This window comes from Petaurus breviceps, unplaced genomic scaffold (genome assembly GCF_028583685.1).
Source record: "Petaurus breviceps papuanus isolate PSGF00001 unplaced genomic scaffold, PetGlider_PUasm1.0 38, whole genome shotgun sequence".
NCBI lineage: Eukaryota > Metazoa > Chordata > Mammalia > Diprotodontia > Petauridae > Petaurus > Petaurus breviceps.
Window position 1 is genome coordinate 98318750 of NW_027186304.1, and position 72089 is coordinate 98390838.

Sequence of the window (72089 nt, forward strand, 5' to 3'; positions counted from 1 at the left end):
TCCAACCATGATAGCACTTTTCATTATCTCCTCCTTTAGCTTTCTCATAAAATCTCTATGTGAGTACTAGGGTCTGTCTCCACCAGGCCACATAGAGTCAGTAGGATATTGCTTTTTGCATCCATTTGCAGCTAAAGCTAACAGATTAGTTCTGCTGAGGCCTCCTCACATATGGTGATCCCTAAAAGCTTGGTGTACAAAAGGATTCTGACTGACACTTATGAATATTAAGCAATCCACACTGTCCAGTGTTATTACTCCGGTGCCTTCATCAGTGATTCTTACTATCCAAGACACTAAAAAATCTCCTATTCTTTGAATGAATCAACTCAATATATCAGTAATCTCCCGTGGAGTGAAATCCTTAATTTTCTCCCTGGAGTCTGTTTGGCCCTGGCAGTTCTCCTGTCTTCTTTGTATGGGGAGAACTTCTGAATTAGAAGACTCGTCATATAACATTGTTCCATTCTCCTCACACACATTCTCCTGGCAGCTGTGAGGGCAGATCTGCCCAGTCTGTGCAAAAGCTGCATGAACATTTCTTCTGCTACTTTTTTACTTCCTTTTAGCTACATGAACAGTACCTTGCTCCTTGACCACCTGAGTCCCTCCAGTTTGTTCTTCTGAATGCTGTGGCACAGAAGAATCCTCAAGCAAACCAGTAGACTCCCTAGTCGTTAGAGCTTTTTCCTCCAGCAGCTTATCTCTTCTATGACACATAAGGAAATAAACTTGTTAGCAGGACCTAGGCTCTCCTGAACATTCCTGCAAGATCTTTGCCTGGTTCTCTGGGTATCCCTTGCAAACATCTTTCCAAATCTCTAGGTTCTCCCTCTTTTAGCTTTGCTTCCCAGTTTTCACAGGGCTCTATGCTTTTGGCCCATTCTCTGGGTAGATATGAATAAGGCAAATCCTCCCATTCTTGGATAGCCATTTCTCCCTCTAAATCCCCCTGCTTCCAAATAGAGGCCTGACATTTGGTGATTGTACCCTTGTCACCGAATATATTAACAATTCAATATTCACAATGCCTATGGTAACAATAAATATGCTGACATGGTTATTAGTAACAGAATATACCAGGCTCTATACATGAGGAATAAAGCTAGAATATTTTTTAAAATACCAGAAAACTGAGTCCTCAAATCAGAAAGTGAAAGCCATCACAGTAGTTATGAAGTTGGCACACATAGTTAATGTAGTAAGCACCCACATTCTCAAGCCTTCAAAACAGAACAGGCTACCTAAGGCAAAGGTCCTTCTCTCCCCAATCATGGCAATTGCTCAGCATCCACATGCTCCCAGCAGCTCTGGTGCCCTGTAGTTCCAGTCCCTGGCAGCCCTCAGCAGGAGTCCTTAGCAGAAATTCTAGGTAGCTGTATCAGCAATGCCATATTCACAATGCCTATAGAGATTACAAATATGCTGATATAATTATCCATCACAAAATACGTCAGGTTTGCCATTTGGGGAAATAAACTAGAAAATTTATCAAGATACCAAAAGACTGAGTCCCAAAACCAGAAAGTGAAAGCCATCAGAGTAGTTATGACATTGGCACAGGTAGATAAAGTAGAAAGCACCCACATTTTCAAGCCTTTAAAACAGAACAGGCTACCTCAGGCAAAGGTCCTCCTCTCCCCACTCACAGCAACCACCCAGCGTCCTGGAAGCACGCTCCCAGCAGCTCCGGCCCCTGGCAGTCCTCAGCAGGAGTCCTTAGCAGAAAGTCCTGCTCCCAGCAGCTCCGGCCCCTGGCAGTGCTCAGCAGGGGTCCTAACTCAAAAAAAAAAAAAAAGGCAACCGCCACCAACTGCCAACCGCAGGACCGTTAGCTCGGCTTTTCACTTTCTCTTGCTCTGCTATGTCAGCACGTCCATGGGGCATGGGAGATCTTTAAATCCTATAACCCTTACAGTAGCTCAAAAACAGGAGTTTGCATCTCTGCCACTGCCTCTGCCACCGCTGTCGCTGCTGCCACTGCCACTGCCACTGCCGCTGCTGCCAGGCTTCCAGGCACCACATGCTTTCTAGCTTGGTTTCTGCTTCCAAGAAAAGGGAGAAGAAAAGAGGGAGTCAAAGAAGAAAGATATTGGATAAATTCACCATTAGTAGTGTAATGGTGATAAAGATCCAGCAATGGAGGTTCAAAAGGAGCATAAAGTAGGAAGAGAACTAGGATAGAGTAATGTCAGAAAAAGACAGAGAGAGTATCAAGGTGAAGGTGATTAACTGTCAAAGACTGAAGCAAGGTTACAAAAAGGATAAGGCTTGTGAAAAGGCCATTAGCTATGGCAATTAACAGATCATTGGTAACTTTTGAGAGCGCAGTATTGTTTGAATGATGACATCAAAGGATTATAGAAAATTAAGAAAAACAAGAGGGGAAAGGAAATAGAGGTACTGATTTTAGATGTTTTCCTCTCTTAGTTTAGACACAAAAAGAAAGAAAAATAAGCTATAACACCAGGAATAGATTGATCAGGTGAGGATATTTTTTTGGTTCAGGGTATTTTTTTGAGGATGTAGGAAACACTAGGCATGTTTGGGAAGTAGGGAAGCAGCCAAGACAGGGGAAAAAATAAAGACAACTAAAAGAATATAAGATTCTTCTCTATGTTCTCACATAAGTTTATCATGGAGAGTCTATCCAATATTATATACAACTACCTAGTTTTCCTCTGACCTTGTGAAGGTATTAGACAAGATTTCCCTTTTCTACTTGTCATCCTTCACACTTGTCATATAACCAGCCCATCTACCATGCTATCATGCATTTCCTATTTATTACTGTTTTAACCCCCTGGTTGTATGTTACAGTCTGCCCAAATATGCTATGCACTCTCCTTTGTCAATTTCTTTGTTAAATTCTATCAAAGAAAAATAGATCTGAATTCTATTTGAAAGAGGCATCCCTATCTGAGAAGACACACTAGACACAGAAAGATTACACTTGGCTTTTCCCCTTGTGTATATACTTCCAAACCAGAATAAGATGTACCAATATGGAAGGTACTACTCTCTAGCTACAGCTGTGTTTGCTCTATACATAATTAGTTTTCCATCTGGCATTTGGGGAAAGTGTTACATTTGCTTTAGGGGGAAAACAGAATAAACTGACCAAAATTGTACAACCACACAAATAATTTCAGCGTAGCAGTGAAATATTGGACTAACTACATAGCATTCTGCATTAAAAAGACAGATAGGCACACTAGCTCAGATTATATGCGCGTAAATGTGGGTAGGAAATTTTACTAAATAACTACTACTGTAGTCAGCAGACTAGTTCGGTGTGCATTAACTTAATATGCTTATCAAGGGGGTGATTCCTGAAGTCAATCTCAAAAACTGAGCTTAGTGTACATAAATTTATAATGAATGTGTGAAAGGAGATGAGATTGCTAACCTATTTAGGTGGCAGAAAGGCCTTGGGGAAATGAGAAGTAAAAATTCTAATCATATCTATAAAATATAGAAAGGTGGGTCTGACATGGAAACTCATTAAGGCGCACATATATAATTACACCAACAAAATATCTACAGCATGATTGGGATGCTCATGTCCCTCTTGTTAAAAAATAAAGTTGTTAATAATTATTTATGAAAAATGCATCTAAGGGAGAATAGTAATAATGTTATCAAAGATATTGAGAAACCCTTCTGTGAGAATAAGGCATTGATAACAAAGACTGTCAGGGTTGGCAGACAGAACTTCATTATATGCAGCAATAAGTTTATTTTGCCTGTTTCATCATGTGGCATTTCAATAACTCACTAGCAGGAGGAAACATTGCTATGCATCTCTTCAGTCAGACATGTTCCTTTATTTTTACCCAGTGCAGTAAGTATGCAGCCTAGTGAATCGAGCCTTTTCCAGCTGATATTTCCAAACAAGGGTTATTAGTCATCCCTAGATGGGGGAAAACAACAAAAGCCAATATTTCCATACCCATCTTTTCTGCTCACCTGATTATGGCACATTTTAGAGCTGTTAGGTAGGAATAAAAAGAAACGTACTTTCAACCTGAGAGCTTTGCTTTGAGGTTACTCAGTTAACAGGATTCAGTTCCCAATAGCACAGCCAAAAAGACTTCATGGCTTTTAATGCAAATACCAAAGAGTAGAATCAAAGAAGAGGAAATAATACTGGAAAGTGAGTTTAAAATTCCAGAATGAACTCTATGAATTTAGCCATCCCTCATTATAATGGTGAATTAACAATTCTATTAATTTTAACTTGAAATAAATTTGAAGTACTTAGTGTGAATGTTTTCATGTATATATATATATTTTTGCTTTTTTTTTAAGCAATCAGGGTTAAGTAACTTGCTCGAGGTTACAAGGCCAGTTATTTCTGGGTGTGGTGCTGAGTGTCTGAGCCCGGGATTCGATCTCCAGGTCGTCCCAACACTAGAGCCGGTGCTCTTTACTCGCTGAGCCACCTGGCCGCCCCTAAAGCAATTGGGGTTAAGTAACTTGCTCAAGGTTACACGGCCAGGTGTTTCTGGGTGGGTGCTAAGTGTCTGAGCCCGGGATTCGATCTCCAGGTCTTCTCAACACTGGAGCCGGTGCTCTTACTTGCTGTGCTACCTGGCCGCCCCTGTATATTCTTTTCTAAATATCAGTTTCAATTGTCACCCAGCAGCCAATGCAAATGATTCTTAAAATGTGTGAAAATTTCACCAAGAGGTTGTAGCAAAAATGTAACAGGCTTACAATATTGGCAGGATTTCTTTCGCTTTTCTTTTATAATAGATAAATTGTCAACATTTTAATATACAATTCTAGACCCCAAATTTCAATGATTTTAAAGAATATTAAGCAAAAAATATGAATAATATAGTAAATACATTTGGGCTTTCACTATAAGAAGAGCAAAATAACCTGTAGAATGAGTTTTTAATTTTATTTTACATGGCTTTTGTTTTCATTTATTCATCTTCTTTTTTCACATTTGAGATTTTCCATCAAATAATTCAAATTTCATTGTTTGTGTTAGTTTTCTATTATTTATCCCTTTTTCTCATGATTAGTGAGGTTTTACATGTACAGAAAGGATCATATGTCCAAGTATTGTTTCCAATGCTGTCAATTATTGCAGTAAGTGTATGTTTTTATAAGACTATGTGAAAGTGACAAATGATACTGATTTAATAGGTGCTGTAAGAACAAGAATAGTAACAATAGTATCTAGTATTTATATGGCACTTCAAGGTTTCCAAAGCACTTTAATACCATCTCATTTTACCCTTATAACAACTTCAGGAGGTGGACAGTATTAATACCCTGATCTTACAGATGAGAAGACTGATGAAATGATACTCATTGACTTGCCCAGGGTTATTCTGCTAGTCAGTATCTGAATCCACACTTGAACTCCCAACCTCTCACTCCAGGTCTAGGATTATATGCTACCTTTAATAACTATGGCCTATTGCATATCTGTAATTTGTATACTTGATTTTTGTTTTATTGGCAAGGTACTAATTGCTTGCAAGCTTCTCTCACTCTGTTATTGTATATGAAATTCCCTGACTAATGTTTACTTTGGGGCAGCTAGTTGGCACAGTAGAAAAAATGCTGGGACTAGAATCAGGAAGACCCGAGTTTAAATGTGGCCTCAGTTATTAACCAGCTGTTTGACCCATGGCAATAGATTAGGTTTCTTCTAAACATACTTGATATTTGCTCCCAAAAAACGTTTTATTGCTAATCCTGCTGCTGCTACTATTCTCCTCCTCCTCCAATTGCTCCTCCTCCTCCTCCTCCTCCTCCTCCTCCTCCTCCTCCTTCTTCTTCTTCTTCTTCTTCTTCTTCTTCTTCTTCTTCTTCTTCTTCTTCTTCTTCTTCTTCTTCTTCTTCTTCTTCTTCTTCTTCTTCTTCTTCTTTCTTCTTCTTCCTAGTAGCTTTATCATCCCAAGACAGGGATCTAAAAATGCTAAAAAGGAAGTAACATCAGGAAATTAATTTTGATTCACAAAATTTCAGAAATGAAAGGGCCCTGAGAGGCCATTGAGTCCAAATTATATGTGAACAAGGATCCATTCTGCAATTTTTCCAATTTTTATTTGAATATTTCCAATGAGGAATATTCCCCAAAAATATTCAACTCTTATCTTAAATTGGAAGGTTTTTAAAAATTCCCATTCCTTTACATCAATTTAAAACATCTTTCCATGTGATTTCTACCCATTGCTTCTCATTTCTCCTTCTGATCTAAAGCAGAAACAAATCCAAATCTCCCTTCTATATGAGAACCCTTCAAAGACTAGAAATCAGATAATATTTTCCTCCCAAATTTTCTCATCCCTAAAATAAGTATTTCAAATTATTTAAACATGATCTTTAAGACTTTCACAAACTCCTTAAAATGGCTAACTATAGTAGGTATCTCAACTTTCCTCCCACTACTTTTATTCCCTTAGAATCTGGATTCCAATATGATCATTCCACCAGATCTGCTCCTCACCAATGATCTCTTCTCAACTACACTGGTCTTAACTCTAGTTCTCCTTCGTCTTTCTACAGATTTTAACATTGTTAATCACACTCTTCTCCTTAATACTCTCGTCTCTAGGTTTTTGGGACACTACTCTTATCCTGTTTTCTTATACTACTTATCTGGCTGCTTCTCCCAAAACTTCTTTTCTGGATCCTAATTCAGATTATGACTTGTAACCTTAAGCATCCCACAGTCTTCAACCCAGAGCCCTCTTCTCTTCTCTCTCTAGACTAGTCACTTGGTGATACCATCAGCTCCTAAAGATTTATTTACCATCTCCATGCTAATGATTCTCAAATCTACCTTCTGGATCTCATATTGTTTGCTTACCTGAAATATCACATCTCCAAACTGCCATTTCAGATAGGTGTTATAATTATCTCCATTTTACAGGTGAGGTAAATAAGGTTGAGAGAGATTAAATAATCTCTCTAGACTCACACAGCTAACAAAAGTCTGAGGAAGATTTTGAACTCAGATCTTTCTGACTCCAAGTCTATTACTCTGCCAACAATATAATGCAGTTGCTTCTCAATGTTCTCAAATTCTGTTTTAGAAAATCTCCAACTGCCCTTCAGACAACTTCTATTACATGTACAATAGAAATCTTGAACTCAATTTACACAAAATTGAACTCATTTTCTTTCCCCTAACACCCCAACCTTTCTTTCATATAATTGTAGAGAGTAAAACTAACCTCCCAGTTCAACAGGCTTACACTTATTAGTTATCCAAGACTCCTTACTATTTTCGCCCCTCACCAATATCCAATCTATTGCCAAGACCTGTTGATTTCACCTTTGCAACATTTCTCAAATATGGCCCCTTCTCTCTTTTGACACTGCTACCACTCCCATATATGCTCTCATCATTCCATACCTAGATGGCTATTAAAAGCATGCTGGTGGTTTGTCGGTTTCAATCTTCAATTGTCTCCCCTCTCTAAGACATCCTTCATTCATCCACTAAAGAGATTTTTCTGAAAGCATAGTTTTGATGAACTCCTCTTTCCCTTGCCCCCAACATGCACACACACGGAACAAATTTCATTTTGCTCCTTATTGCTTCTAGAATCAAAGAAAAAAAATATTGTTTTGCCTTCAAAGACCTTCATAATCTAGTCCCTTCCTTTATTTCCAAACTTTTTACACCTTCTTTCCCACCTTGGATTATTTAATCCAGCAAAACTAACATCCTGGGTGTCCTACGAACATGAGTCTCTATCTCTTAGTTCTGAGCATTTTCATAAGGGGTGGTAAGAAATGTGGCAACAAGGAGTATGTTGCTTACTGGAGTTGAAAGCAAGTAGAGATGCAATTGGAAAGTCCAAGTTTTGCCCTCAATAAAAGAAAGTTTGGGAAGGAGTTTATTATTCCCCCTAAAACCCTCTATTCAGAGCTCAGATGGGGAAAAGAGGCTGAAGAAGGTGGTATCCAAGGTTTGAGTGAGCATTGTGGTGATGAGATTAGAAGTGATCAGTTTATCCTGTGATGGACATCCATTATGTAGAGTAGTAGAAACTAGGCAGAGTGCTAAAAGAAAATGTGTGTGTGTGTGAGTGTGTGAGTGTGTGTGTGTGTGTAAAAATATAGATCTTCATATCTACCTTTAAGAAGCGAGTCAAGATAGGGCAGCCAGGTAGCACAGCGAGTAAGAGCACTGGTCCCAGTGTCAGTACGACCTGGAGATCAAATCCCAGGCTCAGATACTTAGCATCCACCCAGAAATAACTGGCTGTGTAACCTTGAGCAAGTTACTTAACCCCGATTGCTGTATAAAAAAAAAAAAGAAGGGAGTCAAGAGAAGCTTCTAAACTCATAGACTGGCCCACAATAGGTCAAAAGCCAAAGCTCCACTTAATAGGTGTATTTTGGGCCCTCCTGTCTTGAGTGAATGTCTATGGTAAGGGGTTCTTTTTGGAACAACAACCCTGAGAGTCTTCTCCTCCTAGTTTTATTTTTTTTCATTTGTCTAATTAAAGGTAACACCCCTTGACTCACTTCTTACAGAGGCCTATTCACTTAATGGGCATTACCTAACTTTAACTGAATAAGTGAAAAGGCATTAATCTAAAGACCAGGGTTTCCCACTGAATCCTGGGTTATCTCCAGTCATCCTGATGAATATCTGGTTAGTGGACCCAGATGGCTCTGGAGGAGAAAGTGAAGCTGGTGACTTTGCACAGCCCTTCCTCACTCAAATCCAAGTCAACTGCAAGTCATATCATCATTTCCCTGATGCCATGGTGTAATGGGAATGTAAATTTGTAAGATCTTCCCTGCCCCTAGACTAAAGAGCACCTGGAGCCTGGGGTGGGAGACTTGTTTTTCAGTAGATACTTCTTGATTGGTCAGTGAGTCGATAAGGTTGTTACATTCTCTGAGCCAGGAGAAGGCTATATAAGCCCTGATATGGAGCTTTGTTTTGGGGGCTCACTTTGAGAAGTGTTCTGTGATTCGATCTGGATTCTGGGAAGCCGTTGTCCAGAGGGCACCCCCCCCGGCTTTGAAAAACCCAGATGTTGCAACCCAGATGTTGACTGGGTATGGATGTAATGGTTGGACAGTTTGGAAATCTGTCTACTTGATCTGTTTCTGTCTTGATAATTCTGCCTGTATACTTTGAAGTTCGGGGTGCTGACCTTTTTCCCCTGAACAAGGTAAATGATATATGTCTGACTGATTAAAGTAAGCTTGTTAACCCATTTTGAGTTGCTTTCCTTTAACAAAGCAGATCCAAGAACCTGTGCTGGCAGCAAACCCTGAGGATGCTTGGGGTGCTTGCCGCTTCCCTTCCTCACTCAAATCCAAGTCAACTGCAAGTCATATCATCATTTCCCTGATGCCATGTTCCTCTTTGAAAAAGAAGGACAAACACAACAAAAAACCATCCTAACTATTATCATTCCAGGTAGGTGTTAGGATTATCTCCATTTTATGGGTAAAGAAACTAACGCTGAGAGAAATTAAATAATCTCCCTATAGGCACACAGCAAATGTCTGAGGCAGATTTTTGAACTCAGGTCTCTGCCCACTGTGTGATGTATCTGCTTCACAATATTTTCAAATGCTCTTCTATCCCAGATTATCAATGGCCTTCAATCAGTTTACATTTAGACTGTTATCAGGAAGATATTTCCATTTATTCCTACAATGTTAAAACAGAATTACCATAATTCTAGTCACCCTGGTTTGCAACTTTAGTGTCATACTTAACTCTCCATTTTCACTCACTTTCCATAATGTAATTAGTTCACAAATCTTGTTGTCTTTTCCTGTCCACATTCATATCCTAGTTCATTCCCTCAATTCCTAGACTTCTTATCTAATCTACTCCAGTGGCTTCCTAGTTGGGCTCCTTAATTCATGTCTTTCTACACTCTAATCCATCCTTGACATATTTGCCAGAAAGACTTTTCTTAATATGTAAGTTTGACTGTGTCACAACACATACATACATGGGCACACACACACTCAATTCTAGTGACTCTCTTTATAACTGTTATCAAATATAAAATCGGTTGATCATGTAAGCTCATCGCATCCTACTTTTTACACATTACTTCTCTTTTTCTACTTTATGGTTCAGCCAACCTCAGCACATTGCTGTTCCTTATATGTAACACTTGTGTCACATCTCTTTTCATTTGCACTGTCTGACTTCCATTCTGATAATGTTCATTCCTCTTCATATACTTTTAAAATTCTTTCTTTCTTTCAGAATTCAGTTGAAATGTTACCTTTTGCATGCAGTCTTTGATGATCCTTCCAGTCTCTCATGTCTTCCCATGATCCTCCCAAGATTTTCTGTTTTGTTTTGTTTTTAAGTATATATGTATGTGAATGATATTTCTTCCCCCCATGCTTAGAGTAAAAGTTCCCTGAAAGGAGGGGCTGTTTTGATTTTCTTTCTCTCTCACAAATAGATGCTGACATGCTCATTTTAAAGTATGATGGGAAGTGGATATTTCAGCATTATCAATTTCATCATATTTTCTTTACATAAAATAGTAATAAATTCCAAAATATTCAATATGTTCATAAATAGATTAACTTTTCTTTATAAACTGAAAGCATTTAAAAGTATGATTTATGTTATCTCAGAATAACCAATTTATATCTTTGGGATGTTGCTAGACAGTTCAGGCATTACTTTTGGCACATTCTCCCACATAGTGATAACTCTCGGAGAGTTGAGATAAAAATGTTTGCTTAGGTCTTATCTGTAATCAAAGTTGCATATATTATTAATAAGACATTTGTATAGCACTTTAAATTTTGCATAGTACTTTCCTTAATGTTTTACTGGGAGAAGAATGATATAAAATTAAGTGATTTGGACAAATTCCCACTAATTGGAGAATAGAAGAAATATAGTTAGGAATAGGGGCTAGATGAATGATTTAATTCATATAGTTTACTCTTGTGGGAGGAAACATTCTCTACCAAAGCAAGTCAGCACTTTTTTGCAACTTATAATATTAGAGAGCTTCTTGGATCACTGAGAGAATTACTTAGGCAGATTCATAAAGGTAGTTTATGCCAGAGGCAATATAGGCACCCTAATCTTCCTGAATTCAGGAATGACTCTCTCTTTCTTATTCTACAAGACACCATATTTTGTGAAGCTGAGACATGTATAAGCATTGAATGATTTATTAACTTACATCTTGTATCCATTACATATAAAAGCACTTGATGTAGAGATAGACTCTTCTTAGTGATGGAAAGAGTCAAAACTATCACAAAAATTATGTTCTTTCTTAGCAGTGGTGTTCTGCAGCATCTGTGTTTCAATGGAACGAGTATTTCCCAGAGAAATTGTTTATACAGAGTACATGTATTGATAATTTTGTTAGCATTATACCCCTTTTGATAGCAGGCCTAAATTTCTCTCTCTCTAATTTTATCATCATGCTTAGTTATTCCTAGAATTGCCCCCCCCCTTTTAAGAATTGTCCCACTTCAAAAGTGTCATCTGGAAACCTACAGGTAATCAAAATCAAGACAAGTTCAAGGAATCTTTTAGTTGTAAGATGTAGTGGCAAGATGACTGAATTGAAGGATTGATACCTAAAAGTGGTGTAAAACCAAGCACAAGCAGTTTTCCAGAGGACTGCTGCTGGGAATAGTTTTTAAGGTTCTGATTACAGAGTATATTGAACTCTCTATTTATTCGGTAACAAATTAAGGCAAAACATTTGCAGAAATAGAAGTACAGCATTCACAATGTTATAACAATTACTAAAGTGGCCACATAGTTTTCAACAAAGTGGTCACATAGTTTTAAGCAAAGATAACATTATTTAGTAACACAATCACTTAGTAAGGCGTTAATTCAGTCATGCTTAAGGAAGCAAGCCTCCTTAATTGACACAAAGTATAAAGGTCAACATCCTCCATGTAGGTCACATTGTCTTAATCTCTTCAATCAAAAAGTCCTCTTTCTTCTTATTTGAAGAAGTCCTTAACTCAATCATCTAAATATAAAGGTTAGAGTTCTCCACCCCTAGCCTACAGGAAATCATGGTTTTCTCACTTGGCATTAAATATCCAAGAAAATTGAGTATATACCAAGAGATAAGATCCTTTTTTATCTTGACTCAAGGAAGGCTCTCAGCTTCCATGTTTCCTCTTCCATGGTCCCAACTCCTGCCCAAATATATCCAACTGACACCTGGGTCCAAAGGCAGGCAGCTCTCAGTTCTTTGTCTAGCTCCTTGTACAGTTACTGTTCCATATTGAAGTTCACAGTGTCTGGTCCATCTCAAGTCCTTCATAGTTTCTGTTTCTGGGAAGACAAAGCTTAACAAAGACAAAATAGCATTCATTCACATTGCTGGAATCCTCATTAATCCACTTTCTGCCTGATAAATAAACATAGACCCAACAACAATGTCTGAGGAATCAACACAAATCATCAGTATAGTCCCCTGGCCTCTGAAAACATCAGCAAGGCCCTCCTTCAGGATTTCTGTAAACATACAACAAGAAAATCCTCTTTTAGGGTGCGAAAGTAGTGGAAAGGAGTTTGACCCTTCTAATTGAGCATATGAAAAGTAAAGGGTGGGAAATTAACCCTGGAAAGGTTCAAGGACCAGCTCAAAATGTGAAATTTTTGGGTATACAATGGAACAAGGGGCTAAGGGAGATTCTTCCTCAAGCCCGACAAAAGATTCAGGATTTTCCTACCCCTACCAATAAGAAGGAGGCCCAAAAGTTCATAGGATTGTTTGGATACTGGAGGCACCACATTCCACATTTGGGACAGATTTTAAAACCTTTATATAGAGTCACACGGAAGAAATATGAATTAGATTGGGGCCTTGAGCAGAGTAAAGCTTTTGAAGAAGCCAAGGCTGCCATATAATTGGCCCTAGATTTGTGGCCCATGTAAAATGGTCCAGTGGAATTGCAAGTGACTGTACAAGATGATTATGCAAACTGGAGCTTATGGCAAAAACAACAAAGCCGAAATGTACCTTTAGGATTTTGGTGTAGGAAACTCCCTTCATCTGGAGTCCAATATACACCTTTTGAAAAGCAGTTGTTAGCTGCATATTGGGCTTTGGTGGAGACTGAACAACTGACTGTGGGCCATGAAGTGATATTAAGACCTGGAATCCCAATTATGACCTGGGTAATGAGTACCCCAGCTTCTCACAGAATTGGACATTCCCAAGAGGCTAGTATAATCAAATGGAAGTGGTATATCCAAATATAGAGCGAAAACAGGCAAAAGCAGAGTCTCTGCTCTATATGAATCTATAGCAAACATAGAAATTGAGAGGAATGACACACCCCCTGAGCCAAAGCAACAGTTGGTACAGTCCACTGTAAAATGGAATGAGGGATATGATGTATTAACTGAGGAACAAAAGAGACATGCATGGTTTACTGATGGGACAGCAAAATATTTGGGGCAAAAAAGACATTGGAAAGCAGTGGCCTATAACCCATGCACTAGAAGGACTTTGGAAAGTACTGGGATAGGTGCAAGTAGCCAATATGCTGAACTTATGGCAGTATATCAAGCCATCAAAATAGAACAAGGAGGACAGTGTCATATATTCACTGATTCATGGGCGGTAGCTAATGGGTTAGCTACATGGATGCCCATGTGGAAAAATGAAAATTGGGAAATTCATGGTAAACAAGTCTGGGGCAAAGTATTATGGGAAGATATCTGGAACATGTCTTTGGTCACTGACTTGTCAGTTTTTCATGTAGATGCTCACGTGTCCCCCACCACACCAGAACGTGAGTACAATGCTCATGCTGATCGACTGGCAAAGATTGCTCCTGAACATATTGTCCCTACTTTGACAACAACTGATGATCCAGTATTAGCAAAATGGGTCCACCACACAGCAGGCCATTTGGGGGTCCAGGCTACACACCAGTGGGCACAAGATCGAGGTATTAGTATCTCTCATTCACTGTTAAAACAGATAGCAGAAGAATGTCATATATGTCAATTGGAAAAGAAGCGAACTGCTCCTCGGGTAGTAACTGGAGAGATAGCAAGAGGAAAAGTCCCAGCCCAAATCTGGCAAATAGATTATACTGGTCCACTACCACTGCATAAAGGATGCAGATTTATATGTACTTGTGTTACACCTATTCAGGTGTACTAGTAGCTTGTCCTTATAAGAATGCAACCCAGAAAAACACTTGTAAAACTCTAGATCTCATAAGTCTATATTATGGAACCCCAATGCAGATTCAAAGTGACAATGGGTCACATTTCAAAGGCAATGAAATGAAGAAGTATTGTATACTAAACAATATAGAATGGATATATCATATTCCATATTATCCAGAAGCATCTGGGTTAATTGAAAGAATGAATGGATTACTGAAAGAACAGTTGAGGAAGTTAAGTTCCAATAATTCATATCAACATGGGAAGGATAATTTGTTCATGGCTTTGCGTAATTTGAATAATAGACCATTGGGAGAAAGTACACCTCTAGCCAGAATGATGATCCCCAATCTGCAAATTAGAAAACAACAAACACACAAGATCCCAAATATTGAGTATTGGACCTTGAGGCCAGATGTCCCAGCACCGTACCCAGGACCACCTGGTTCGGTGGGGTATGATTTACATTGTTTAGAGGACTTTTGGTTGGACAGAAAAGAAATAAGAAAAGTCTCCACTGGGATATGCATAAGAATCCCTAAAAATCACTTTGGACAGATTTTACCCAAATCAGGATTAGCAGCTCAAGGAATACATGTATTGGCTGGAGTAATAGATTCTAATTATCAAGGAGTAATTGTTGTAACATTCCAGAATTTAGGTGAAGGGCCCATACAGATTCACAAAAATGATAGGATAGTTCAAGTGATTATCATTCCTTGTAAAACAACACCACTTGTAAAAACTGACCCTCCTTCCAAAATAACTGTCACAGGAACTGAAGGATTTGGTTCTACTGATAGAATAAAATCAGGAGCTAAAGTATGGGTAAAACGGAAGCCAGATGATGTTCCAAAGGCTGAAGAGATTATAGCACATGGGAGGGATAACACTGTAACTATTGTTTATTCTGGAGAAGATGATTACAAAATTGTACCCTTAAGTCATTTATTCTACCGTGAGTGAGGCTACAATAGTCTGGTTATTGTCTCTTTGCTTCTTCTTGATTTTTTGTTTGTTGACCTTGTTTGCTAGATTTGTTTCCACAGGCTTGGTACCCTCCATCTGTAGATGCCTGATAGCTTAAGCTGGATGTCACCCCCTGTCTGCAACTGTGATGTGTCACCCTTGGACCTTCCATCAAGCATATTAAGAACTGACCTCTCAAATGGGACCCCTTAGGACAGGGACAGCTCTACATCCGATTTCAGCAGCAAGTAGCCATAGAAGAAGAGATCTTCACCCCTTACCACAAGATTTTGGGGCCCCATTTGTTCGGGGTGGGGGGAATGATGGGGAGCTTGTGCTCAAGCCCCACCCTAAAATATGGTTTTCTGTGTTTATTGTGTGCTATTCTTGTTATATTGTTGTAAAATTTTGTTGACACCAGTTATTCCTACTGTATTTTTGCCAAGTAATGGACATGAAAGATCTTGGGGCCGAATGTAAGGGTTATGGGATTTAAAGATCTTCCATGCCCCATTGGACTTGCTGATGTAGCAGGAAGGGGCAGAGCAAGAGGAAGCGGAAGCCAACCTAGAGTTCCTGTGGTGGCTGGCAGTGGTGGCGACAGCGGCAGCAGCAGCAGAGGCAGCAGCAGCGCAAAGCCCTTTTTGAGTTAGCCAGAATTTCTGCTAAGGACTCCTGCTGAGGACTGCCAGGGGCCGGAGCTGCTGGGAGCGCGCTTCCCAGACGCTGGGTGGTTGCTGTGAGTGGGGAGAGGAGGACCTTTGCCTGAGGTAGCCTGTTCTGTTTTAAAGGCTTGAAAATGTGGGTGCTTTCTACTTTATCTACCTGTGCCAATGTCATAACTACTCTGATGGCTTTCACTTTCTGGTTTTGGGACTCAGTCTTTTGGTATCTTAATAAATTTTCTAGTTTATTCCCCCATATGGCAAGCATGACATATTTTGTGATGGATAATTATATCAGCATATCTGTAATCTCCATAGGCATTGTGAATATGGCATTGCTGATACAACATACAACAAGAAAATCCTCTTTTAGGGTTTCTGAACCAGCAGCAAGATCCCAGGGCTTTTGTAACAATAGCAGAGGAATCTGGAAAAGCAACATAAGTACAGACAGACAAAGTACTGACACCATTGACATGCCTCCTCCCAGTTCTCCTCTCTTCTCATTTCTCAGTTCTTCTCAAGTCTCTGTTCAGTCCTCTTTTCTCATTTCTCTTCTCTTATAATTATTGTTAGATATATTAAAAAAAATCAAGTGTCATGACTAGATGACTGCAATGGCTAGTGCTGAATTTGTAAATTCATCAACAAAGGAAACAAAATTAATTTCCAGGAGGCTGCATCAGTTAACTTGAAATAAAAGAATCAGAAAATTAAATGTTTTAATCAATGCTTTATTTCAACAATTTTAAAACTTGCAGGACTCTTCCTTTTCATTCTGAAGGATAATAATTATTTAAATAGTTAAATCAATTATATATATTTAAACCCCTTTCTCAGTAGGAAATGTTTGGACTGATTCTGAACAATTATTTTGTTTATGACTTCATTTTTTTCCTAGGTTTTTTTTGTTGTTGTTGAATTGCTTATGTCATTATCCATGATGTCTGCTAATTTGTGGTTAAGTTAGGAGCTTATGCTAATTTTTATCACAATTATTCTTGACTTAGTCCATTGACTTTTCTTCTAATTTCTATTGTTTATTTTGAACTTTTTGGACCAAAAATGAGAAACTGGAATATAGGCAATCTTTTAGCAGCATTATTCCTGTATCTTGGAGAGGCGTGAGGGTTCAATGATAGCCATATAAATATTAAAACATTGGCAAACCTTAAAGCACTGTACACATATAAGTTATCATTACTGCTACATCTGTGAGCAAAATGGCAACTGCCATTATTGGATGTCAGTGAGGGCTAGCCCTGAATTTGCAGCAGCAGCTCCATGGCAAACTAAAGTGTGATAATGACAGACATGAAAGGGAAAAAGAACTTGAAGGTCACATTAAGCCATATTTCAATAAAACATTGCATACCTAAAGCCTGCTTGGAAATTATAAGAGAAAGTAGATGAAGCTGTCACAAAGCTATAATAAATTGGGAGGAGAGGGGAGGTGCAAACTTTTTTTGTCAAATGAGAAGAAAAATCTGAGAAGAAAAATCACTAGAAACAAGATCTATAATAAAAAACTGTACATACATATTGCAGTTTTTCAAGATGAATTATGTGGGTGAGACAACTGGTTACAAACTTGCATGTTCATGGATTAGCACTGGTGTACAAGAAATTCTCAGTAAGGAAACTAATTGAGATCCGCAACCTCTCTGCAACTTACAGTCTTAGAGAGTTGCCTGCATCACTATAAGGTTGTGAGTTGAAGAGTCACAAAACCATCACACAGCAGAAGCAATCATTGAAACTAGGTCTTCCTGATTGCAGATTTGGCTCCCTCTATTCACTATGCCACACTGGCTTTCTTATTTTCTTATCAGTGGTATAAATATATTTTATGAATATGTATGCAATATACATATATATACATACACATATATATATATGTATGCATATGCATATATATGTGTAACTCTCTATATATTTTATGAATTTTATCTTTTTGTAAAAATTAAAAGTATGTACATTTATACATACATATTTCAAAATTCCATTGAAGTTAAATATGTTGGATTTGGGGATATTCCTTTTGTTTATAGGGTTGACTAAATGGCTTACAAGGTCCCTCTAATTCCCAAAATCTGTTATCATGTTTTATTGCTTCTCCAATTCTTTTTTCTGCATGCATATCTTTATAAGATTTGCTAAAATAAAATTGTTTCCTAGAAGTTTCTAATCCTGTCACGTTGTTTTCAACCGTGTCCTTAAATCATTTATTTTATAGCATCTGATTAAGACTATCATTTCTTCCTTTACATAAATCATTTTCTCCAGTTTCCTGTAATTGTTATAAATATTGGCTCGGCCAGCCTTTTCCTATTTGATAAAAACTGCTGAGAAAACTGGACAGTAGTATGACTGAAATTTATCTTTGACCAACAGTTTATACTATATCCCCAAATACATTCTAAATTGATGTAATATGAACAAGAGATGTAGTTAAGCCAAAAAAGACATAGATATAATTTTTAATCAATAGTTAAGTGGTCAATGGATATGAACAGATCCACTTCAAAAGAATTGAGAACTATTAACTTTCACATGAAAGTATGGTCCAAATCACTAATGATGAGAAGAATGCAAATCAATGAAGTTTCATCTCATTCTCTGAAAACTGGCAAAGATTACAAGGTGGGAAATAGGCACACTAGTGCACTGTAGCTAGAGCAGTGAATTGGTGAATTTATTTTCAAAAGCATTTGGAATAACAGAAATAAATTAAATAAAAGTCCACATCTTTCAAACCAGAAATTCTATTTCTAAGATTAATCTTTGAGTATTCCCCTGAAAAAGAGAATATCTCTACATAAACCAAAATACTTACGGTAGTACTTCTCATGATACAGAATAATTAGAAACAAAGTAGATTCTCATTTTGGGGGGGATTGCTAAATTACTTATGGTACATGAATGTAATGGAATATTCTCATGCTAAAAACAAGCATGGAAATATTTATATTAACTAATGCAAAACAAAGTAAAAAAATGTGTGTGTGTGTGTGCAATCATTGTAACACTGAAAACAGAGAGAATAACCACACACACACACACAAATCAAAAGTTAATGGTGCAAAATTATAAACAATAAGCATGGTTCAGAAGAAAAAAAAACATGAAAGGACATTTCCTATCCAATCCTTAATAGAGGTGGACTTCCCATAGATATATATATATATATATATATATTTTTTTTTTTTTTTTTTTCTGGATTTTTTCAATTTGCTGAAAAGTTGCACTGATTTTTCTACTGTTCCTCCTCCTTTTTCTTTTTTCTCCTTTTTCTTTTTTTCTTATTCTTATTCCTTCTCCTTCTTCTTTAAAAATAAATACTAGTTATAATATTGGATGGGTCCCTGGGAGGAAGGGTGAAAAGAGTATGAGAGAAGGCATGGTTATTAAAAAAAACAAATATATCAATAAAATATATTAAAATGTATCAATGTCCATTAACCATATGGATCCATATTAATATTTCTCTGAATTGTCTTTTGCTTTTTTACATATCAAAAATAGTTCTTTATACAAAAGAGATTTGAAAGGTGCCTTTTTTATTATTATAAACAATAATACTGAAATTGTGATCTTTGAATATTTGATAGACATCAATAAAAATCCCTGTTTAAAAAATAGGTACAGACTCTACTACTCTTACCACCTGTGTGAAATCAGAAATTCAATTAACCTCACTGAACCTTAGTTTTTTCATCCATGAAATGAAGGAGTTGGACTAGAGGGCCTCTGACTTTCCTTCATCTATAGTATTACAATCTAAACATTCTATGAACTCTTTCAACAGACTGTCATTTGGCTATTTGTACAAGTATTGATTTGTACACTCCCCTCCATTTCCTCAAAGATTAATCATGACAGCATGTATGTACAGAAACATTAACCCTCTGGTCCTCTAAATTCATGTTCCCTGAGAGATAGAGTAATAAATGTCAAAAAAAAGAGAGAATAGCACATGTAGTATATTAATAGCCTTGTTTGGGGTTCCATTTTTATCCTTTTCTTATTCATACCTAACTGGAATCTGTCGGTTTTTGACACTGCACAACTAATAAGGATGATTGTCCCAGGCAGGCCTGTTACCTCAAAACATGTGTCATCATGTTTCCATTTCAGTGAAGCTTTACAAATATCCCTCCCAAATGTAATCTATTTCCCAAACTCTTAAAGGTCATCTCTGCTGTGGGGAATTTTGACATGAAAATTCATTTATGAGAGTTTAGATCATTAAGTAGTTGAATATTCAGTTTTGGTGAAGTATATACTTAGTATAAATTAGAGTTAAACTTAGGTATCCAAATTGTTACTATTTAGATCTTTTGGCATTATACCCTGCTTAAGTGAAATGCTTTTAATGACATTTTGGACTTGTGGGTTTCCAGTATTTAAAGGTGAACTGCTATAGCCAGTGATGGAATAAAAAAAGAGCTTAAGAGTCATCTCTCACTCTCACGTGGAGGCTTTGAAAAGTCATCAACTTATGTTAGATGGCAGTACTGTGTCTTTCTTTTATCTCAATGTACCTGACCTATAATAATTTATTCCATAATTAAATCTTATTTCAGTCAAATCAACAGGGAATGTGATCAAAATATCAGCATGCATCTGCTTACTACCTTCCTTCTCCCCATTACCTTGTTTTGAAAATGAGCATACAGAGTTATATTTTTATATGATCACATCTGCTTAGCACCAGTACCTAATTTCACATTTAATTTTTCTCTACATAAATGTTAATTTAAAAATGATCCTAGTCCCCATTTGCATAATGTAACTAAAGCAGAATTAGGGAGGGAAAAAGAAAATGAGAGCGGAAACAGGTGAAGTGCTTAGAACTTGAAACCTCTTCAGAATGAAAATGCTGCCTTCCATTTGAGAAACAGATTAAATCATGGGTCACATGGTACAGCATCTGCATGATGTGCTCATCTCTGGCTCCTCTGTCTGTACTCTTAAGTAAACATGAAAAGCCATCTGCTTGGCAAAAGTCACACAAACTGACACTTCATTTGCAAAAGTGAATGACAGGTGATCAAGTATAACACAGAAATTCAGTGCTCAGATGGAAACCATACACAAGAGAAGAAAAAAAAAAGGAAGAAAGAAGGAAGAAGAAAGTATAATCTATGAAAATTATGTAAATGTTTTGTTGACTCAGAGGAAACCATATCCCTTTGTGCATCATTCCTGGAATACATCCAGATTAAGGTCAAACTGTTCAAGATTTGAATAGCACAAACATAAGACTTCACTCAATCTTATCTAAACTCTGGGAACTATTTTGAGTCCACTGAATAAGTTGTAAATCTTTTAAGTATTCAATGATGAGAGTAATCAAATAAAGTCCATACTATCCAGTAGCTTTGGGGACTGAAATATTTATAATAGTAATTTTTTTTCAGATAACTGAGTATATTAGACCTTCATCCCTTAAAAAATTAAAAATTTCACTTTTTTTTCAAATAGAAATAACAGGTGACATGGGGCATAGAGTACTGGATTTAGAGTCAAGAATAGCTTAATTAAAATCCAGTCTCATACTTTGTCTAGCTGAAGGAACCTTGACACTCAACCTCCCTTTTCTTCAGTTTCCATATATGTAATGTAGAGATGAATGGTAATTGTGTCTAACCTGAGATACTGCGCTAAGGACTTTACAAATATTATCTCATTTGATTCTCACAACATCACTCAGAGGTAGGTGCTAATAATTATCCCAATTTTATAGCTGAACAAACTTCAGCAGGAAGAAGAAAGGCTCCTTTCCCAGGTTCACATAACTAGTAAATATCTGAGGCTGGATATTTACTCAGGTCTTTCCATCCATAGGCCCAGAATTCTAGCTGCTGGTTCTGCTTATAGATGTGGTGGACAGAGATGAATAAAACACAGTGTTTGTCCATAAGGACTTTATAATTGAATATGGGATAAGATATAGAAATATCATAATACAAGAAAGATTTTGATACTCTCAAACTCCAATTGTGATTGTGAACACCAAAACCAGAGTGTGTTTTAAGAAAAAGAAAAATTATTAGGTCGAATCCATGTTTTTATTTCTCTCACAAGCTGGTGATAAGCATTGCATGGTCCAGTAAAACTGGAACACCTTAAGGGAACCAATTCAGAACAGGGTCAATTTGGGATTTAGGGATACAGTGTTATATGCTCTTTGAAAGGTAGGTGTTTCCAAGGAGTGCCAAAGATTTATGATTGGACAACACACTGGGAGGTGGGGTATATCAAAATGAGGGTTTGAGTAAGTGACTTAGGTCACTCAATCTTGGTAAAAGAAACATTAATTTCCATATTTTCACAGACCTCACTGGGCAACATAATGAATAGGAAACCACCAATTTATATTCAGTGGAATAGAGGACTTTCGAGCATTCTTGATGAAAAAAACAGAGTTGAATAGAAAATTTGACAATCAGAAACAAGAAGCAAGAGAAGCATGAGAAGGCAAACAGGGAAAAAAATCATAAGGAACTTATCACAGTTGAACTATTTACATTCCTACATGGAAAAACAATAATTGTAACTTATGAAACCTTTGTCAGTATGAGAATAATTGAAGGGAATAGAAATATAAGTATATATATATATATATATGTGTGTGTGTGTGTGTGTGTGTGTAAATACATATATGTGTCTATACAGGAGGGTATAAGGGCTTATGAATACATATGTGTGTGTGCGTATATGTCTACAGGTATACATAGACAGGGGGCACAGGACCAATTGAATAGGAGGGGATAATATTTGAAAGGTGAAATTGAGAGGTGAGAGAAGAATATAATGATAAGAAATGGGGAGAGACAAAATGGGGTAATTTATCTCATATGGAAGAGGCAAGGGAAAATTGTTACAAAGGAGGTGAAGGACAAGAAGACAAAAGAGAATGAGTCAATATTATTCTCATTGAATTTGGCTTAGAGATGGAATGACATACACACTAAATAGGGGAACTCACCCTACAGGAGAGTAGAGGGGAAGGGGATGTGGGTGGGGGGGGGATAATAGAAGGGAGGACGGGGGGGGGGGGAGGGAAGTTGGAAGCACCCATTTTTGAAAAGGGACAGGATTAAAGTAGAGAATAGAACAAGTGGGGGTGGGATAGAATGGAGGGTAATATAGTCAGTCTTTCACAATATATCCACTATGGAAATGTTTTGCATAGCTACACATGTACAACCTATATTGAATTGCTTATCTTCCCAGTGAAGGTGGATGATGAGGGAAGAAGGGAAAGAATTTGGAATCCAAAGTTTTAAAATCAAATGTTCAAAAATATATGTACACATTATCATCATCATCATCATCATCATCATCATCATCATCATCATCATCATCATCATCATCATTATTTTACATGTAACTGGAAAAAGTGATATATAGGCACTGGGGCATAGAGATCCACCAGGCACTACAGAAAAGTCGAAGAGGGGATGGGAGAAGATATGGGAGAGACCAGATTGAGGGAGGTGATATGCAGTGGGATTGCTGTTTTGGGGTGGTGGGTAGGGAAAATTGTAGAGAAAATCTGTAGCTCAAAATCTTGTGGAAATGCATGATGTAAAACTAATAAATAAAAATGAGAGAAAATATGTCAATTAAAAAAAGGAATCCACCAATTTAGATTAGATCTATCTTTAAATTCTTTCTGAAGAAGAAACTGAACTTTGGAACAGATAGCGATGGGAAAATTTTGGGGTCTCCAAGATAATAATTAAGAAAAAAAATCATTTTTCTTTTTTTTTTACTTTATTATTTTAATTTATTTTATTTTTTTATTTATTTATTTTTTCTAATTTAAACCTTTATTGGGGCGGCCAGGTAGCACAGCAAGTAAGAGCTCTGGCTCCAGTGTCAATCCTCCAGTGACCTGGAGATCGAATCCTGGGCTCAGACACTTAGCACCCACCCAGAAACACCTGGCCGTGTAATGGTGAGCAAGTTACTTAACCTCGATTGCTTAAAAAAAAATAATTTAAACCTTTATTTCTTTGAAACAGTGAAGGCAGCTTGACATATATAGACATTTTCCCAGCTGAAGAGCTCCAATTTTCTTAATTCTTACAATCTTGCCTGAGGATAACGTGACCTCCTGTGTCTGATGCAGCCAATTAATAGGTAGTACAGATGACAAAGTACTTGACACCAGAAACCTGAGTTGCTTTTTCTCAGCTGGGCTGAATATTTTGAGACTGCAAGACAGCTAGCAGCATCAAGGATCTGTTTTATTTACAGTGTGGAATGTATCTTAGAACTCCCCAGATACTTACTGAGAACCCAAATATGTAGGTGGCATTAAGATAGATGATGGGCAATTGGGTACAATGGAAAGAATCTTAAATTTGAAGTCATAGGACTTGGGTTTGAATTTCATTGCTGCTCCTTAAGACTTATGGAATCTTGGTTAATTCACTTAAAATTCTCTGCACCTTAATTTCTCCATCTCTCACTTTGTCCTTGGCATCTGTGTGTTGATAATTCTGGAAACAGCCACAGCTGGTGGTGATCTGAAGTCGCTTCATAGTGCGGTTGGTCAGGCCCGCCTTGGGGCTAAAATCTCTGGCTTGCATGGGGCTGGGGTCTGCTCCCAGAGCGCTGCACTGGCCAATTCTTGCCGGCCTGCCAGGCTGTTATCAGCGGGAGGTTAACTTCTCTTTGTTGTTTGGTGTGTTCTGTAACTCCGAAGTTTGTTCAGTGTCCCCTTTTACATGAATTGGGGGAGATGGAGGTTGGAGCCCTGCAGAAGTCCTGTTTCTACTCCTCAATCTTGACTTCACCCCCTATTTTATTTATTTATTTTTAATTTTATGTTTATTTTTAGATCACAACATTCATTTCCACAAGATTTTGAGTTACAAATTTTGTCCCTGTCTTTCCTCTACCCACCACCACAGAACAGCAATCCCACTGAATATCCCCTCCCACAATCTACTCTCTTCTATATCCTACATCATTCCCCCTCCAACTTTACAGTAGGGCAAGATGGATCTCAGTACCCTGGTGCCTGTGTATCTTATTTCCCAGTGCATGTAAATAATAACAATAATAATTTAAAATACATTTGATTTAAAAAATTTGCATTTCAGATTCTTTCCCTTCTTCCCTCATCACCCACCATTACTGGGAGAATAATCAATTCAATATAGGTAGTACATGTGTAGTTACACAACACATTTCCATATTGGATATATTGTGAAAAACTGATTATATTTCCCTCCATCCTATGCTGCCCCCAACATGTACTATTTTCTACATTGACCCTGTCCTTTTCAAAAGTATGTGCTTCTAACTCCCCTCCCTCCAACCCGCCCTCCCTTCTATCCTACTCCCTCTTATTCCTTGCCCTCTATTTTCCTGTAGGATAATATACACAATTGAGTGAGCACGTTGTTACTTCCTTAAGCCAAATTTAAGGAGAGTGTGGTTGACCCATTCCCTTTTGTCTTCCTGTTCTTCCCTCCATTGTAACAGTTTTCTCTTTCCTCTTTTATATGAGATAATTTACCCTATTCTATCTCTCCCTATGTCCTCTCATTATATTACTCTCACCTCTTAGATTAATTTTTTAGATATCATCCCTTGCTATTCAATTGATCCTATGTCCTCTGTCTATATATACCTGTACATATATATATATACAGACTCACATATGTATTCACATGCACATATATTCTCCTATATAGACATATTTTGTGTGTATACATATATGTATATATGTATACACACATTTATATTCCCTTCAACTATCATCATACTGAGAAAAGTTTCATAAGTTAAAATTATCATTTTTCCATGTAGGAATGTAAAAATTATGATTTCTTTTCCCTGTTTACTTTCTCATGCTTCTCTTGCTTCTTGTATTTCAATGTCAAATCTTCTATTCAACTCTGTTTTTTTTTTTCATCAAGAATGCTTGAATGTCCTCTATTTCATTGAATGACCATATTTTCCCATGAAACATTATACTCAGTTTTGTTGGGTAGGTTATTTTTGGTTTTAGTACTAGCTCCTTTTACCTCTGGAATATCATATTCCAAGCTCTTTGAACCCTTAATATACAAGCTGCTAGATTTTGTGTTATCCTGATTGTGTTTCCACAATATTCAAATTGTTTCTCCTTGACTGCTTTTAATATTTTCTCCTTGATCTGGGAACTCTGGAACCTGGCTATAATATTCCTAGGAATCTTCTTTTGGGAATCTTTTTCTAGAGGTGATCATTGAGTTCTTCCAATTTCTATTTTGCCCTCTGGTTCTAAAATAGCAAGGAAATTTTCCTTCAGAATTTCTTGAAGGATGATTTCTAGGTTCTTTTTTTGATCATGGCTTTCAGGTAGTGAAAGAATTTTAAAATCATCTCTCCTGGATCTATTTTCCAGGTCAGTGCTTTTTTGGAATGAGATATTTCACATTACCTTCTATTTTTTTTTCTTTTTTTTGGATCTGTTTAATGGTATCTTGATTTCTCCTAAACTCATTAGTTTCCATTTGCTCCAATATAATTCTGAATGAATTATTCTCTTCAGTGAGCTTTTGAACTTTTTCCATCTGGCAAATTCAGCTTTTCAAGGCATTCTTCTTCTCATTGGCTTTTTGGGACTCTTTCGCCATTTGAGCTAATCTATTTTTTAAGGTGGTGTTTTCTTCAGTCAGGTTGTTGTCTCTCTTTTTATGATTTTTTTGCATCATTCTCATTTCTCTTCCCAATGTTTCCTCTACTTCTCTTACTTGATTTTCACAATCCTTCTTGAGGTCTTCCATGGCCTGTAAACAGTTTATATTTTTTTCTTGGACGCTTTTAATGCTGACTTCATTGTCTTCCTCCCATTCCTTGCGTTGATCCGTTTTTTTCCCCAAAATAGGAATCTAAGGTTTGATTGATGCATTTGCTTTACTTCCTTTGCTTTTTCATGTTGCCACTCAGTTACTTGACTTTTGAGCTTTTTGCCACAGTAGAACTCTGTTTCCAGAGGAGAGCTTTGTCCCAAATTGCTGGGGTTTTCACAGCCGCTGTATCTATTAGTTATGTGCCCTCCCTGAAGCCTCCATGGGCTCTGGCACCTGGTTACACAGCCCAGCACCTCCACCCAACACAGCGATCCAGATGCAAGCAGGTTAAAGCAAGAGTGATTACCTCTCAGAATGCTTGCTTGGTTCCCCTACATTGTGCAGGCCAGGAGCTCTGAAGCAGCCATGTGGCAGTGGCAGCATGGCTTGTGTCTCAGCTACTTTTCCCTCTGGGGGCACAGGCCACCCTGCACTCCTTGACCCTCTGTTCCCAAAGTCTCTGACCTTTTACTTGGCCTTTGACATTTATGGTTTGATACTTCTGGAAACCACCACAACTGCTGGTGATCCACCTCCAGCCCTGGCTGGTTGGGGTTGCCCTGAAGCTAAAACTGTGGGCTCATGTGGGGCTGGGCTCTGCTTGGGGAGAGCTGTGATGGACCATTTCTCCTAGCCTGCCAGGCTGCCTTCAGCAGGAGATTTCTTTCTGTTGATTTGTGGTTTTGGTAGCTCTAAAGTTTGTTTAGAGATATATTTCATATATAGAGAGATATATTTCATAGGTATTTGAGGTGGTTATGTGGGGAGCTCATGGAGTTTTCCTGCTTCTTTGCCACCAACTTGGCCCCTCCCCCTAAAATAATTTTTCACAGTACCTAGTAAGAATCTGATGGGGTCCTGGAATCCCCCAAATGTCCTAAGATTGTGCCTCTAGAAGCTTCCCAAATTCTTGGTAGGCCCCAGCCCTGTGAGAAAATTTTCTCTTGTGACAGAACCCAGTCTCTTTTCAGAACAGACACAGGTATGCCTGGCCCAAAGATTTTTGTTCTTGGCTGGCTCAGGGACTCTCCTTCCAGCCAGATCCACAAGGTCCATGCCTTTGGCAACTAAATAATAAAACTATTTTTCTCCTTCAATGTCTAGTAGTAACAAAGTTATCTCTGCAAAACTCCCTACATGTTCCCATCCATAGATCACTAATTGCATTGTCTAATTTGCATCCTTAACATTCCTTTCCCTTTTCTATATAAGCTATAGATTTATCCCCATTAAGTTACAAGTATCCCCAAAAGAAATCTGCCTATGACTCTTTGCATTACAATAAACTTCCACTTGACTTAAAGACAGCTTGAATGTTTGAATTCATTCCAGGTAACTCTACCTTGGTATTCTCAGGGTCCCAGCACCCATAAACTATATTAGCACCCCAAACCTCTTCAAAGACATTCCTTAAAGAGTTTTATAGATTTTCAGAAGTAGATATATTTTGGGTATAGACTTACTTTTCTGTTTTTGGAGGGAGGAAGGGAAGGCAGTTGGGGTTAAGTGACTTGCCCACAGCCACACAGTTAGTGCTAAGTCTCTGAGGCCACGTTTGAATTTAGGTCCTCCTGACTCTAGGGCCCCTGCTCTATTCATGGCTCCCCTTAGTTGCTGCTCGGCAATAGAAATTAAGGAAGGATTTAGAAGTTAATTTTTGAGTTGAGATAGGCATTGAGGCATATGCATAATATTTAACTTTATAAAATGTGTCAAGGCTCTTTTAGAAATAGAAAATTGATTGTGCAAAAGTTTGGAAGAGAGTGTGAAATATGTTAATTACATTAAACAAATTATTTGAAATATAAGAGAAGTTTGAATGCAGACCTAGTCATGCTATTTTCTCTCTCTTTGTTTTTCTTTCTTATCATTTCTCCCTTTGGTTCTAATTTTCCTTTACAATGTGACTAATGTGAAAGTATGTGTAATATGAATGTATATGTCGAGCCTATATCAGACTGCACCCTGTCTTGGAGAGGGAGAGAGGAAGGGGAGGAGAAAGTTTAGAACTCAAAATCTTATGGAAGTGAATGCTGAAAACTAAAAATTAATTAATTAATAAAAAAGAAACCAACATGATACACTAGTTATGCAGTGAAACTTCAGATTACCAAAATATATTGGGGCATCATCATTGAGAACTGTGACTGCTAGAACTAAGACTTTGAGTTTTATAGAGTAGCTGAAATAGAAATGCTGAAAACTTTCAGTCAAGGGACTAATATAAACAGATATGTATTTTAGCAAGCCCAATCTGGTAACATTGATAAAGAACAAAATAGAAGAGCCTTTAAATGATGTGTTGATGAGACCATTAAAAAACTATTGCCATCACCAGAAGATTTATGATAAATTGTAAAGGTGAACTAGTAAGGGGTTGTTGATTGAGGGGAATGGGAATAGAAGATTTTCATGAGGAGTAGTAAGAATTATAGTAGTTCTGTTACATAATAATAATAGCAAAGTTTAAATGAGAATTTTTTCTCTTTTCTTTTTTTCTAAAGGAAGAAGAGATTTAATGTTTAACCTGATGCAGTAAGGAAATGTTAGAGGGAAAGAAAGGAGAGGAGGGGGGAGGAGGAAGCTGACGGGAGAAGAGAAGACTAGGCAGACAGGGGAGGAAAAGTGAGAGGAAAAGGGAAGGAGGAGAGCTTCCACATTAAGGGATCAAAGGGCTTGGAATATGATATTCCAGAGGTCAAAGGAGCTAGGATTAAAACCAATAATCATTGGGGCGGCCAGGTGGCTCAGCGAGTAAGGGCACCGGCTCCAGTGTTGGGATGACCTGGATCAAATCCGGGCTCAGATACTCAGCACCACACTCAGAAATAACTGGCTGTGTAACCTTGAGCAAGTTACGTAACCCATATTGCTTAATAAAAAAAAAACAATAATCACATAGCCAGCAAAACTGAGTATAATGTTTCAAGTGAAAATATGGCCATTCAAAGAAAAAGAGGACTTCCATGCATTCTTGATGAAATAAAAAACATAGTTTAATAGAAAATCTGACATTCAAATACAAGAAACAAGAAAAGCATAAGAATGTAAACAGGGAAAAGAAATCATAAGGAACTTATCAAAGTTGAACTATTTGCATTCCTACATGGAAAAATGGTAATTGAAACTTATGAGACTTTCCTCAGTATGAGGATAGGTTAAGGGAATATAAATGTGTGTCTAGCTAGCTAGCTATACACACACACACACATACATACATACATACATATATATATAAATGTATAGATATAAATATATGTCTGTACAGGAGGGTATATGTGCATATGAATATATATGTGATTGTGTGCATATATGTGTACAGTTATGCATACACAGAGGGCACAGGATCAATTGAATACAAAGTGGTGATATTTTACAAATAAAATTAAGATGTGAGAGAGGAGTATAATGAGAGGGGATAGGGGGAGACAAAATAGAATAAATTATCTCTTATAAAAGAGTCAAGGGAAAAGTGTTACAATGGAGGCAGAGAACAGGAAGGCAAAAGGGGATTGGTCAACCTTACTGTCATTGAATTTGGCTTAAGGAGGGAATAACATACACACTTAATTGGGTATCTTACCCTACAGGAAAGTAGGGGGGAAGGGGATAAGAGGGGGGATGATAGAAGGGATGGCATATTAGGGGGAGGGCCGTTAGAAGCACACAGTTTTGAAAAAGGACAGGGACAAAGTAGAAAATAGAACAAGTGGAGGGATGGATAGGATGAAGGGAAATAGAGTCATTCTTTCACAATATATCCACTATGGAAATGTTTTGTGTAACTACACATGCACAACCTATACTGAATTGCTTATCTTCCCAGTAAGGGTGGGTGATGAAGGAAGAAGGGAAAAAATCTGTAATTCAAAGTTTTAAAATCAAATTTTTTTTAAGTATCATTATTAATGTTTTTTTTTTACATGCCCTGGGAAATAATATATACAAGCACTGTGGCATGGAGATCCATCTTGCCCTAGTGGAATGTTGTAGGGGGTATGGGGAAGGATATAGGAGAGAGCAGATTGGGGAGGGAGGTATTCAGTGGGATTGCTATTCTGGGGTGATGGGTATGGGAAAGACAGGGAGAAAATTTGTAACTTAAAATCTTGTGGAAATGAATGTTGTAAATTAAAGGTAAACATAAAATTAAAATTAAGAAAAAGTAAATAAATTGAGGAAATAAGGACAAAAATAGCATCTTTTTCTAACTTATATGAAGGTATACCCAGAAAATCCCAGAGATTTAAATAAAATTTATAGAAACAGGAATGTGGGTGCTCAAAATGCTAAGATGGCAAAGGCAGGGATTCACTTGTGCTCTCCCAAATTTCCATCCAAATAATGTTAAAGTAATTGTTCAAAATGAATTCTTGAGTGACAGAAACACCAAAAGATGGGTTAAGCAATTTGCCAGCACAAGACACTTTGTGAGATTGGCAGGAAATATATGACAAGGCAGGAGGGGTGAGTAGAGCACAGTCTATTGAAGGTATCACTATCCCAGGCTTTGCACAGCAAGCCAGCAGCAGGCATCAGGAGCAAATGAATCATCATCATCAGCTCTTATTCCACTTGTCGTACAGGGGTCAAACAACTGTCAGAAGGTGATTACAAAGACACTATTCCTGCACTGGGATCAGGACTCAATTGCATTGCCCATATGTGGTTAAAGGTTATAGTTCCAAAGAGAAGAACACTAGGTGGAGCAGGGTCTCTTGTCACAATTCCAGTAAGGAAAATAATGCTTGTGATGACTTCCAGACAGGAAGAGAGGACAGGAGGGCAGTGATCACACCTCTTATGGGATCATACCACTTTGGAAGAAATGAGAGCTTACAGAAACCCTACAGCTAATTCTGAAAATAAATGAATTAAAAACCTAAAGCATGAAACAGTGCCACCACAAATACAATAACAGAGTCCTACTTTAACATAAAGATAAAAGGCAAGAAATAAGCTGGAAAAATGAATAAATGACAAAAACAAAAGAACATAACTATAGAAAGCTACTCTGGTAACATGGAAGAAAAAAATACAAACTCATAAGAAGATAGTAAAATCAAAACAGCTATATAAAAAGCCTAAAAATGTGAATTATCCATAAGCTCTTGAAGCTCTCAAAAAGAAATATAAAATTCAAGTAAGTGAGATAGAGGAAAAACTGGGAAAAGAAAGAAGAATGATGCAAACAAATCATTTTTAAAAATCAGTAGTTTGGTAAAGGCAGCACAAAAATCACTGAAGAAAATAATACTTTAATAACAAGAATAGACTAAATTGTAAAAGAGGCACAAAAACCCACTAAAGATCATGCCTTAAAAAGAAGTATTGCTAAATGGAAAAGGAGTTGCAACAGCTCACTAAAGAAAATAATTCCTGAAAAATCAGAATTGGACAAGTTAAAGTTAATTATTCCAAGAGATACCTGCATCCAGATTCCATAGTTCTTTTTTCTGGATGTGGCTAGCATTTTCCATTGTGAGTCTTTTGGAGTTGGCTTAAATCCTTGCATTGCTAAAAGAGCTAAGTCTATCAAAGTTAATCATTGCACAATGTTTTTGTTACTGTGTATGGTGTTCTGGTTCTGCTCACTTCACTTTGCATCAGTTCACATAGGCCTCTTCAGGTTTTTCTGAAGTCCTTATCCTCATCATTTCTTATAGCACAGTAGTATTCCATTACATTCATATACCACAACGTGTTCAATCGTTCCCCAACTGAAGGGTATCCCCTAAATTTTCAATTCTTGGCTACAACGAAAAGAGACACTATGAATATTTTTTGTCCAAATAGGTTCCTTTCCCTATTTTTATGATCTCCTTGTGATATAGACCTAGACGTGGTTTTACTGGGTCAAAGGGCATTTTTAGCTGAATTTTAAAAGAGGAGGAGGTAGCAATCATGATCTCACACAAAGCAAAGACAAAAACACTTGTAATTAAAAGAGATAAGCAAAAAAACTTCATTTTGCTAGAAGGTACCATAGACAAAGAAATAAAGTATGCATGACATGGCATAACAACCAGATTCTTTAAGGAGAACTTAAAAATCTTACAGGAGTAAATAAATAGGAAAACTATACTAGTGAGGACCTCAACTTCCTCCTCTCAGAACAAGGTAAATCTAGGCAAAAATTAAACAAGAAAGAAGTTAAGAAGACAAATATAATTTTTTAAGTCAGATATGTATTTTGTCAATGTGATATACATAACATCTGCTATGAATATTCAGGCATTTACTGAGGTTTGAATTGCAAGATATAAAAGACTGCATATGGAAGACAGAACCAACACTTTTATTCAAATACCAGAAAGCTGAATCCCAAAACCAGAAAGCCAAATCCATCACAGCAACAAAGAAATAAATACATGATAACATTACACGTGGCACTGCCATCTCCAAGCTTTCCCCCTGCTAGGGTCTTCCCACAAAACAAAACAAAACAAAACAGAAAAAAAAAAAAAAACACTCGCACCTTGGTGCCTACTTCCTCTGTCTCCTTCAGCTCTAACTACTCTGACCAATTTCCGCTGATTTTGCTCCACCCTTCCTGCTCCACCAGTTCAGGAAGTTCTTCCCACCACACTCTCAGCTGACTGACTTCAATGTGACTCAAGCAGGTCACATGGGCCTATTAATGGATGGGAAAGATCTTCCCATTAAGTAAAAATTCATTAACAACATACTATGATAGACCTCTTAAAAATCGAATGAGAATGGAAAGAAAAATTTTTTTTTTTTCTCAGCAGCGCATGGCACCTATATTGACCACATATTAGGGTATCAAAAACCTCCAAATCATATGTATAACAGCAGAAATAGTAAATGCATACTTTTCAGATCATAACACAATAAAAAATTGTGTTCAACAAAGGGCTATGGAAACATAAAAGTAAAAATTATTTGAAATTAAATCTTCTTAAAGAATAAATAGGTCAAAGAATACATCATAGAAACTAACAATAATTGTATTAAAGAGAATGCTAATAATGAGACAGTATACCAAATTTATAGAATGCAGCCAAAGCAGTACATAGGGAAAAATATCTCTCTAAGCACTTGCATCATTAAAATAGAGAAAGAATTGATCAATGAATTGGGCATGTAACTTATAAAATATAGAAATAGAATTTTGAAAAATCCAAATAAACCAAATTGGAAATTCTGAAAATAGAGATTATAAAAATGAAAGTAAGAAAGCATTGGCCTTGTATAACTCAGGAATGAAGCAACGATGTCCATAAGCACCACTATTATTAAGTATTGCACTAGAAATGCTGGCTATAGCAATGAGAAGAAAAAAGAAATTGAAAAATTAAAATAGGCAATGAGTAAAAAAAATCCTCACTCTTTGTGGATGATATGATGGTATATTTGGAGAATATTTGGGAATCAACTTAAAAAATACTAGTGGAAATAATTAAGTTGCAGCATATTAAATAAACCCAGATAAATACTCAGCATTCCTGTTTCCAACAATGGCCAGCAGCAAGAGAATAAGAAATTCCCTTTAAAATAATTGTAGATAGAATAAAATACTTGGGAGTCTACCTGTCAAGACAAACCCAGGAACTGTATGAAAATAGTTAGAAATATTTTTTTTTCACACAAATTAAGTCAGATCTAAACAATTGGAGGAATACTAATTGCTCATGCATACACCAAGTCAACATAATAAAAATGGCAATTCTACCTAAATTATTTATTCAGTGATAGACCAACTAAACCACTAAAAGTCATTTTGTAGAGATAAAAAAAATATCAATTTCAAAATTCATCCAGATGACTAGAGGGTCAAAAATATCAAGAGAACTAATGAAATAAAAAAAAATTGAAGGAAGGAGGCTTAGCTATACCAGATCTCAAACTGTATTACAAAGTAGTAAACATCAAAACAATCTGATACTGATTAAGGAATAGAATAGTAAAGCAAAAGAATAAATCAAATATACAATTACAAATGATCATAGTAATCTAGTATTTGATAAACCCAAAGATCTACACTTTTGGGACAAATTCTCATTATTTAACAAAAAAAGCTGGGGAAAAATGGAAAGCATTTTGGCAGGAACTGCTTTATTTCATTTTTTTTATTTTTTGCTTTTTGCAGAGGGGGCAAAGGCAGGGCTTTGGGGTTAAGTGACTTGCCAAAGGTCACATGGCTAGTAAGTGTTAAATGCCTGGGGTCAGATTTGAACTCAGGTCCTACTGACTCCAGGTCTAGTGCTCTATTCACTGTTCCATGTAGCCACCCCACAAACTAGATTTAGACCAACATCCCATACCATATACCTAGATAAGGTCTAAATGAGCATATTGTTTAGACAAAAAAGCTATTGTAATTAGCAAATTAGGGGATCATGGAGTAGTTTACCTGTCAGATGTATGGATAAAGAAAGAATTTGTGGTCAAATGAGACAGAAATAATGACAGATTGTTAAGTGGATAATGATGATAACATTTTAAAAAAAGTTTTTTCTCAACAAAGCTAATGTAGTCATGATTAAAAGGAAAACAGAAAACTAGAGTTTTGCTTTTCTTATTTAGTTTTTAGAAGTACTTTCTCTAATAAAGTTTATGTGTCTCAAATAGTAAAATATATAAGATTACAAGTCATTCCACAATTAATTGGTCAAAGGATATGAATAGGAAGTTTTCAGATAAAAAAATAAACTATAGGCATATGGAAAAAAAAAAGCTCTAAATCACTAATGATTAGAGAAACACAAATTAAAACAACTCCAATGTACCATCTCATGCCTATAAGATGGGATAATATGACAAAAAAGGCAAGTAACAAGTGTTGGTAAGTATTGTGGGATTATTGTGACACTAATGTACTGTTCATGGAGTTGTGGAATGATCCAACCAATCTGGAGAGCAATTAGAACTGTGTGCCAAAATCTATTAAACTGTGCATATTCTTTGACCCCACAATAGCACTACTAGGTCTGTATAAAAAAGACAGGAAAAGGAAAGGACCTACATTAACAAATATATTTGCTGCGACTCTTTTTGTGTTGGCAAAGAATTGTAAATTGACAAGATGTCCAGTAATAGGGGAATGACTGAACAAGTTTTTATATGTGATTTTGATGTAATGGTGTTGTACTACAAGTGATGATGAACAGGATGCTTTTAGCAAAACCTTGAAAGACTTATATGAACTGAAGTGAAATTAACTGATCAGAACCAGCAAAATGTTTATTTCTCACAATAATATCTATAATGTATGATCAACAACTGTGCATATTTTAATTGTCCTCAATAATGGATTAACTTGAGAAATTTCCAAAGCACTCATGATGAAAAATCCTATCCAACTTCAGAGAAATAACTGATTCATTCTTAATATAAGTCAAAGAATACCTATTTTTACTTTAATTTTTCTATTATTGGGTTTTGTTGTTTTTTTGTCTTTGTTCTTTTTTTTACATGTCTAAAATGGAAATATGTTTTGCATGATTACACATGTATAACATATCAATTTGCTTTCCATTTCATAGAAGGGAAGAAATGAAGGAGAGAATTTCAAACTAAAAATTAAAAAAAAACTTAATACATGTATACATGTTTTTATAATTTTTTAATAAAAAAAAGTTATGTCAGCATAGTTGTAGGATAAAAAATAAATCCTAGGGAGTAGAAGCAGTACCTCCCTGCTGGTTCGGCTTCCACCTCCCCCAATCCATGTAAAAAGGGGACTCTAAACAAAATTTGGAGCTATAGAACCCAAAAAATGACACAGAGAAGCTAACTTCCTGCTGAGGACAGCCCAGCAGGCTGGCAGGAATTGGCCAGCACAGTGCTATGGGAGCCAAGCACAGCCCCACGCTGAGGCTTTAGGCTCAGTGTGGGCCTGACAAGCCCCCGGCTAGAGGGATCCCAGATCAGCAGCAACCTTGGCCGTTTCCAGATTTATCAACACATAGATGTGAAGGACAAAGTGAGAGGTCAGTACAGTCTGGACTTTGGGACACAGTAAGTGGGAGTTTGTGGCTTTTGCCTCTGGGGCGAAAAGCCGCTGAGACACCAGCACCACTTGGCAGCTTCAGCTCCTGGCCTGCAGAGTGTAGGGGGACCAAGCAACCAGTCTGACGGATATTAAACTGCTTGCAAATGGATTGCAGTCTAGGGTGGAGGTCCTGGGGTGTGTTTCCAGCTTGCCAGAATCTGTGGAGACCTCAGAGAGGGAACGCATCTAAAACCTCTGGAAGCTGAGAAAACCCCAGCCTTTGGGACAAAAGCTCCCCTGTCTGGTGGCAGAGTCCTACTGTGGCAAAAATTCGAGGGGTCAAATGACTGAGAGGCGACATAACCAGGCAAAGGAAACAAAGCAGACAGAAGATTCCAACATTAGACTCCTATTTTGGGGACAAAAAGAAGCAAAGCATGGAGCAGGAGGAAGACAGTGAAGTCAGAACTCCTGCACCAAAAGCTTCAAAGGAAAATACGAGCTGGGTACAGGCCATAGAAGACCTTAAGAAACAGATAAGAGAAGTGGAGGAAAAATTGGGAAGAGGAATGAGAACAATGCAAGAAAATTATGAAATGAGTCAACGGCCTGACTGAGGAAAATAACACCTTAAAAAATAGACTAACTCATATGGCAAACGAGGCTCAAAAAGGCAATGAGGAGAAGAATGCCTTAAAAAGCCGAATTTGCCAGATGCAAAAAGAATCTCAGAAGCTCACTGAGGAGAATCATTGCTTCAGAATTAGATTGGATCAAATGGAAGCTAATGACTTTATGAGAAATCAAGATGCTGTTAAGCAGATCCAAACAAAGGAAAAAATAGAAGGTAATGTGAAATATCTCATGGGAAAAAACACTGATCTGGAAAATAGATCCAGGACAGATAATTTAAAAATTATTGGACTACCTGAAGGCTGCCATGATCAAAGTAAGAATCTAGAAATCATCCTACAGGAAGTTCTCAAAGAAAACTGCCCTAATGTTTTAGAACCAGAGGACAAAATAGAGGTTGATAGAATCAACAGATCACCTCCTGAAAAAGATCTCAAAAAGAACACTCCTAGGAATATTATAGCCAGGTTCCAGAATTCCCAGATTAAGGAGAGAATATTACAAGCAACCAGGATGAAACAATTTGAATATTGTGGAACTCAATCAGGATAAACCAGGATCTGGCAGCTTCTACACTGAGGGATCGAAGGGCTTGCAATATGATATTCTGGAGGTTAAAGTAGCTGGCATTAAAACCAAGAGTCTCCTGACTAGAAAAACTGAGTATCATGTTTCAGTGGAAAATATGGTCATTCAGTGGAATTGAGGACTTTCAGCATTCTTGCTGAAAAAAACAGATTTGAATAGAAAATTTGGCATTCAGATACAAGAAGCAAGAGAAGCATGAGAAGGTGAACAGGGAAAAGAAATCATAAGGAACTTATCAAAGTTGAACTATTAACATTCTGACATGGAAAAACAATAATTGTAACTTATGAAACTTTTCTCAGTAATTGTAGGGAATATATATATATATATATATATATATATGAGAGTATATGGGCATATGAATAGATATGTGAATATGTGTATATATGTTTACATATATACATGGATAGAGGGCACAGGACCAATTTAACAGGAAGGGGTGATTCTTAAAAGGTGAAATTCAGAGGTGAGAAAGGAATATAATGAGAGGAGATGGGGAGAGACAGAATGAGGTAAACTATTATATAGAAGAGGCAAGGGAAAATGGTTACAATGGAGGGGAAGAATAGGAAGGCAAAAGGGAATGGATTAAACTTATTCCCATTGAAGTTGGCTTGAGGAGGGAAATAAATACACACTAAATAGTGTATCTCACCCTCCAGGAGAGTAGGGGGGGAAGGGGATGAGAAGGGGAATGATGGGAGGGAGGGCAGACTGGGGCGGAGGGAATTTGGAAGCACCCATTTTTGAAAAGGGATGGGATCAAAGCAGAGAATAGAACAAATGGGAGGTGGGATAAGAGGGAGGGAAATATAGTAAATCTTTTTCAATATATCGACTAGGTTATTGTTTTGCATTAGCCACACATGTACAACCTATACTGAACTGTTTATATTCCCTGTAAGGGTAGGTGACAAGGGAGGAAGGGAATGAATCTGGAATTCAAAGTTTTAAGATAAAATGTTTTATACACACACACACACACACACACACACATATATATATGTATACTATTATTAATACTATTTTACATGTAGTTGGGAAATAAGATATACAGGCAATGGGGCATAGAGATCCACTGGAAAAGCCAAAAGGGGTATGGGAGAAATTATAGGACAGAACAGATTGGATGAGAGGATATCTTGTGGGACTGCTATTTTGGGGCTGTGGGTAGGGGAAAAACAGGGAGAAAATTTGTAACTCAAAATCTGGTAGAAATGAATGAAGTATACCAGAAGTAAATAAAGCATTAAAAAGATAAATCCTACAAATAATCTGCTTTTTTGTATATCACTAACTCAATCCCATTAGAAACTGTTGGTGAGATTTCAATGAAAATAATCATGGAATATATAAATATAGAGGAGTTTGCATATAAAAATATTCAAAGAAATGACATAAATATTTGTACAAAATGTTTTTAAGGAAATAAATATCTAAGTAATTACAAAACTATTCATTGATAATACATTAAGTCAATATAATAAAAATAATCACATTGCCTATAGTAATTTACTCACTCAATATCCTATCAAACAAACTGTTGAAGGACTACATAATAGAGCTAGAAACAAAAAGATAAAATTCGTCTGGAAGAAATGGAAGAAAAACAAAAATGTCAAAGGAAATAAGGGGGGGGGTCAGAAAGAGAATTTAGCAATCACAGCTGTAAATTATACAAAATACCAATTAGAAAAAGGTAGTTGAGATATATGTCAATCATTGGACTAAATTACACATGTAGAAGAATGAAACAAATTAACCTACTAAATTTGTACTCAAGAAATGTCATATCCAAAAATATTTGGTATCCTTATTTAATCCTATATAGAGAAAGCTTCATTGAATTCCATATATATGTATATATATATGTATATATATGTATGTGTGCATGTGTGTATGTATACATACATATGATATTTGCTGTTGTAGATAAATATAGATATAGATTTACATATATGGTATTAAAACAGTTCCTTTGTGCTTATACTTTGTAAGTTTATTAGCATAAATTTGAATTGTACTTTCTCATATTTTCCTTCATTTATTAAATAATCATGATTTTGGAGGTTTTGTTTTTAATGTGATTATGCTGGGTTTTTCCTACTATATAATTTTTTATATATACATACATCTGTATGTATATATATGCATATAAACATAATTTTATTTGTACATGCACATACATAATTACATATAAATAGTACTTGGTTGTAATAAATTATTTATAGAGTGGTATTTTATAATAGGATTTTGTTTAGAATTTTGCAATCACTAGTCATTAATTAAATTAATTCGTAATTAACCTTTTTTGCTTCCATGCTCAGACCTAAATTTTTGAAAAATAACACTGACAGCTTAATGAAGAATGAATTGGATTAAGGAGAAATTAATCAGGGAGATGAAATAGAAAGGTTTTTGAAGAAATGGTGATGCTCAGACAATGTAAAAGTTTTGGGTGAAAAATATCGTTTCATTTTGGATATGTTAAGATACTTGTGTGGCAGTCAATTTAAAATATCTATCATGATGAGAGACTGGAGATAAGGAAAGAGATATTTGTATCTGGTATATAAATATTGGAATGCTTTTCATATGAATGATAATTGAGTAAATAGGAACTGATAATGGGGTGAGAGTGTGTAGAGAAAAGAGTGCAGTCCCAGGACAATCCTAGAGGGAAATCCAAGAAAAATAAGTGTGACATAGCTGAAGAACCAGCCATAGAGAATGAACAAGAGTGGAAAGATAGATAGGAAGAGAACCAGCAACAAGAAGTTGCATTTAAAAAAATAAAACTTGCAAAAATTCCAAAGAGAGAATATCTAGTAGAAGATGATCAGCAAATGTTATAGAGATCATGAACATTGAGGGTTTAAAAAAGACCATTAGGTTTGCTTATTTTGAAATCATTTGTAACTATAGAAGAAGGAGTTACAGTTACATAAAAAGGTCACAAACTAGTTTTCAATGGATTTAAAAGAGGGGTCTGGGTGGAGTATGGAAATTTCACTCCAGTGAAGACAGCTTTCTCAATGAGCATATAAGGCAACCAGTTGGTATGGTTGGATCTAGGTTTTTTTTTTTTCCAGATTTATTTGGCTTTGTTTTTCTTAGAATGGGAAGATAAGGATATGCTTGTGGGCAAAGGAACTAGTGAATAGGGAGAGTTTTAATATAAGTGAATTTGTGGAAGATGATATGGGTATTTTGCTGGAAAAGCTGTGAGAGAGGGGTGAAGAGAGTTTTGGGGAATTGACTTTGAGAAGGAATAAGGCTACCTCTTCAGTTGAGTCATGAATAGAGTAGATGGTTCCCCACATCTGCATAATGTGATAAGTAAATGAGAGGAAAAGGAAGTGGCATCTTTTTTTTTTCCAATGAATATGAAGTATGGTCTTCAGCTGAGGGAGTAGGGGAAAGAGAAGCCTGAGCAGATATGAGAATGCCTGCAACAACAGCAGTGGAGACTCTCTTCCTCATTTTTTTTTGTTGCTACTACAGGCGTTTTTTTAAAACTAGGTGTCCAAATTTGGTAGAATTTTAAGTAATAAGATCATGAAGAGATATTATATGAATGAATTACATGAGCATTAGGTGAGGCATCCACTTTATGAATGTTGTTTTAATTGCTACAGGCATTTTTTTTTTAATTACAGAATCTTAGGGGGCGGCTAGGTGGTTAAGTGAGTAAAGCACCAGCCCCAGAGTCAGGAGGACTTGAGCTTGGTTACAGCCCCAGACACTTAACACCTACACACAAAAAACTAGCCATGTAACCTTGGGCAAGTTACTTAACCCCAACTGAACTTAAAAAAGCAAAAAAAAAATTACAAAATCTTAGCTGTGTTTTGTATAGGTAAAATTGTTCAATAGCTAAACCTTTTGTAGATGAAATATTGCTTCAATTTTAAGGATAATATTAAACATTACTATATATTTTGAAGGAAAATGCCACAGATTTTAAAAAATGTTTCAGGATTTTCATATATACATGCTGTACTATTCGATTACCTTATATATAGATTTGACTGTCTTATTGTCTTATTTATATTAATGTCTACAGCCTCACTGTATGATCAAGAATGCTCTCTGTGTCCTCCAGGTGATACCAAAAATACTAGAGGGGAGTCAGAAATCAGAGATGGAGTGAGAGAGGAAATTGTAAGAAAAAAAATTGGTTCAGAAGTAATTTGGAATTCAAGATGAATACATTAGTTATGCAATAGAGGAAGGTTAAATTCAGGTCAAACTAAGCAAGGCAGAATGCAGATTTCCTTGGGAAACAGACCAACAGACTTGGAATGAAAGTGGTCCAGAATTAGGGAGGAAAATATGGATACACAAACTAGGTAAAGAAAAAAAAATACAAGCAGTTATATTCTCTTAAATTGGATTCCGAACAAAGTGTCACATATTTTGTGTTGAACTTTTCTAGAAATGGTTGCCATATTTATCCACATTCACTAAATTTACCTACTTTGATTTAAAAAGTTAAAATTATGTTGGGAAAGCAAAAGTGTTTGTTTAATTTGAACTTGTATTTAGATGGCAGATAATAGATTTTTCTCTTAATTCACTTCTACAACTTCTTCAATTTGATTCCTTATGTTTTCTTTCTGTTGCTTTTGATTGGAAGGGGGCAGTGGCTAGGGAAAGGAAGAAAGTAATGGAACAGAGTTTTTCAATTTTTCAGTTGGTTATATACAAGAAACAGAAGCCAGAGTTTAGAAACTCTGCTGTCATATACTTAGTTTGTTGAACCTAATCTTTTTAGCCAGCTCTGAGTGCATTATACAAAAGACTAGCAATGGGTAGCATTTAAAAATAATTATGTGACATTAGCTTTTTTTTCCTTCACTCATATTCAATCTGTTTCTAATATTCCTAAGCACACACTATTTCAACCCTTACCCTATTTCCCAAATACACACATTGTCCACAGAGGGTGGGGAGAAAAATCCTTACAGGGAAAGCTATCTCAGAAAACAAAGAAACTGCAAAGGCTGACCTGCCCTCTAATTAAAAATAAAAACAAAACCACAAGACAAAACATTTTCTTCCTTTCCCTTTTGTGCATAGTAGAATCACTTCAACAGTCACACCTTTCATAAATCTCTTTAAAAGAATGTTAGTGTATGTGCTGCTAGTGAAGAGAGTAGGGCATCTAGGGGAGAGCTGGCTTCCATTTGCAAACTTGTTTTGAGGAAAAGTAATGTTATTCATATTTGATTTATAGCTTAATATAATCTGAAGGAGGTCAAATACATTAAAGAGAGATGGGACATCACAAGAATGCATGAATAAACAGGCAAAAAATATCAAGCACTTCCTGTATGCCAACAACTAGGCTAAGTGATGGGGTTACAAATATAAACAAAGAAGATAATCCCTTACCTAGAAGAATTTACACTATAAAAAGAGGAAGATAATATAAAGGGGAACTAGAATGAGAAGGATGATACACATGCATATTTGGTAGATGAGCATTTTTCATTATTGAATGCTAACTTTAAGAAGATGTATCTTCTCATGGAATGTTATGTCTAAACCATCTCATACTTATTTTGTGTATTTGTTTTTAAATTTGCAGCACATAAGTTGTGGTGCCATCGAAATTTATTTCTCTTTACAAAAATGTGTCAAGATTATCTATTTGTCATATACGAAAGAACAGTGGATCTCATAAGACACTTCAGGGAATTATTAATGAACCCCTTAGCCCTGTTACAAGCTGATTTTCTACAACTGGTTTTTTTTTAACGGAATTTCAGTATCATACCAGCTGGTGAACAATATCTGGAGTAACTTGAGCTCCAATGGGGGAAAGAAGAACTGAGAATAGCACACAAGGTGAGAAAGAGAGAGAATCAATATGTCTCTCCTCAAAACATGTTTCAAACTATGAAATCCTATAGCCCTAAAGTCTCTATTATGTTGTAAAAAATCAGAAATAGAATTAGCAACCCATGTTTTCTAGTGTCTAACCCTCTGAAATGAAGACCAAATCAATATACAATGTTCTTAATCTCCTGGAGTAGTAGTTGACCAGACTAAAGAAAGGAATGACCTTAGATTTTGGAGATGTCAGATCCTCTCCAAGGGTATGTCTGCATTAGTATTGTTCCCTTTGGCCCAAAACTAAAATCCATAATGGAAAACTGTGTACTTTTGTCCTTTCTCTACTATGGTATTTCTTCATCTTTTGTTTTACAATTCCAATAAATGTGAGTTGAAAATTTCTTCAGGCAGAGAATTTTCTAATTAGTAGGGGGAACACTTTGGCTGGAATTTCTCCAAGAAAATTGTTTATAAAATAATAGATGTCCCTCTGACAGCCTTTAGCAAAATACAGTGTCAATGGTTTTTTCCCACATTTCAAAGACCAGAGAATCTCAGAGTTGCAAGTGACTTCAAAGGCCAGCCAGCTCAAATCCTATGAATAAATATATATAGGCAAATTAATAAATAAGTAAATGAATGAAAAAAATGTTGTAATGATTGATTGAATGAATAAATGGATAAAGCCTCTTCTAAAACACATCTGAAAAGTGGTTACATCCAACTTGTTCTTGAAGCTGACCAATTAAGTATATTCCATTATCTCCCAAAGCAAATTAATTCTGCTTTTCTATAGTTCTATTTGACTAAAATACATATTTCTATAGTTCTATTTGATTAAAATACATATCACAGAATGATATTATGAAATTATATGAAATGCAATTTCTGTATAGTTTATTAGATTAAAATGCGTGATTTGAAAGATGCCTACAGAAACATGCAAATATAATTAAAATACATATGTACATATAAATATACAACAGATTTACAAATAAATGTAGAATTAAAACACATATCCATAAGTACCTGCAAATTGTATCCTATTTTAAAGATCATAACCCTCAAAGATCTTTCACACCATTTTTTAAAATGTAGATTTGGATTTTCAGTAACTTGTAAATCTATTCAAGGTAAAAATCAAATTTGTGTAAGGGAATATATGATTTCTAGTAGAAATCAAAAGGCATTTGATAATTTCACTTGTTATTAACTTAAGACCAGATGAAACACCCATTTTGCCTAATTTTTCCTTTGAGGTTAGAAGATATAATTGCCCAATTTATCACAAACACCAAGAGGCTGATCGACTCATTAAAAAAAATAATGAAAGCTGACTCCACTCTTCCCTCTGACAGCAGAGGAAAGATATCCATTTTCAGAGCTTCATAGAATTTCTGTTGATAGAAGATTCATTTTGTTTTTAGAATCATGTTTTTTTTTGCTTTATGAAACTGGTATAATTAATTTTAGTCATTTCACCTGGGAATAGAAGTAAATTTCTAGCTTTTTCATTCTGCATGTATATATATATGCATATATATATGCATATATATATATATATAATCATCAAGCCAGCAGAATAGCTAACCAATGCAAAATAGTAATATTATTCTATTTACTGGATTAGGGAGAAAGCACCATAAATTTAATTAAATAACTGTATATTTCAGCAGCTATTAATTATAGAGATCATAAAAATAATGCCATTTTCACAGTATTCCATATTTGTATACTGATTTATTTTTTATGAGACCATCAAGGCTTTTTTGGGCTGGGTCACCCCAAATTATTTTCCTGAAAGCATGACTTGGCTAAGCTGACTATAACAGAGACAAACAGCAGAAATCCGGATGTATGAATCTGTGATTCAATACCCATTGTAATCTATTATTGCCATTTTGCAAGAATTGTGCTTCTTTAACTACTTTCTAGTCTTTGAAGAATAATTGACCAAGTAGAAATCATACCGTTTAGATGAGTAAACTTGTAACTAATTAGAACCTAAATAATCAGAATATTTAATTGGCTGGAATGTTTTTCCTACTCCATTGGAAGAAGAAAGGTAAATTTCAAAATAATCTCTTATCAGAGATTTAGACATACACATATACATATGTGGGCACACATATCTGCTTCCGTGACACATTCTAGAGTCAGTGTAGATTTAACTCAGTTATTCGTATCTTTTATCTTGAGGGAAGTATATTGTAATCTCTGTTCAAATTGATAACTGAATTTAGAATGACTGGAAGTATCTTTACATCCAAATCTATGGAAGTGACTTTTCTCATCCCAGTGATCACCTAAGGAAGATCTTCACAAAAATGTTGTTCTCCTTATCTGGTGTACCAAGGACATAAATAGCCAAATTGTTCCTAGAGGGAGCTCAATTCATCCAAGTGAGGCTCATATCCAAAAAAAGACATTTGAACAAGTTATAAGTGCATCTTCCAGTTTCTTGGGGAAAAAAATCCACAGTACATGGCATCTGTTGACAGCAGACATCATAGCTGGTCAAAATCATGGAAGCAGGAATAGAATTCAAAGCTCCTGGAGAAAAAAAGATCAGGTTCACAAGAAGGGGGACACAGAAGAAGGAAACAAGCAAATCCTGTTGCTATCCAGACTGCCGACAACACTAATTATCAAGAAATCACCTCCAATGCTTAGAAATATCTATTTCCACAACCTTCTAGACAAGACCTTGCATTTATCATCCAGGGGAGCAAGCTTTCTAGAGATGTGACCTGTAGATTGACTCCATAAAGGCTAAAGCCCCCATCTCCTCAGTAAGTGCTACTACTAAAGACCCATAAAAGAATGTTTGGACCACCCAGTCCTTGTCACCATAGACTATCTCAATATCAGAATGAGATACAGTTTAGTCATTGGAAATATTAGTGTAGGAGATGCATTAATTACAATTCATTTTCTAAGAGATAGGGGATGTTTCCATCTGACTTTCACATGAAAAAGCCTATATGTGCTATCTCCTACAGTTAGCCTATAAGCTTCTAGAAAGCAGGAACTGCCTGGATTTTCTGTTTATACACCACCACATTGTACATTTGCTTGGCAAAAAAAATTGGCCTTAATAAAGGCTTTTTTGTTCATTAAAAATAAAAACTGAGCAAAATAATTCCAAATCACAAAAGATGGTAAATTATATTCACTTTATTTACTAATTCAGAGACCTACATTCAACAAGACTTGCCACAAAAAGGACTTTTTAGTTCCTTTATTAAAAGAAAAGTTATTTTTTTAAAATACCCTGAGTAGTTATTGAAATTTATTGGATACATTTTCTATTAGTAGGTCCTTAGAGGGCAATAGCTGTTAATCATAACTGAATCTGTTATTATCCTGTATCAATCATTGTGATAATATACTTAGTAGTTTGTAGAAGGCTGCTAGTTGGTACAGTTGGTAGACCACTGGAGCCAAAAGGACCTAAATTCATACACAGCCTCACCCACTTAATAGCTATGTGACCTTGGGCAAGTCACTTAGTTCCTTTTTGCCTCAGTTTCTTTACCTTTAAAATGTAGATAATGTTCTTGTTATTCAGCTTTTTTTCAGTTGTGTCTGACTTCTTGTGACCCCATTTGGGGTTTTCTTGGCAGAGATAGTGGAGTAGTTTGCCATTTCCTTCTCCAGCTTATTTTACAAATGGGAAAACTGAGGCAAATAGGGTTAAATGCCTTGCCTAGAGTCATACAGCTAGTAAGTGTCTGAGGCCAGAGTTTTAGACTCAGGAAGATGAGCCTACCTGACTATTCCTGACACTCTGTCCACTGTTCCACCTAGCTGCCCTATAATAATAATAGCATCTACCTTATATGTTTGTTTTGAAGATAAAATATTGTAAAGTACTTTTCAGACCTTAAAGTGCTATACAACTATGAGCTATTGTTAGCAAATTAGGATTTATTGTCATTACAAAAGTCCTAGATGAATATCTAGTCAAGAGGCAATTTGCTTGGTATAGGGACATAAAATGTAATACTCTGCGTCAGAAAACCTGGGTTTCAAATTCCCCCTTAGAAATTAGCTGTATAACCTTAGGCCAAGTCACCTAATCTACTTGGGTCTCAGTTTCCTCATCTGTGAAATGAGGAGATTGAACTAAATGACCTCTTTGATAACATCCTGATCTAGTTCTATGATTCTCTTACATTAAAGTTATTACAGCTTCAGTACCTAAATAATCTAATCACTTAGATGAGAAGATGCTACTTTCTTAGGAATACAATGGTTTACCAGGTAATAATTAAAACAGTAGAAAAAAGAAAATCCATGGAAGTAGAAGTATAGGTTCAATTTTATTTCTTTGTTTGTTTGTTTGGTTTTAGCTTAACTGAAAGCAAAGAATCAGGAAGTCCTGGGCTAAAATTCCACTTTGACACACAAAGGCTTTGTGATCCACTGGTTCCCTACTTCCTCCAAGGGAAATGTACTTGGCTGTTAAAATTTTTCATGACCTGGTCCCTTCCTACCTTTCCACTGTCCTTTACTTCTGTCTGTGAACCCTACAAACCAGAAACATTATAGTTTCTCTGAACATAAAACTCCAATGCCTTTATACTGATTATCAGTACCCCATGCCCAGGGTTTTTTGGCCTCTGATATCCAGTGCTTAATTTACTGGCTGTTTAGTAATGACCGGGGCCAGGGACGATTTTTTTTTTCCACTCCATCAAGACTTTCATCTCCCACTGGAGGGCAACTTCCATCTTCTGCATCTATGCAATCTGTAGTATTAAGTCTGCAGAAGAAATGTAAGGCATGACCTTCCATCTGACCACTGTTCCTTACATCCCCTACTTTTTATGTGTCCCCTAAGGGAAGAGGAAGAGCAAAGTCAGTAGGCCCTTGAGTTTTTATCTCCTCTTGTCATCTAACTTCCTCTTAGCTTATGGAAAGAATATAAGAGGAGCAATGATGAGGGGTCTTCCTTCTGACCATGTGCCTTCCATTGCATGTTGGGCATGTGTCCTGCCTGATCTCCAGTCTCCTTTTAAAAAAGGAGATGTACCTGACATTTAATGATTCTCATACTCACACATGACCATACCTGGCCTATGTTAGGGATTCTGAAATCCTATAGCATACATCTAAGCCTCATTCTACATTCCTAAATATTTAATTTCTTATCCCCCTTTCCCTCAACCATCCATCCCAAAGTCTAAACCAAATACTACTCCTCCTTCTCCACCACGCCCTTCATAATGACTATTCTTAGACAAAAACCTTGTATTCATCCTCAGCATTTTCCTCTCCTACTTCTTCCATCTGACAATCATCGTGACCTGATTCCCTCATGACATCACAACCTCCTTAGTAACTTTTTCAGTATTGGCTGTGCTTTAACTCACCCCACTCTGCTCAGTTGTCTAGGTGTTATATTTGGAATATGTCTTATTTTTCATTGCCACTTCCAGGTTCTATCTTTATTTCTGTCATTAAGTAACCCCTCCTCCTTTGAAATCCATACAATTTACATCTACCCAATCAAAACCCTGGTAGTGGTTGTGAACAGACCTTTAGGATACTTTCTTCCTCCCTCAAAATTTCACTCTTCCCCTCCCCCCAGCAACTCATATCCTCATAGTAGAGAACTTTTACATACATACTGATATCCCTCAAACACTTATTCACTCAGCCTACCTCTGTTATATACAAAGTATATCATAACCTTGAACTTTTCATCATGCTCAAATATATCACCTTCATGTTCAACAACTTTCCTCATTGAGAGGATAAGCAAGTTGATATGGGTTCACTCTTTGTGCTAGGTTCTGGAGATAAAAATGCAAAGCAAAACAATCTATACTCATAAAAAGCTTATATTTTACTGGGGAAATACAAACACAAATACACAAACAAACACACATACACACAAAGAATAAGAGAGAAGCAATAATGAGAAGCCTTCCATCTGACCATGTGACTTCCATTTCGTTTGTGCATGTGTCCTGCCTGATCTCCAGGCTCCTCTTAGAAAAGAAGATATGCCTGACATTTAATGATTCTCATAGTCACACCTGGTTATATCTGGCATATATTAGGGATTCTAATATATAATATACTTAAATATACACATAATATGTATAGGATAAAAATGAAGGTAATAAAAATATACACAAACTAGTTAAATATGAGGAAGTCTGGGATAAAGAATACTAAAAATTGGGAGAATCAGGAAAGGTTTCATGTAGAATATGGTGCATGAGCTGCATTTTAGAGATAAATACTCTGTGAGGCAGAAGTTGTAAGCGTGTACATTTGTATCAGCAAGCACCCCAGTGTCCCCAGGGTGGCTGCCAACACAGGTCCTTAGATCTGCTTTGTTAAAGGAAAGCAACTCAAAAAAACAAGCTTACTTTAATCAGTCAAATATGTATCATTTACCTAGTTCAGGGGAAAAAGGTCAGCACTCTGAACTTCAGAGTATACAGACAGAATTATCAAGAGAGAAAAAGATCAAGTAGACAGGTTTCCAAACTGTCCAACCATTACATATATACCAAGTGAAGATCTGGGGGTGGGGGGGGGGGGGGGGGGGCCGCTCTGGACAAAGGCTTCCCAGAATCCAGATCAAATCACAGAATACTTCTCAAAGTGAGCCACCAAAACAAAGCTACACATCAGAGCTTATATAGCCTTCTCCTGGCTCAGAGAATGTAACAACCTTTTGGACCCACTGGCCAATCAAAAAGTATCTACTGAAAAACAAGCCTCCCACCCCAGGCTTCAGGTGCACTTTAGCCTAGGGGCAGGGAAGATCTTCCAAATTTGCATTCCCATTACACACATCAGGGATTATATAGCCTTCTCCTGGGTCAGAGAATGTAACCACCCTCTTGACACACTGCCCAAACACACAGCATCAAGGTGTGGGCATTCCTGAAAACCAAGCTTCCTGCCACAGGCTTCATGTGACCACATTCAGCCTATTAGGAGGCAGAGTATATTTTCAAATCAAGGAAGGTCCTCAGAGTCTCTTAAGCCTATCAAAGGGCCTAGGGGCAGGGAAGATGTTTAAATTTGCATTTCCATTACAACATTCTATGCATTTGGAGGACAGCCAGTACAAAGGCAAGGAGAAAGAAGATTGAGCATCATTTATGAGGAAAAGAGAAAAGGATAGTTTGGTGAGATCACAGGGTAGAGAAGGAAAAGTATCCAGTGAGACTGGAATGGTAGGTTATACACCTTTAAAGGCTAGACAGAAATATTCATGTTTTATCTTAGAAGCAATAGGAAGTTCCTGGAATTGAATGAGCAGGGATACACATGGTCAGGTCAGCACTTAGGGAAAATTAGTTTAGCAGGAAAAAGTTTCAATATTAATAATGGTTAGAAATGATAACAAAAAAAGATCTCCTTCCTAAAACAAAAAAAAACCAAGAAAGATAAAAATAAGTTTAAAAAACATACTTGTATCTGCATTCAATAACCTTTTAGAGGAAATGGATAGCATTTTTTTATTATGAGTCCTTTAGAACTGCTTTAGAGCAATGTATTGTTGAGAATTTTAATGGGAATCCCCTTGATTTCCAATTTTTTGCTACCACAGAAAGAACCACTATAAATATGTGTGTATGCATATGAGTGCATGTATATATCCTTTTCCTTTTAAAAAAAAATCATCTCTTTGGGAGAGAAATATAGTAGTGTCATTGCTGCATAAAAGGTTATACACAGTTTAATAACTTTGTGGGCAAAGTTCTAACTTGTTTTTCAGAATAGTTGAAAGAGTTTACAATTCCACCCTAAGTGCATTAGTGTCCCAATTTTTCCATATAACTTCCAATATCTGGCATTTTCTTTTTCCATCAAGTTACACAATTTGATACATGTGAGGTAGTAACTCAAAGTTGTATTAATTTGCATTTGCCTAATAATTTCACAATACTTATTCAGAGCATTTTTGTATGGTTATATGTAGCTTTGATTCTTCTTCTGAAAGTTGGCTGTTCAGATCATTTAATCATTTATCATTTGGGCAATGACTTGTATGCTTATATTGACTCAGTTATCTATATATTTGAGTAATGCAACCTTTTTCAGAGAAATTTGCTGTAAAAATATTTCCCCTGTTTTCTGCTTTCCTTCTATTTTTTTTTTTTGGCTGAATTTATTTTGATTATGTAAAACCTTTTATAACGTAAGAAAGATTCTCCACGTTCCACCAGGTCATAGTGTTTGTCTCTTGTTTGGTCACAAATCCTTTCCTTATCCACAGATATTCCATGCTTCCTTAATTTGCTTATGGTCTCCTTTATATATAAATCATGTACCCATTTTGACTTTAATCTGGTATACAGTGTAAGGTGCTGGTTGTAGCAGCAAGCACCCTAGTATACCCAGAATGGCTGCTAGCACAGGTTATTAGATCTGCTTTTCTAAAGGAAAACAACTCAAAATGGGTTAACAATCTTACTTTAATCAATGAAACATACATCATTTACCTAGTTCAGGGGAAAAAGTTAGCATCCTAAACTTCAGAGAATACAATAAAAGTTACAAGCAGAAGTTACAAGCAGACAGAGAAACAGATCAACAGATAGGCTTCCAGCTGTCTGACCATTACATCCATACCTACTCAGTGACCAGAGAGGGAAGCACCAACATCTGTGTTTTCAAAGCCAGGGTGCTCAACAGCTGCCTATAGTCTCACCTGGTCAAATCACTCAACTCCCCTTAAAGTGAGCCCCAAAACAAAACTTCACATCATGGTATATATAGCCTTCTGCTGCCTCAGAAAATGTTATAGCCCTCTTGACCCACTGCCCATTCAGAAAGAAACAAGGTGTGGGCATTCCTGAAAAACAAGCCTTCTGCCACAGTCTCCATGTGACCACATTCAGCTTATTAGGGTGCAGAGTATATTTTCAAATCAAAGAAGGTTCTCAGAGTCACTTAAGCCTATCAAAGGGCCTAGAAGCAGGGAAGATCTTAGATTTCTATCTCCATAGCACTGGCTTCACCCTTGATCTTATTAGAACTGCTTCAAATTTATCTATGTAAAAATAATGCTGGCTTTTGGTTTAGGTATATACTACTCATCATTTTAAGTAGAGATTTTTATTCTTATGCTTTCCAGTATTTTTAATAGAAATGACTTTTTAAGTTTGTCAAAAGCTTTTTCTGTATCCGTTGAGATAATCATATTATTTTTTTGTTCATTTTGTTATTGATATGATCCTATGTTCAGATAGGTTTCCTAATATTGAACCAACTCTGCATTTCTGGCATAAATTATTCCTGGTCAAAATGTGTAATCTTTTTGAAATATTGCTGTAATCTCCTTGCTAATATTTTAATTGTCATATTGATATTCAATAGAGAAATAGATCTATGATTTTCTTTGTCTAATTTTGTTTTTCCTGATTTAGGTGTCATCATCATATTTATATAGCAAAAGGAATTTTGTATATTTTTCCAAATGGTATATATAGTATTGAAATTTATTTTTTTAAGTATCTGTTAAAATGCACTTGTGAAACTATCTGGACCTGGGGATATTTTTTTTCAGGTAGCTCATTGATGATTTGTGCATTTTTTTAAAGAGAGGATTGTTTAAATATTTAATTTCCTCATCTATTAATGTAAATATTCATCCATTTCACTTAGTTTGTTAATTTTACTGTTATATAATTGTGTAAAATATCTCCTAATGATTGATTTACTTAATCTTCATTAGTGGTTCATTGACAGTTTTCATTTTTTATACTGATAATTTTTTTTCTTTCATTTTTTAATCAAATGAATTAATGATTTGTTTATTTTAATACTCTTTATAAAATCAGCTCTTAGTTTTATTTATTGGTTCAAAAATTTTCTTATTTTTAACATCTTTAATTTCTCCTTTGATGTTCAGGAATTCAAATTTAGTATTTATTTAGAGATTTTTAAAATTTGTTCTTTTTCAGGTTTTTTTAGTAGTACTGCTGATTCATTGATTTTCCCTTTCTCTATTTTATTAATGTTTTTAGAGAGATAAATTTTCTTTAACTACAGTTTTTGCTATTTCCTATAAATTTTGTATGATGTCTTATTGTTATCACTCACTTTAATGAAATTATGGATTATTTCTATTTATTCTTTGACCAACTCTTTTTATGATTAATTTAATTAATTTCAAAATGATTTTTACTCTGTTTCCATGACTCATGTTTCCATACTGAATGGAGTTTTATTACTTTAGGATCTGAAAAGTATGCATTTTAATATTTCTGCTTTTAAGGATTGGGTTGTAAGGTTTGTATACCTTAATACATGGTCAGTTTTTGTGTAGGTGCCATGTGCTGCTCAGAATAAGGTATATGCCTTTCTCTCCCAATTCAGTTTCCTCCAGAGGTTTATAATGTCTAACTTTTCCAAATTTTATTCATCTTCTTGACTTATTTCTTGTTTTTTATTTTGTTAGATTTATCTAGCTTTGAGAGGGGAAAGCTAAGATCCCCCACTATTATAGTTTTACCCTTTCCTCCTCTAATTCATTCAACTATTCCTTTAAGAATATGGATTCCTTACCATTTGGTGCATACATGCCAAGTATTAAAATTATATCATTATCTATGGTATATTTTAGTAAAACCTAGATTCCTTGCTTATCTTTTTTACTTATATCAAATTTTGCTTTTGTTTTCTCTGAGATGATGATAGCTACTCTTATTTTTTTTTTTATTTATTTCAGTTGAAACATAATATATTCTGTTCCAGTCAGGTATTTTATTCTTTTTAATGTCTCTCTGATTCAATTATGTTTCTTATAAACAAATTGTAGGATTCTGGTTTTTAATCAGCTCTGCTATCTGCTTCTGTTTTATTGATGAGTTTATTGCATTCACATTCACTGTTATGATTATTAACCATGTAGTTCCCTCCATCCTGTCAACCCCTTTTATCCTTTTTTCCTTTTTTTTTTTACTGTCTATCCTCAAAGGTGTTTTGCTTCTTAGAAAGCATTCCCAAATCTGCCCTCCCTCTCACCACTGCCTCATCCTTACTTCTTTTAGTCAACAACTTATTACCCTATAGGGAAAGATAGATTCTCTATCCCAGGGGATTTTTGTTCCCCTTTTACAATTTGGACTATTCTGTTTTTATTTTTTAAGGGAAATTTCCATGTTTTTTTTTTTATTATTGCCTTCTTTACCAAACTGCTGATTCTTTTTTTTTTTCTTGATCTTATTGCATCATTCTCATTTATTTTCCCAATTTTTCCTCTACTTGTCTTATTTGATCTTGGAAATCTTTTTTGACCTGTCCCAGGGCCTGTAACCAATTCACATTTTCTTTGAGGTTTTGCATGTAGCTGCTTTGATTTCATTTTCTTCTTCTGAGTTTGAATTTTGATGTTCCCTGTCAGCATAATAGCTTTCTAGGGTTAGGTTCATTTTTTTTTTTGTTATTTGCTCATTTTTCCAGCCAATTTATCAACTTTTAATTTTATGTTTAATTTGGACTCTTCTCCTGGGATGGAGGGGAATTTTTCAAGTTTTAGGATTTTCTTGCTACTCTTTTGAGAACTGATTGATGGGGTATGTAAGTGTTCCACTCTTCCGTGGTGGTATGATCAAAGGAGAGCTGTGTTCACTACTCTTCTCCCATCTTCTAGTCTGTGAGTAACTGTAAGTCCTCTTTTCTGTCCTGGAACAATGGCCAAGGCCTCTTCTCCTTATACTGCTCCTCCTTGTGCTGGAACAGAGACCTAGAACCATGTGTGGACAATGCATAGAGTCCTGCTCCTAGTGCCAATATTTGGTCCCTTGTAATCTCTTTCTGACCAGTTGCCTAACCACCTCACTTACTTTGGGCTGAGAGATATGGAAACCACTGCTGCTGCTTCTTCATTTGCCACTAAGGACTCCTGCTGGTTTGCTGGCCATGATCTATGCTGTACTATGACTCACTCTGACTCCAGTGAGATAGACCTTTTCTATTAACTGACTAACTTTTCTTGAGCTGGAAAGTTGTTTTACCTTGTCCTTTTGTTAGTTCTGCTGTTCCGGAATCCATTTCTAAGGTTTTATTTTGATGTTATTTAGAAGTCAAATTAGGAGAGTTTAGGGGAGTCCCTGCCTTCACTCTGACATCTTGGCTCTGTCCCCTGAAATCAAGCTATACACTTTGGATTAGACGCTATCATGCCCCTATTTCCCACCCCGCTTTTCCCCTGCTTCCCACTTTTCAGCATCTTATTTTTTTAAAGCAATTGGGGTTAAGTAACTTGCTCAAGGTTACACGGCGAGTTATTCCTGAGTGTGGTGCTAAGTATCTGAGCCCAGATTCTATCCCCAGGTCACCCGACATTGGAGCCAGTGCTCTTACTCACTGTGCTACCTGGCTGCCCCATCAGTATGTTTTTATATGTAATCCTTTAGAACAGGGCATGTAGCAGATATTTAATAAATACTTATTGACTATTAAAAATTTTTTCTGTAAAAAAAAAACCTCAAGGTCCCTTTTTATATTCATGGATGCCCTATAGGGTTCTGCCTTGAACCTTTTCTTCTCCTTCTCCTTCTTCTCCTTCACCTACACTACTTGATAATCTCATAAACTCACATAGATCATATCTATGCTAATGATTCTCAAATGTCCCTAACCTACTCTAACATCTTGTCTCCTATTCTCAACTACCTTCCACATATTTTAATTGGATGTCTAATATACAATTTAAACTTAACCTGCTCAAAATTGAACTCATTATATTTTCGCCTGAGTCCTCCCCTCTTCTCATTATCCCTATTTCTACAGACAGCATCACTAACTTCTCTGTCCACCTGGTTTGCAAACTAGATGTCATATCTGACTCCTGACTCTCATCCTTAATACCTAATTTGTTGGAAAGGTCTGTCAATTTCACCACTTCCTTCTTCTGATATTGAGGCTGCCAGGGTGTAATCTCTCATCACCTTATGCTTGGACTATACAATATCCTATTGGTCAGTATGCTGCCCTAAAAGCTTTACCCACTCTAGTCATTCCTTTATTTACCTGCTAAAATGATTTTCCTAAATCACAGTTCCAACTATGTCACCTCTTTTCTCAGACTCCAATGGCTTCCTGTCATGATGAGGATCAACTATAAAGTCATCTCTCTAGTATCTAAAGCTGCCCATAACTTACCTGTCCCACCTTCTCAATCTTCTTATACTTTATACCTGCATCATACTGTTTGATCTAGTGACACTGGCCTCCTTGTTGTTCCTTAACATGATGTTCTACCTCTCAGTTCTAGGCCTTTCCTCTGGCCTTCCTAGGCCTAGAGTATTTTCCCTCTATCTTTACCTCCTGACTTCCCTTTCTTCCTACAAGTTTCAACTCAAATCACATCCACTAAAGGAAGTATTTGCCAATCCCTCCTAATTTTAGTGCCTTCCTTCCCTTATTTATTTCTCATTTTTCCTATATGTAGATTTTTTCTACATACTTGTTGTTCGGTTTCCATCATTAGATTACGAGCTACTAGAGGGCTGGGTCTGCTTTTTCCTTTCATTTTATCCCTTGCACTTTACACAGTATTTGGCACACAGTAGGTTCCTAATAAATGCTTCAAGACTGACTGACTGACAGTTCAAATCAAACTTTCTGCAGGGACACTATCCAGGATTAGCTCCTTCAGAAAATTACCTTCCATCTATTCTATAGATATATTTTATATAGCTAATAACTTGTAGTTTATCTTCCTAGTTCGAATATGCTTTACGAGGCCAGGGACAGTTTTGGCCTTCTTTGTACCTTCAGCTCTTAGCACTATACCAGGCAAAAAGAAAGTGCTACTTAAAATGTTTCTTGGGTATGTGATTTCTCAGGCAACTTTTTAAAACTTCAAGTTGCAGAGTAGGCACCAATCTACACTTACCAATCTACAATACAAAATACATACAGCAGTAGAGCTTTCCTGGGAACCCCTAGTCTGTGAAATAATAAATCCAATTAATGAATAAAAAATAAATTGAAAGTACAAGTTGAGCTTACATAATGAAAGGAAAATTCCCTGAAATGCTTAGTTTAAAGGCAGTAGCACCTGAACACACAGGTATTGCCCACAATATATTTAAGCTCTTAATTTATGAGGATCATAGTGCTGGGCAGTGAGGTGATAACATAGTTTAATAAGACACAGGCCCCTGTCCTCAAGGTGCTTAAAATGAATAAGGCAGTCAGGCACCAAGACATATATTTGTAATTCAGAGTATTACATAAGTGCTCTATAAAATTATTTAGAAAGTTGAAACTTCCCCAGGACTCATATCAGGATTCTTTAATTTGCAGGAACTAAATAAAGGATTGAGGAAAGGGCCATTTGAATGAAATGAGTGAATTACCTCTTTCAAACAACCTGGAACCCCAAAGAGTTAACACTGTACTTAAAATGTCTTGTTTTTAAAGTGCATAGTTGAAATATAGAAACTCAGTTGGGTAACTATACCAAGATGAGATGAAGCAGAGGTTGTAACCTGGAAGAAGAGCCTCTAGCCACACTATACTTTTTGGAAACTTTCTGATAAGCATAACCACAAACTCCTCAGGGGAAAATGAAAATGACTAGAATTTGATGCAAGCTCTCAACTCCCTATTGCTGCTCTTCAAGCTCAAGAAATTCTACTTTACAATAGGAAACAGAGCACCTGAGGCAGTAGAGGCCTTTGTATCTGATCTCTATTTATGTGCTTGGATAACTCCTTGAATACAGATAGCATGACAATATAGGCAAGTAAAAAACATGTAAAACAATATCTGTCCTCTCTTTTAGGGACATATGTAAAATTTAATGTAACTCTTCTAACGTAACATGACTTGCAAGGAAATCATTACTGAGCTTTGGAGACTGTAGTATGATAAAAGAGTAGGATCAGAATTTAAGTTTAGAGCAGAAGTGAAGCAACTGTTCTTGAATTTGTCTTTTTATACACAGTGTATCCATTTCCCACGGACTTTATTGATATCCTTATCAAAAGATTGAGAAGAAAGTGCCTAGTTTAAATTTAATTAAATAATAATATTTATCAATAACTGTTAATTATAGGGATAATAAAATAATAACAGGGTATTCTGTGTTTATACGTTAATATAATTATTGATTGGCCACCATCACTTTTATAAGGATTGTCTGCATCAACTAGAGTTGACTAGGCCAAGCTAGAAATAACAGTAACCTGTAATGATCCTCACCTGCAAGTCTCTGGTCCCACATTCCATTTTATCTATGATCAACACAGTCTCAATGACTTGTATAGTCAATAGAATAAGTGAACCCATAAACAAGAATTTATGAAGTGCTTTTGACAGGCACTATGCTAAACACTAGTGAAGAGAAAGGAAAACAAAACAAACAAAAAAAACACAGCCCCTACTCTAAATTTAAGAGTTTGGTCTCATAAGGCACTTTTAGGAAGTGAACTGAAAAAGCTGGCAAAAAAAAAACAACCCATATGGTATCACAGAGATTTGGACACAACTGAAATGACTAAAAGACAATAACAACAGTGGGCCTTGAATACAGGTGTTGTGACTCTATTTCAAAAGGTATAACATGGCTCACAGTGTTCATTTTTAAAATATTTTTTGAGTTCCAAATTCACTCCCTTCCTCTCACCCATTCCACACCTATTGAGAAAACAATTAATGTATTAATTATACATGTAAAATAGCAAAAACGGTTTCTACATTAGCCATATTGCAAAAGAAAAAGTAAGTAAACAGTGAACTTCCAAGTTCATCAGTTCACTCTCTGGAGGCTTGTTTCATGATGAATCCTTTGGAATTGGCTTGGATCATTCTCTTGTTTAGATTAGCATTTTTAACTGATCATCATTACAATACTACTGTTATTATATACAAGATCTGGTTGTGTCTCACTTCTCTTTGTATCAGTTCATGTAGGTCTTCCCTGGTTTTTCTGAAACCATCTGCACACCATTTATTTTAGTAATAGAGTATTCCATCACAATATCTTGCTTACCCATTCCCCAATTGGTGCATTCAGTAGCATTCCCCAAAATATTTGTTTATGCAATTAGAGGATCCCAGGTTAGGGTCTTTCCTAACACAACATATTACACCGTATATATCATTGCATCCCCAAAATCAGGGAGTCCCAAGTGAGTGTCTTCCCTAACACATCCTTAAGAGGCAGCAGAAAATACCATCCAGACCTAAGTCATACTAAGAACTAAGAACAATCTTAATCAATACTAAGCATCCAAGTAAAGTACTCTTTCATCTTGGCTTGAGGGTGATTTCCAAGTCCCATGACTCTTCCTCTGCTATTTTACTACTCATTGTCTTTTCTCTCTGTCTCTCTCTGTGCCTCTCTCTGTCTCTGTCTCTCTCTGTCTCTCTGTATCTCTCTGTCACTCTCTGTCTTTCTCTATCTCTGTCTCTGTCTCTCTCTGTCATAAACTCTTACACTATCCAGAGATCTCACAGGTGAAACTTTGCCTGCTCCCATAATTTACTTACTATATCACCTTTCATGTCTAAATCCTGTATCCAGAGGAAAGGATTTTGAGAAGAGGGCAGAGTAGGTCAGAAAAGTCCAAGTTCTCAAGATTTTCCCCACAAAAGAGTTAAACTAGCACCTTAGGGTGAACAAAGCATGGGTGGAGATAAATAAGAATAGGGGCATAACCTGGGTTCTCCTGGGAGAATTTGAGAAGATCAGAAAAAATCCTGGGACAAGGAGGTTTGGTCCCTGTGAAGAATAAATGCTTCCAGGCTAGGTTCCATTTTAACAGTAAGCAGCAAGCCTCTTAAACAACAAACAGCAAGCCCTGGGCTTAGTTGGTTTAAGAGGCTGCCTCAGCAGGCACCATAACTTTTACTGCCAGGATAGTGAAGGCAAGATCAAGGGAACCTCTGCTGGCAAGGAATGCCAGACCCAGCTGTGCTGCAAAAAGTGGCAGGGGTGAGAAGGAACCAGCACATGCCCAGTGAGTGCAGAAGCAGTGGGGCAGAAAGTCTCTGGCTGAGGGCATTTACAGGAGGTTGGAGGGGCTTTGGTTTCAGGCTAGAGGGAAGAAGTGAAGATCTTGGGTGAGAGGTCCCATATCCCATACCCCAGGGGTAGAGGTGATTTCAAATAATTAAGCTATTGTCACAAAAATGCACCGACAGAGGAGAAAGAATCCAATTACAGAAATCTATTATGGGAATAGAGATGACTGGGGTTTATCTTTGTAGGAGGATATTGAAGTAAAGAAACCACCAAAGAGTAATGTCAAATGGTCACCTGCCCAAAAAGAATTCATAGAAGAGCTTTAAAAGACTTTAAAAATCAGATGACAGAGATGGAGGAAAAACTAAAAAAAGAAAATAAGAATAATCCAAGAAAAGCAAGAATAGTATGAAAGGAAAATCAACCAAATAGAAAAGGAGATCCAGAAACTTACGGAAGAAAATGACACCTTGAAAGTTGCAATTGGGCAAATTTAAGACAGTGAAATTATAAGAGATCAAGAAAGGATTAAACAAAATATGAATAATGATAAAATAGAAGAGAAAATGAAATAGAAGAAAAACAACATATTTGGAGAACAGATCAAGAAAATATACAAATAATTGAACTAACTGAAAGTTATGATAAAAAAAGAATCTTGATATAATAATACAAGAAATAATTAAATTAAATTGTTCTGAAGCATTATAACATGGGAGGAAAAGTAGAAATAGGAAAGATTCATTGATCAACAATAAAGAGATCCTATGAGGAAACTTTTTGTAATATCATAGTCAAATTCCAAAATCCTCAGCTCACACAAAAAATATTAAAAGCATCAAGATTAAAAAAATTTAAATATGATAGTGCAACAATGAGAATTATACAAGACCTAGCAGCAGAGACATTTTAGCACTGCAGGCCTTGTAACACAACATATAGAAGAACAAAAGAACTGGAGCTCTGGCCAAAAAAAACCTACCTTGCAAAGTTACATATTATTCTGAACAAAAAAAAAATAGATATTTGAAAAACTCTCAGAGTTTAAGACTTTGTTTTAAAAAATCCTGAACTTAATAGAAGATTTGACATACTAGAACCAATATAAATATAAAGTACATAACAATTGATTAAAAGGGACCTATAAGGACAGAGTATTTACTCTTTATATATGTAAAATATGTGTCCAAACTTCTTATTAATAATTGGAATAAACATGAGTATGATAATATTTGTAAGATAAAACTAATTAAGAACAGCTTAAAAGAGTAATCATTTTATACAAAAGAGCTTCAAGAAGAAGAATTGATAAAAAGGAATATGTGTTGGAAGAGGGCAGGTAGTTCTGGTAACCTATTATCATCAGGAATGGGTTTAAGAGTGAACAATACATATATAATTGGAAGAGTATAAAAGTCTTCTAAATTCCAAAGAAATAAAATGGGAGGGGGCATAGGGAGGGGGCAGATGACAAGGGAGAGTTCTTTAGAGTGGAGAGATAGGGAATAGGTAAAATAGAGGTATAGAAGGCTGTTTAGATTTATGGGAATGGGAAGATAGGGGAGGGAATGGAGGGGGGTAGGCAAGTCATAGGAAGACAAGGTAATAGCTAAAAGTAAAGTAGAGGAGTCAGGAGGGATAGGAAACAAGAGATATACACATACATAAAAACAAGGATCAGGAGTAGAATAGAGTTGGGAAAATATATGTATATATGTATATGTGTATGTATATCTATAGCTATGGAGAAGTATATCTAAACTTTATTGTAGCCTTCTGGGGGGAGGGTGTGGGGGATGATATATATATATATATATATATATATATATATTTATAGCTACAGAGAAACATATCTAAACTTCATTGTGGTCCTCTGCAGGGTTTTGGGTGGAGGGAAAAAGAACAAGGTAAAAGTGCACAGCAGAGAACAAAAGAAAACTTACAAGGAAGCAAAGATGGAAAATTCTCAACCATAACAAGTATCATTTATAATATATGATTTATTGAAATGAATATGTATTGCTATATATTTTGAATCTTCTTATGTTCTGCTAGGCTCATGACATCCCTTTTTATACTTTGGATTTAAGTTACAATATTTGAGATTATGATATGTTTTTGTTTCTTTTCTCTATTCTGTATTTGTGTTCTGGTGTATGGGCCTAAAATAAAATTTTGAAAAAAAAATTATGTATCCCTTTTGATTTTATCTTGGTATACAGTGTGAGATATGAGTCTATGACTAGCTTCTGCTAAGATTCTTTCAATTTTTTGAAGCAATTTTTTTGTCAAATAGTGAGCTCTTGCCCCCAAAGCTTGTATCTTTGTTTTTGTTAAATACTAGATTACTAAATACTAATAATTTGTTAAATTACTAGTGTTAAATAGGATCCTGAAAGGTGAAGAGAACCTAGGGGCATGACTTTGTAGGATGAAGCTAGAGCCTTAGTTTGCTTTTTAAAAAAATGAACAGACACCTTTGGCAGTGTGGAGAAATCTATGCGTTTCTCAGAATGATGTTTTTAAAAAGTTTAAAATAAAATACAAAGGATCATAAAAGAGGTTAGATATTTGTGAAAATGAAGATGTGTCTTTTCCCAAAAACTCAATCCATGGATCCTTTGAAATCTATCATTTGTGTTTATATACGTGGGTGTATATGTACGTATGTATATATACACATATATATCTACATACTATCTTTGCACATGTATATCTACTATGTGCATGTTTGTGCTTATATATAACATGGTATTATTATGAATGTGTATATATGTATATATGTGTGTATATATATATATATATATCTAGTGAAGAAAATTCCCTCTATTAATACAGATAAATCATTTTTCTCTCATTTATAATCTTAGAAAGCTGCAATATTGACACTGAAAAGTCAGAGACAGGCTCTGAGATCCAGAGGGACGTAGTTATCATAATTCAGAGAAAAGACTTCAACTTTGGCCTTACAGATCTTTAAGGTCACAAAAAGAAAGCAAAGATTTGCCTCTATATATGTGACTTGCACATAGTAGAGGTTTAACTTACAGTTATTCATTTATTTTCTTTGTTTACATATATATATATATATATGTTGCTTTTTGGATGGGGGAAGGCAGGGAAATGGGGGTGACTTGCCCAAGTGCGCACTGCTATTAAGTGTTAAGTGTCTGAGGTCCAGTTTGAACTGAGATTCTCCTGACTCCTGGGCCAGTGCTCTACTTACTGAGCCACCTAGCTGCCCCTATTTGTATTTTTCCTATGTTAAAGTCATCCAATATTCCCCTTTTAAAAATCTGTTTTACCCCAACCTACCAAGGACAGCAAATATGCTCACATCTTATGGTTACAACCATTAGAAAGTTATTAAATGCCTATTTTAACATGTGTTCATAAAATCTAATATAAAAACACCTTGCAATAAAGTTTGTGAGTATTTTACATTTATTACCATATTCTTATGGAAAATAAACACTTCATCATGTTTCAAAGACAAGACAGTCACTAAATAACTCATTCCACACATAATCAGGATTGGGACACAAGGTCACGTGAAGAACAAAGGGAGGTAAATCTGTTATGTTCTCAGGTTTGTTTCGGTTTCAGTTAGACCAGAGGCAATGAGAAAAAAAATCTGCAACTCAACACCAACTGAATAAGAAAAGCACAGTCAGAATATTAAGCTGCCAATTATTTGAGGGGTATGAGACAAGATTCCATAGAAACTGAAATAAGATTGAGCTCTGGAAGAATGAAGATTGATTTCAAGAAATGAGTACATTTCTTCCTAAATTCATATTAAGTATCATAGACACTTTCTCATATCTTATACTGAGTCCAAATTTTGTGTTTACATCATTGGCAATGATAGGAATATATTACTATAGACTCATAGGGACATATTATATAGAAATACTTGAAGATCTTTTCTGTTTTATACCTTTTTGTTGTACTACTTCAGTTGCAAGAGGAAGAATGGGTTAAAAAGTATATATATGAACAGGGGGGTGGAGGCATGAGGGTGGAGTAAAAGAAGGAAGTTGCTTGAGCTCCTGTTCCAACCACCTCCAATACCTATAAAATAGGACTTTAAAAATTTTTAGTGCTACAGAACCTACAAAGTGGCAGAGAGAAACAAATCTCCCACTGAAGGTAGCCCAGCAGGCTGACAGGACAGGCTTATCACACCAAGCCGGGAGCTGAACACAGTCCTGCCTGAGCCAAGCCAGCCCAGACCTGAGGCACAGACCTGCCAGAGGAGACTTCAGCAGACTGATACACCAGCAACTGTAGCGGTTTCCAGACTTCTCAACCCATAAACACACACAAAAAGTAAAAGTTCAGTGGGGAACTCTGTTGGAACTGGGTGAGAGAAGAGCATGGTCCAGCCCCTGCCCCTGCCCCTGCCCCTGAAGCTGCTGCCATATGTCTGCCTCCTGAGCTCCACACCTACAGATTGTAGGCGGACAAAGCTGGACATTCAGAGACTAATTGGTCTTGTTTTGACATCCTTGGATCTGGGTCACATTCTTGTGTGATGGTCCTGGGGGGAGGAATGCTACCATGTCAGAGCTTATGGAGATTGTGGAAAGGAAGTCATCCTCACAGTTCTGAGACAGGTGCCTAGAAAAAATTTTGACAACAGCTGGGCAAAATCCCAGAAATTTGGGACACAGCACTCTCCACTCTGGAAGCAGAGTTCTACTATGGCAAAGAGCTCAAAAATCAAGTAATTGCCTGGCAAGATGAGCAAATATAAGAAGCATAATAAAAGTATACAATCACTTTTTGGAGACAAAGATGATCAAAACATGGAACCAGAAGAAGACAATAAAGTTGAAACCCCTGCATCACAAGCCTCAAAACAAATATGAACTGTTTGCAGGCCATGGAGGACCCAAAAGAGGATTCTGAAAATCAGGTAAGAAAAGTAGAGGAAAAATTGGGAAGAAAAATGAGAATGATGCAAGAAAATCTTGAAAAGCATCAACAGCTTGCAAAAGGATACCCCCAAAAAATACTATATGGAAAGGCAATATTTGTTACTCACGAGACTTCTCACTATGAGTATAGTTGAAGAGAATATGTGTGTATGTATGTATAGGTGGGTGTATGTGTGTGTGTATATATATGCATATATACGTACATGTGTATATGTGTGTACATGTATGCAAATACAGAGGGCACAGGAGGAATTGAATAAGAAGGGATAATATCTAAAAGATAAAATTAAGATGTGAGAGAGGAATATATTGGAAGAAGGAGAAAGGAAGAGATAGAATAGGGTAAATTATGTCACAGAAAAGAGTCAAAAGAAAACTTTTATAATGGAGGGGGAAAAGCAGGAAGATGAAAGTCAACTTTATTCTCATTGAATTTGACTTAAGGAGGGTATAGTATTCACACTCAGTTGGGTATCTTACCCTACAGGAAAGTAGCAAGGAAGGGGATAAGAGGAGGGATGGTAGAAGGGAGGGCAGATTGGGGGAGAGGGTAGTAAGAAGCAAACACTTTTTTACAAAATTTATTTATTTTTAGTTTTCAACATTCATTTCCACAAGATTTTTAGTTATAAATTTTCTCCTCATGTTTCCCCTACCCCCACCCCGAAATAGTGATCCTGCTGAATACCTGTTTCCCCAGTCTGCTCTCTCTTATATCCTCCCTCATTCCCCCTCTGACTGTCTAGTAAGGCAAGATGGATATCTATACCCCAGTGTCTGTATATATATTTTTCCCGTTTACATGAAAAAAACAAGTTTTTTTTAACATTTGTTTTTAAAACTTTGATTTCCAGCTTCTTTTTCTTCTTCCCCTGTCACCCACTCCTACTGGGAAGATAAGTGATGTACATGTGTAGTTACACAAAATGTTTCCATAATACATATATTGTGCTACTTGGACCCTGTCCCTTTTGAAAAGTGTGTGTTTCTCACTACCCTATGCAGCTGCTGAGCCTCTGCCACCTCTCATACCAGGGACAGGGGAAGGACCATGATCTTCAGGCACCTGGTTCCAGCAGAGGTCCCTATTGACCTTTTACTTTCTCTTTGCCATTAATGGGTTCAGAAGTCTGGGAACCGTCACAGCTGCTGGCAATTCACTCTCCTGAAGTCTGCTCTGGCCACTGCTGGTTGGGGCTTCCCTAAGGCCAGAACCATGTAGCTCATGCAGAACTGTGCTTGGCTCCCAGCCTGGTGTGATAGACTTTTCCTGTCTGCCTGCCAGGCTGCCTTCAGTGGGAGATTTGTTTCTCTCTGTCACTTTGTGGGTTCTGTAGCTCTAAATTTTTTTAGAGTGATATTTTACAGTTATTAGAGATGGTTGTGGGGGAAGCTCATGGAATTTGCTGCTTCTGCTCCTCCTTCTTGGCTCTACCCTGATGCGAACACTTTTGAAAATGGACAGGGTTGAAGGAGAAAATAGAATAAATGGGAAGTGGGATAGGATGGAGGGAAATATAGTTAGTCTTTCACAATATAACTGCTAGGGAAATATTTTGCATAACTATGCATGTATAACCTATATTGAATTGCTTGTCTTCTCAGTGGGAGTGGGTGAGGAGGGAAGAAGGGAAAGAATCTGGAACTCAAAGTTCTAAAAACAAATGTTAAAATTGTTTTTTATATGCAATCATCAAATAATATATACAGGCAATGAGGTATAGAAATCCATCTTGCCCTACAAGAAAGCAAGGTTGTGATGAGGGAGGATATAAGAGAGAACAGATTGGGGGAAGGTGCATTCAGTATGCTTGCTTTCTTGTGGTGGGGGGTAGGAGAGAGATGGGAAGAAAATGTACAACTCAAAATCTTGTGGAAATAAATACTGAAAACAAAAAAAAATTGTATAAACAATGTGACAATATTCTCCCATCAAAGTCATTATACACCTTGATATTCTTTGACTTTAATGCTAAGGTGGTCCCAGGGGAGCAAGGAAGCACATATTTAGGAAAATATGGATTAATACAATAAATGAACAAAGTCAAAGTACTACTTTGAAAACTAGCATCATTACATCATTTTGTGAAGAATTCATAAAGAGAATTGTAGTGCATTAGATATGATGAACATCTAATACATTTTCAAATTGTATGATTTATCTTATCAGACATGAAATCACAAATTATGTTTACCACTTATGGAGGTTTTTTGTGAATGTTAGATGAAAATTATCATGATGAAAATGATGAAGATAATATCAGTGTTAGTCATGCTGAAACTGATCATAAATATAAAGGTGATTGATGATGATGATAAAAGGACATAGATTTTATATCTCTTTGCAAAGCATGTTCCTCTCAATAACTGGGTTATGAGATTAGTGTAAACATTATTATCCACACTTTACAGAAGAGAAAATTGAAACTTATATAGCCGTAAGGTATAAAAAACAAAAACAGAGTGAAATGAGGAGGAAAAGGAAAAAAAAAATAGAAAGCATGTAATGAAATAGTGTATTCTATCTCTGTGCCTTAAAATAAGCCCAAATCAAAGAACTAGGCTATATATATATGTATATATATTTAATTCATTTTCTATCTCTTCAGAATAATATAATTTTTGCCCATCAATTCTGGTCAGAACAACTGCAACCATCTAATAATAGAAATATAAGAATGAATTAATTCACTCAAGTTACAATTACATCATTATTTCTGTATAATATACAGGTAAAATTGAGTTTTTGTATCTAGAATGTACTGATCAACGAATATGGTAGGTTTTTTTCCCCCTAAACATATCTATATAAATATATATGGATATATCTATTAAATCTAAGGAAGACAATTCTGAAAAAAGAGGTAATAACCTGTTTAATATTGATCCATTTAAGAAATTATGGGCAAACTATGTTTAGAGATCTAATTATTTAAACCAAATGGCCTCAAAAAAGAAGACAGAACTAACCAAAGGAAAATTGCTACCTATCAGCATCTTTGCCAAAAATAATTCCCCATCCTTATCCTTATCATTATTAATTATTTTTTTATCTCACTCTTCTTTTTCAAAATCGTAGAGATATAAATCACCTTAGGATAAATCCTTACCCTGTAATTTTTATTTCATATTCAATATCTGGTGTATTATTGTATGTGTGTATAAAATAATCAATTTTTGTAATTTAATTCATGAATTAGGATATGAGGTAACCTCCTGTGGCTTCAAATAAAGCTACCTTGTGTAATTCAAGTGCAAGCAAGAATGGTATATAACCCATTTTATTTCTATATGGTGTTGGTTTCTTCTACTTAGTCTCTGAATTTGAAAGTTTTTAGTTTTAAGTAACTACATATCAGGAGTATTTGGTAAGAAAATATCTATTTAAATATTGTTCTTAAATGTTTATACTGTCTCATTGTTGCCATTACGTTTAATGACATTATTGATTTTTTTTCTATGATTTGATCTTTCATCTACCCATTTTTAGAATTGAATTATTTAATTTCTAATTGATTTCAATCTATATTTCAAGAACTATTTTTTGAGTGCACTGCTTATTGAATTAGGTTTATATAAATATGTATTCAGTATTTTTGGAGTTACCTTTGTTTGTATTTTAGCGTTTGTTTTAGGCCCTAAACCATAATCTATTTTGTGAAGGTGTCATGACACTTGAATAACATGAATACTTATTTCTACTCCAATTCAGTATTCTCCAGAGGTAAATCATGTGTAACTTTTTAAAATAGCTATTCAAGTCCTTCTCTCCTTTCTGGTATATTTTATTGTTTGGATTTATCTAGATCTTAGGAATAATTTGAAGTCCCCCACTATTACAGTCTGATTCCTTCTGTAATTCATTTAACTTTTTCTTTAAAAATTTTCCCCATTTCCTTCTCAACAATATGATTTATGTCTGACTATCCCCCTCAATATACCCTCCCTTTTATCTCTTACCTCCCACTTTTTTCTTAAGCAATTGGGGTTAAGTAACTTGCTCGAGGTTACAGTTATTTCTGGGTGTGGTGCTAATCAGAGCCCAGATTCAATCCCAGGTCATCCCGACTCTGGGACCGGTGCTCTTACTCACTGAGCCACCTGGCCGCCCCTAAGCAATTGGGGTTAAGTAACTTGCTCAAGGTTACATGGCCAGGTGTTTCTGGGTGGGTGCTAAGTGTCTGAGCCCGGATTCGATCCCAGGTCATCCCGACTCTGGGGCCAGTGCTCTTACTCACTGTGCTACCTGGCCACTCCCCTCCCACTTTTTCTTAAGTGTCCTCTCTTCTACTTCCCTGTTGGGTAAGATGAGTTCCTCTGCCCAACTGTGTGTGTATATTCATTCTTTCCTCCTTGAATTAATTCAGATAAGAATGAAGTTCATGTGTTAACTACTCCTCTTTCTGGTTCACATAATTTTGGAATTATTGAAACTTGCTGCAAAAGAAGCAGTAGGATATAAAAGAACAGAAGCTCAAGCCAGACATCCTTCCTCTCACAACCTTCACTCCGAAAATGAACAAAGACCAACACTGACATGAAATAGGCTCAAAGAATGAGTAAAAAAGAAAAACAAAAAAATACCTCCACCATAAAAAGCTACTATGGTGACAGGGAAGTTAAAGTCTGAAATACAGAAATGCAAATCAACTCGGAAAAGTCTATGTAAAAAGACTGAAAGCTTCATTTATGTGTATCTAGTGTTTTGGTAACCTGTTGAACTCTGACTCTGTTTTTGTGTTGGGGAGTTCTATAGGTTCAGAAAAGTTAAACTATTTGCTCCCTTTTAGAATTGGTCTAATCTAGTTCTTCCACTTAAAGTGCTTTGCTGGGCTATAAGTTAAATCTAAATTGCTGCTCTGATGCTATTGTCAGAGCCACACAACCAAGTTTCTGAATTTGTTCTATAGTCAGTACTCAGCAGGCGTGGATTTGCTAAATACCACTACTTTCTGTCCTAGATCTGTGACCCAGAATTGGGTAAGGGTGACAAAATTGACAGATGGGACCCCTCCTTTCTCCCAGGCTAGGTCAGGTGGCTTTTTTTTCCTTCCTTTATATGCTTCCTCTTTTGATTTTCCATCTTAACCCACCATCCTGGGTGCTGATACAATCATGTATTCCTGCCCATTCCTCACCGGTGTCCACTGACCTCTCTGTCTGTCTTTCTGGGCTTCCTTCAGCTGTAAAAATGCCTCATTGAGGTTTTTTTTTTTTTGTTTTCTTTATCAGAATTTACTTGGTGAATTTTCTAGATTGTTTTAAAAGGATATGGACTCAAGACCTAAGTCAAAAATGCTTTCCCTCACTTGATTTTCTTGTCTCTGAACCTTAAAGAGCAATGCATCAGTGTTGGTGCAGTTTTGAGCAACAGTGTTGAATGAAATAATGTTCTGGAATTAACATAGTTTACTGATTGCATTCTCCAGGATATTTTGGGGTCTTTATTTGTTGTATAAGGATATTTTTTTGGCTGTCCATCCATGAATGATAGTGAGCTTCATTACAAAGTCATCTTCTTGCCAGAATTTTGATTTCTAACACCCTAAACCATACACTGGAACAGTTAACTCTTCCCCTCTACTTCCCCAGCACCGTTAGCTCATACCTTGCATCTCTACACCTAAACATTATTGTTTAGGTTAAAATGCCTTTTGCATGTAAGTCATGCCCCAGCCATTCTTCTTTTACTCTCTGTACTCTCTTTACTTCCTGCCATCATGCACACCCCCTATTTCTGGCTACCACTATTTTACTACACTCCTTTCCATTTTTGATGGATCAAATCAATTGTAGTATTCCTCCTGGAAAGTGTATGCCAGGCTGCACCCTTACGGCTGCACTTAAAATAGAACTCTTTGAAATAGAGATTTTTTCCCTGGTAAATAATCCCCAATGTGTTTAATCTCCTATTAAATAAAAATTACTTCAAGAAAGAGATAGAATTTTTCTGTTTGTATTTGTATCCCTTAGGTTTAGAATTGAGCTTGTCAGATAATTGATGTTTAATAAGTGTTCTATTTATTAATTTATTCAGGTTACCTTCCTAGATTGTCAGTAGGTATTAATTGAATTCACTCATATATTTATATTTGCTTTTTGGAGGGGGGAATACAGGGGAATTGGGATTAAGTGATTTGCCTGAGGTCACATGCCTAGTAAGTATCAAGTGTCAGAGTCCAGGTTTGAACTCAGATCCTCCTGATGCCAGGGCCGGTGCTCTATTCACTGAACCACCTATCTACCCCATAATCATTTTAAAGAACCAGCAATGTTGTATAAAAGTTTTTCCATCTTGCACAAACCACTGGTTAAGACATTTAGAGTACTATATTGCCAATGAGATATTCACAGCTCTATGTCAGCTATAAATATGCCAGTGTAATTCTGAATCACAAAGTATAGCAAACGCTCCACATGGAAGACAGAACCAAAACATTTATTCAAGCACCAGAAAACCTAATTGCAACACCAGAAAGCCAAATCTATCATAACAACAAAGAAATCTATACATAGTAGCA